The sequence below is a fragment of the Megalobrama amblycephala genome, linkage group LG14, assembly GCF_018812025.1.
Source record: "Megalobrama amblycephala isolate DHTTF-2021 linkage group LG14, ASM1881202v1, whole genome shotgun sequence".
Classification (NCBI taxonomy): Eukaryota; Metazoa; Chordata; class Actinopteri; order Cypriniformes; family Xenocyprididae; genus Megalobrama; species Megalobrama amblycephala.
The window spans coordinates 3,732,434-3,804,522 of NC_063057.1; the positions used below are offsets into that span (position 1 = coordinate 3,732,434).

Consider the following 72,089-nt stretch of genomic DNA (forward strand, 5'->3'; position numbering starts at 1 on the left):
GTTTTGGAGCTCTTATTGGTCTGATTGTGTTTGTCATCCACACTGATGATGTGGAGAGCTCTTGGTTTTTGAAGCCATATTATGTGTGTGTGTGTGTGTGTGTGTGTGTGTGTGTGGATGGTTTCCATGGCAACCAACTCAGCTGTGTGAATAATGCAGCACTATAGAGTTGTATAAGAGCCTCTCATGTTACTGTAAGCTGACAGTATTGTTTAAACGAGGAAAACATCTACTGTCCCTGATGTGTTATGGACAGTCTCTCTGGTGTACTGATCAAGGGCACAATGGTTCAGTGCAGGGTTTAAACCTACAACCTTGAAATTAATAGCTCAGACCATCTGAATTTGCAACTTACTACTTAGAAAAGTGCAACAGAAACACTTCCAAATTGGATATTAATGGGGAAATCCATAACATGAGATACATACTGTAACATGTTGGCAGTTAATAATAAATGTGAGCAAAAATTCAGTTTGAAAAATTCAAATGAGTAAAAGCCTCAGTGCTTGTATACACAGTGATACGAACAGTAATGATGGCATTGGTTTTATCATATCAATTCTAGCAGAAGAATAGAGAAATAAATGAAATGTGATGTTCGAAAAAGCATAATGGGACAATTTAAATGACAATAAAATCAGTTTAACAAACATTTGGAGAGACAGCCATGTGTAAAAAAAATTGGAAAATGATACACCTGCTTTCCTCATACACCTGCACAGCATTGAATAGGATCAGACTGCAAGGAGTGATTGCTAGGAGACTAGCTATTTTATCAAATAAACCTAAAAGTACTTAGATTTTGTGATCCTTCCTCGCAAACGTCAGGTATTAATGGAATGATCACAAAACAGAGATATCAAATATAAACATCCCAAATCTTAGCATTAGATGTCCGCATAAAACCAATTTTGGACTGCTGCATTTCCTTCTCAGTACAGCATAGCCTCAAGTGCCTTTTAGCTTTAATACAACAGCTACCACTTAAAAACAAGGACACGTTTTTCATTACAAAAACAAATTCATTACATTACATCCATCCAGTGGAGCATATAGTCCCTGACATGTACACAAAAGCATTTGAGAATGAACAGTGATACACATAATTATATAATTTATCAACCTATTATGCCCCTTTTTACAAGATGTAATATAACCCAGAATATGTCTGTAAAGTTTAAGCTCAAAATACCCCACAGATCACTCCATGTTGTAAATGCCCATTTTTGAGTGGAAGGAAAAACATGCATGTATCTTTAAATGCAAATGAGCTGCTGCTCCCCACCCTGCTTTCCAGAAGCGGAGCGTTTACAGGTTGTGCCTCGGATACTCTGCCAGAAACTAAAATATCTGATTATGATCTCTATCGCGGTCATGCTCACGTGACATTACAATGCGTTTTAAAGCCATATCAGTCTAAACTTCTGATATATGGTTTTCTGAGCGCACATATCCAAAGCGCGCGTACAGAAAGCTGGATGTCATCCTGTGAGTATTAAACTAAGTTCTCTTTCACATCTTATTGTGCTTAAACAGACAACATTATGTTGAAAACACACAAAGTTCACATAAACACAGTCGGTTATGTCTGTGAACGTAAACAGCAAGTAAAGAAATAGCATGTGTATATTAGATCTGTGTATTAAAGTGAAAGCATCATAATATACAATACCTACTGTAACGTATTCTATGTAATGTACGTAATACGTGAGGATGTAAGCGGTACGTAAGAAGTACAGGGATACACGTGAAGGGGCTAGATAAAACATGTGAGTTCAGTAACCACCTGGTGTCGTCTGATTTATTTAAGGTAAAAAAACTCAACAATACTTGGTGTCAGAAGTGGGATCTGAACCATGTATTGTTGTGTTTTTTACCTTATTTAAATCAGACGACACCAAGTGGTTACTGAACTCACGTTTTATCTAGCCCCTTCACGTGTATCCTCGTACTTCTTACGTACCGCTTACATCATCACGTGTTACGTACATTACATAGAATACATTACACCTACTGCTAAATATGCTGTTAAAGGGATAGTTCACCCAAAAATGAAAATTTGATGTTTATCTGCTTACCCCCAGAGCATCCAAGATGTAGGTGTCTTTGTTTCTTCACTAGAACACAAATGATGATTTTTAAGTCCAACCGTTGCCGTCTGTCAGTCAAATAATGCTAGTGGATGGGAACTTCTACAATAAGAGTAAATAAAACTTGCTTAGACAAGTCCAAATTAAACCCTGCGGCTCGTGACGATACATTGATGTCCTAAGACAAGAAACGATCGGTTTGTGCGAGAAACCGAACAGTATTTATATCATTTTTTACCTCTAATACACCACTATGTCCAACGGCATTCATCACTCGATTCGTTTGGTCTGATCGCGCTCTGACAGCGGCAGTGATGTCTCGCTCTCATTGAAGTATATGCGCGAGACATCACTGCCGCTGTCAGAGCGCGATCAGACCAAACGAATCGAGTGATGAATGCCGTTGGACATAGTGGTGTATTAGAGGTAAAAAATGATATAAATACTGTTCGGTTTCTCACACAAACCGATCATTTCGTGTCTTAAGACATCAATGTGCCGTCACGAGCCGCAGGGTTTAATTTGGATTTGTCAGTCGTGTTTTATTTACTCTTATAGTCCAAGTTCCCGCTGACTTGCGTTATACCACTGACAGACGGCAGCGGTTGCCGTTAAAAATCATCATTTGTGTTCTACTGAAGAAACAAAGACACCTACATCTTGGATGCGCTGGGGGTAAGCAGATAAACATCAAATTTTCTTTTTTGGGTGAACTATCCCTTAAATATGAATCAAACAACAAAAGAAAAACAGAAAATAATTCACTGAATAATTTTAGTAGCTTTAATAGGAATACGTTTACTTACCTGAATGTTGTTGTTAAATGCTCTGGCGAGGAGATAAACATGGCGGACTGTGGGCGGGGTCTATGCTAATAGGGCAGGGTCTGTCAGCAGTGGGCGGGGTTTAAGCAATGTGATGTCACAATGCTAGAATCTGCAAACGGCTTGTTCTGAGACACATGGACTTTTACCATTATAGGTTGGTTGTGTACACACATTGCCGACACACATTTATATTCAAACATAATATTTTGCATAATAGGTCCCCTTTAATATATAATAACTATTTTCCTTTTGGTTGATGCAACCAAGCTCTATTTTTTAAAACCCTCTTTTACATATCACTTTTTAATCTTTTTTTTTTTCTCATTGATATCCTGTTTCACTCATACAGTAAATCTGTCACATTATGAAGGTAAAATGGGTTGCAAATTAACTCTAAAATATATCCACTGCTTGAGTTCTTGTTGCTGTGATTTTATCCTTCTCGAGGTCCACAAATTATGATTTATTGATGTGTCAAATGCTTTGCCTTGCTTTACAAGCGTAGCCTTAGAAAACCTTGAGGGTTATAGAGGGTCAGACCCATCCATGAGAATTTTAAGAGCCGCAGCTGCCATTTCATCTATGCATTTACATCTGTGTAATTTACACAAACGCATTCATGCAAAGAGGAATCTCAGACGGGATTTTGCAGGGATTGTATCCGCATACAGAGCTACACCCATCTGCTTGTATATTTCCTGATTACAGACACCGTTAGCATCAGATAAACCTGAAAAGATTACCCAGAGTGAGGATAGTTCACTAAAGGTTCTGCACTTAAATAACCAGCGTCTCCTGCAGCGGGGGCGGTTTGCATAATCAGTGTCGACACAATGCAAAGTGGGAGGGAAGGGGAGCTAGATGAGAAAAATAACCCTTCCTCCCTCCCATCAACACATCTTCCGAGCAGCAAATCTTGCACAGCATGCAATTAAAAAAGCAAGCAAGTAGGTACACTGCGCACGCACATGGCCTTCAGTGTTGTCACGCCGCCATGGCTTATCATGGCCAGAGAAGCCTGTTGGGCCGAGGGACCTGGAAATTACAGCGCCGTGAGATACCGCTGTGAGACTTGGCCGCTGATTCCACCTCGCTTTAACAGAGCTATCACTTAAACCAAACGAGCCCTGTCAGATCACCGAGGTCAAGTGCACTTTGTTCTCCAATTAGATCACAAATGGGACTTTCTACAATTACAGCCATGAAGCATCGGTAGCGAGGACTCCGCTATTCATCTATTCAAATGATTGCAGTTAAATATGTGTGAAATAAACACTGTGATGGCGCTTGGTGAAGAATCAGGTGTGATCTGTTTGTTGAAAGATGTGGACGTATGTTTCCTGTCACCTGAAATGACAGTCTGCTGTATTGTGTTGATGCTGGGAAATCAATGCTAGAGGAGATATTTTTGTGCTTTCACAAGCCAGACATTGATTGATAAGCAGTTTACTAGTGTTTTTTTGTGACGTAACATAAAATGCATTGTTGGCGAGAAAAAGTAGCTATGCTGCTAACTTCACTACGTTTTCAGTAGCACAACAATTACTCAGCTGTTTGGGGATTCGGTTCATTCAGACTGATTCACTGATTTATTTTACAGCTATGTTTGTAGTGCACACATTTACATTTTTAGGCTGTTAAATACTGCTGTTTATCACTTTTTATTAGGATCTTTATTCATTTTATACCCTGTAGTTAGTATAAATATATATATATATATATTTATATTTTATTTCACATATTTTGTTTTGTTTCGCTTGTTTGTGTGTGCACATTTCAGACAGACTGTCAGTCTGTGAGTATTTTATTGACTCTTTCTGCAGTTACCAGTAGGTAGTGACAAGTTACTTTCTTTATCAGAGAATCATTTGATTTATTAACTGAAATGATTTACTCAGAAACACTGCTTCATTCAGGAGTGAAATGAGTAACTGTAACTGAGTGAGTCATTGTATCATTCGCTCAACTGATTTGTTCAAAAACACAGATTCATTCAAAAAGGAAACATGTGAGGCCCTGTCCCAAATGGCACACTTCATGTGCACTTGTGGACTTAATGGCCTCCGTGTGCGCATGTCCATTAAGTCCACAAGACCGTAGGGTGTCCCATTTGTTCGCGACCCACCCTTTGCAGCCGATATGAGCCCTCGATGCATACTTTTGCCAACCCCGCGAGCTCCGCAGCAGACTTCTACCCAAAAGTCAATGCGGCATTATGTAACAAAAGTGTGGACTTGGAGAAAGATCGCAAGGGATTAGGGTTCCATTTGGGACAGGGCTTGATTGTCTTCATGAGTAAGCCATTTGAATCATTCCTTTAATGATCTGTGGAAAAGACTGATTCATTCAAGGAACATCCTTCCGATTCATTCAAAATCATTCATTCAGAAACTAAACAAAAAAATATCTATCTTAGTGAGTCATTTGAATCATTCACAACCAATTCAGGCACTAAGCATGTGAATTTTAAAAGAAATTTAAATAATTAATTCGACGATTCGTTCATAACACTGATTCCTTCAATAACTAAACTGTGGAGTGGCTGGCTAAAAAAATGCTTCAGATTCACTCACAAAGACAAGTGCTGAATTTGGAATAGCATATATATTTATGTATATTTAGCTCAATGAATGCTTCTCAATACTCTAACTGCTGCTTACTCGTTTCTTTGCTATTCCGTCCTCCAGACAGTGACCCGGAAATCGATTGAAGTCATGAAGGACATGTCAGTTATTTAAATGCACTTTGAGGAGGTGAGATCCAAGGAAAGATGAAGCTTCCAGAAGAGAAAACACAAGTCAACATGCATAAATTCTCCTCCACCTTCACTTCATATGTCATGTTTTACCTTTGTTGTTAAAACAATAACATACATTTCACATATTTCAACAGTGCATCTTGATTTATTAAGATTTATTAAGGATGTCTTGATTAATCAAGCTCCAACAACATAACAGCATATCCCATAAGAACAGTGAGGTAACACAGCTGCAGAGACGGCGCTTTAAAGGGATGCTTGAGTGAGCAGGATATTCAATTTTACAAATACGTCTTGCTTTAGTTATCGCATCTCATCCTTGCATCTTAAAAGGCAAGAAAACGACACAAGAAAAGGAAATGAGAAAGTACAACTTAAAAAAAAAGGCTACAAGACTAACACAAATTAGTTTGAAAGTAGCTTCCCCAGCACTGGTGCAATGAAACGGAAGTTAAAATCTCTACGTTAAGAGTTAATACTCTGTCTAGTCATCTACTCTTGGTATTTCTCCAGCAATCAAAAGCCTCTATGACATTTCAGAAAGTCAGCCTAAAGAGGCAGATGTAAAACGTCTGCTGAAAGAGCTTCCTGATCATTAGCTTGGACTCGTGTGTTTATGGGATAGGTGGAGAGAAATGTCAGGTTAGGTTATGCCTCTGCTACATCATATTCAGCTGTCAGAGAGAGAATGTGAGAGCTAAGAAGAGTGAGAAAACAGACTTAAAGGATAAAAAGAAGCAACTTATTTCAAAGGTACTGGCAAAATGGGAGCAGGAGAAAGAAATGATGTGAAAATATGCTTTCTCTTGAAAGAAAGGATTTGTGCTTTTGTTGTTGGTTTTATTTCACTGTTTGCATTTTTATTTTTCTCCCGTGCACCACTTTTCACAGCAGAGAAAACACTTCTGCTATTTTAATTAATTTGCCAATTTTAAATTACCAAACATTATTTTTCCATAGTCAGCGAGTTGATTTGCTATTGTCTTAATGTTTGTGTTTACATATTTCCTTGAAACAGGAAGTTGACATACTGAAAAGCACTTGTAGGCCTATTAGCATATCAGTGTTATTTTAGTATTATTGATATACTATTATAGTATTTATTAATATTTTAAATTAGCTTTAATTTTTCATTTTTATATTTTAGTTTTTATTTTTATCTTTAGTAATTTTATTTCTTTTCTTAAAAAAAATCTATTTCGCTTCTTGTTTATTTGCGGTTTGGTTTTAGTACATTTTATTTAGTACTTTATTTAAATTAGTTGCCAAGGCAACATTTGTAATTTTGGTTAAAGTTTTTCATCTAATATTTATATTTTATTGCAGCTCATTTCAATGAACAAAACGGGCATATCACTGTCATGCAGTATATAGAGGCTCAAACAGAAATATTTGACAATACAAGGAGAACTTGGGATAAAAACATATTTAATGCAAATGTGCACATGCAGACATGAATGCTAATGGATTGAAAACTGAATGTAGAAGCAGCACTAATGTCCACTGTATGCACTGAGAATGCAAAATATTCTTGCATTGTGACATGAATTGCACTCACATATTTCAAAAGAAACAACACATTAAAAAATAAAATGAGTGTTCGTGAGATGGTGCAGGGCCATCTCAGGTAAAGCAAGCAGCCTTGTTTGACATGAACCGATGTTTGATGCAAACTGCACTGATAAAAGATGTCAGTGCTTATGGGCTTTTAACATCCATAATTCTCAAGGGAGTTTAAAAGCTGTAAAAAACAGATGCAGAAAGCTAGGATGTCTGTCTGTCTATCTTTCTATGTAAATTGATATGCTTTTAGCACATACAGGGAATGTTCTCAGAACTTGGCTAACATTCTGGGAAGGTTCTCTGAAAGTTATGAACAAACAATCTCCCAGTAACATTGATAGAATGTTCAATCAATGTATTCTTTAATAATGGTCTCAAAACATTAGCACATTTATGTTCTTTTTCCTTAAATGTTTTTATTGCATTTCTGAAATGCTACTAAGCCTACTTGTTTCAGAATGTTCAAAGAACATTCAAAAGTAACGATCCCATAATGTTTGAAGAATGATAAAATAAAAAACGTTTCCTTAAAGCAGAACTAAGTAACTTTTTTTACCTTCATAAATAGTTTTCTAAGTCCTTACGATGGTTAATTGACTTGTAGTGGTGTGTTTGAGGCGTGCACTAACCCCATCTGGCACGTCTACGCCAAAAAACAGCACTTGCAAGTTGAGCTTCGCTGACCCGACACAATCTCGCCTCATGTTCACATTCACGCGAGAGTGACAAAATGCTTTATGGTAATTCAAAAACAATGTATATATTATGACTTTATAAGACAATCTCGAAAATTACCCACCTCCATCGAGATTTCTTGTACTGTATTTGCAAAACTACTGCGCTGGTGAGCGTTGTAGTCCAGAGCTGCGCTTGGAGTATCTACGACAGTGTGGTTCACTGAAGGAAACTGTAGGGGGAGCTTCGCAAATCTTACTGAGTTCTGCTTTAATGTTCACATTAAAAAAAAAAACGGCTTTTTAAAAAAACTAGACGTTTTGAACGTTCAGAGAATATTACGAAATAACATTTTCTTAACTTAATGGGAACGTAACTAAAACATTCTTAGAACATACGTCATTGTAGGGCGGAAACCTCATCTCCATATTTCATCATTTTCATTTTTTTTTTCATAAATCAATACTATTGGTTACCATTTACATCTGTCTGTGAGTTTTGCAAATATTTAACCAATGAAAAAGAGTTTGTGACTAAAACTGGATCCTCAAACTGTCAGTCAAACCTCATAACTCCACCCACCTCTATCGTGAACGAAGTGCTGCACGCAATTTGAATCATCTCTGCTTGTTTACAATGCAGGGGTAAATAAAGAACTGGTTCTTTGAAATAGTACAGCATTTTCTTTACTCAAGAAGCACTATATAAAGGCTAATGTTTTATGTATTTGAGGAGCAGAGAAGAGGCAAAGGCTTAGATATACAAAGACAGTGCACTCATATTACTAAAGTGCAATGCGCAATCTGTCCTACCTTCTAAATAAAACAGCCAATCGCTGATTGATAAAGTCATCACAAGTCATCATTGTTCTAAGACACACACTTAGGACTGTACATATACACATTGGCTGGTCTAGCCTGAAAAGTACACTTTTTTAACACTATTTAAACATGAGAAACAACATTAATGAGACAGCTTATGTAAAATTTTGTGAGTTTGTCTAGCAGTTTTTGAGATTTTCAGTATTACCCCATTCAAGTAGATATGTCTTGGATGCCTGAAATAGCAGTCTGGAGGCGTTGCAAATATGGCCACTGAGTGAACAGACTTTCCTTGAAAGGGACTTTGGAAGAGTGTCTCACTCTAGCATTTGTCATCGAGTCATAGCCAGGACTGTATTAACTAAGCCTATGCATAGTACTTTGTCTTTAATAACATTTTTGATTTTGGCCAAATTACAAAAAAAAAAAAAAAAAAGAGCACCCACATAGCTACAGTAAACTTTCTAATCCGTAAGTTGATCAAAACGTTAATGATGCACAGACTCTGCCATTCTAATGAAAGATAAAACACGTATGTCTGAAATCCTCCGAAATTTGCTGGTCAAAAACCTCATAGCTTGTTTTTGGTTAGCTGGGTATAAGCTATTTTATAGTTCAAAGGGTGGCTCTCAAGACAGAAACCTGTGTTTGGTCAAAGCAGGTGTCGGTGCCGCTCTCTTTCCCTACATGCATCTCTGTCTCTCTTATCTTTGGGGACCAATGCTCCAGCAGCATGTTTGTGCCAGGGTCTCAACTCAAGATAAAGTTAAAAGTAAAATCCTGCAGCCAACAACCTCTCGGTCTCAGATAAGCATCCCGTGTTTGCAGGTCCTGCAGGGTGTTTGGTGGAAAGAAGAGCAACAAGAATTAATGGAGACAAAATGGTTACACCATAGCCATATTTATTTATTTATTTTTTTTTTTTTTTGCTGTCTACTAACCCCAAAACCTCCAACTGATGAATGGATGCTTAAACAGATAGGTCACTGCTTTTTTCTTCAAATTCTCAAGAGAAACTTTATTTCAAAACAAAAATATAAGCTCAGAACAAACTGAGTGTGAATGTTTGCTTCAGAGGAACGAGTATTTCCACTGCACACTTAATCAATACGCATCATAGTGAATTAGGCCATGTAGACAGGGCAGAGCCATCAGAACAGCGGCTTTCGGAAGCCTCAGGGATCTCTGGTCTATCTGTTAATGTACAGTTCGCTGGCTGAGCCAAACTAATCCTCTTCAGGTCCATCCCTAACATTGACTCAGTGTTGTACAACATGCTATTATATCACAACAGAGGAACGCTCTATTACTCATGTGGGTGTGTGTCGTTTTGGAGATTTAAGCCTGGTGGTGTGGTGCATGACCCTCTTTTTCTTCCTTTTCCAGTCGAAATCTCTTATAAAATGACATTCTGCAAAACATTTAACTTCTTTACTGAGTAAAACAGAATATTCAGAGGACAGAATTTGATTGGTTAAATATCATGTTGCTCTGCCTGTACTGTGTACCATTTAAAATGTGAAATATTCCAACATATTCCAGCCATGAAGTTGATCCATTACCCAATTAGTTTTTTTAAAAGGAATCAAAAAAAGATTTGCTAACATTAGCTTTGCAGGTTTGATTATCATCAGAGCGAAATCAACTGCAATGCTAGCATGTGTGATTATCAACAGGACGATTTACCATTTTTTACCCACCTGGTTTCATTACCAAATCATGTTGGAAATTTGACTCAGTGATGCATTTTATTTGCTTGAAAGTCAATATTTATCATCAATTTATCATCTCTCTGGGTGCTGCCATGTTTGTGCAGTCTTCAAGTGTCATTTGCATTACTTCCCAACAGGAAGGTGGAATTTTTTTTCTGCAGAAAAAAAAGGCAAAAAAAAAAAAAAAAAAAAAAAAAATCACAGTTTGATGAAAGATTTACATTGTTACAAATGATTCTGTTTCAAGTAAATGCTGTTGAATCCTGAAAAAAAAGGTTTCCACAAAAATATTAAGCAGCACTGTTTTTAATATTGATAATAAGAAATGTTTCTTGAGCACTAAATCAGCATATTAAAATGATTTCTGTAGGATCATGTGACACAACGAAGAATGAGTAATAGCTGCTGAAAATTCAGCTTTGTCACCACAGAAATAATTTTACAATATTACTGTTTTTACTGTATTTTTGAACAAATAATTAAAAAAAAAAATCTTATAGACCCTTCTTTCAAAAACATTAAAGAATCTTACCGACCCTAAACTTTTGAACGGTAGTGTAAATGGAGTTCATTTTATGTTCTAATTTTAATTTAATTATGTTCCTCAAGAGGCACACTAGCAACTGACGTTAGAGGCTGTGGTCTTTAGAGTATCCCGTTAGTGTGCCCGCCTCTATGTAACGGTTTGGTGTTGCAGAGACGAAGCGTTCACGGACTTCCAAAAAGCAAACAGGTTTTATTGATACAACGAAGAGACAACATCCAAACATAAGATTAACATACATAAGAACAGACAAGGAGTGAAAGGAGTGAGTCCATATATATAGGGAGTGCTGACGAGGAAGTCCAGGTGAAGATGATCTGTGATGATGGGGAGATGACGAGGGAAGTGAGTGCAGGTGTGGAGAACAGGAGGATTATGGGTAATGGAGTCCGGGAGACACAGGAACTGTAACAGTCCCATGCCTGAAACGCTAGTTCAAATCCTGTTCGGAGTGGTGCATGTAGAACCTGGAGGGGTTTCATTGGTGACCCGGATGGGTGTGAGGTTTAGTGGGCGAGTGTAACGGAGGTCAGATAGTAAATAGCTTTACAAGTAAAACCTCACTCCCCTGGCCTCAAGAGGCACACTAGCGACTGACGTTAGAGGCTGTGGTCTTTAGTGTCCTAGTTAGCGCGCCTGCCTCCCAATGCCAGAAATGCTGGTTCAAATCCCGCTCGGAGCGTTAGGTATAGAAACGGAGGGATTACATTGGTGCTGTGACCCGGAGGAGAGTGAGGTTTAGGGGGGTGAGTGTAATGGAGGCCAGCTAGTAAAGAGCTGTTCAAGTAAAACCTCACTCCCCTGGCCTCAAGAGGCACACTAGCGACTGATGCTAGAGGCTGTGGTCTTTAGCGTCCTTGTCAGCACGCCTGACTCCCATGCTGGAAACGCTAGTTCAAATCCTGTTTGGAGCGGTGCATGTAGAACCTGGAGGGGTTTCATTGGTGCCGTGACCCGGATGGGTGTGAGGTTTAGTGGGCGAGTGTAACGGAGGTCAGATAGTAAATAGCTTTACAAGTAAAACCTCACTCCCCTGGCCTCAAGAGGCACACTAGCGACTGACGTTAGAGGCTGTGGTCTTTAGTGTCCTAGTTAGCGCGCCTGCCTCCCAATGCCAGAAATGCTGGTTCAAATCCCGCTCGGAGCGTTAGGTATAGAAACGGAGGGATTACATTGGTGCTGTGACCCGGAGGAGAGTGAGGTTTAAGGGGGTGAGTGTAATGGAGGTCAGCTAGTAAAGAGCTGTTCAAGTAAAACCTCACTCCCCTGGCCTCAAGAGGCACACTAGCGACTGATGCTAGAGGCTGTGGTCTTTAGCGTCCTTGTCAGCACGCCTGACTCCCATGCTGGAAACGCTGGTTCGAATATCACTCGGAGCGGTGCATGTAGAACCTGTAGGGGTTTAATTGGTGCCGTGACCCAGATGGGTGTGAGATTTAGGGGGGCGAGTGTAACAGAGGTCAGATAGTAAATAGCTTTGCAAGTAAAACCTCACTCCTCTGGCCTCAAGAGGCACACTAGCAACTGACGCTAGAGGCTGTGGTCTTTAGCATACTAGATAGCGCGCCTGCTTCCCAGTGCCAGAAACACTGATTCGAATCCAGCTCGGAGCAGTGCATATAGAACTGGAGGGATTACATTGGTGCTGTGACCCGGATGGGAGTGAGGTTTAGGGGGGGTGAGTGTAATGGAGGCCAGCTAGTAAAGAGCTGTTCAAGTAAATCCTCACTCCCCTGGCCTCAAGAGGCACACTAGCGACTGACGCTAGAGGCTGTGGTCTTTAGCGTCCTTGTCAGCACGCCTGACTCCCATGCTGGAAACGCTGAATCGAATACCACTCGGAGCGGTGCATGTAGAACCTGTAGGGGTTTAATTGGTGCCGTGACCCGGATGGGAGTGAGGTTTAGGGGGTGAGTGTAACGGAGGACAGATAATAAAGAGCTTTGCAAGCAAAACCTCACTCAACCTGTCCTCAAGAGGCAAACTAGCGACTGACGCTAGAGGCTGTGGTCTTTAGCATACTAGATAGCGCGCCTGCTTCCCAGTGCCAGAAACACTGATTCGAATCCAGCTCGGAGCAGTGCATATAGAACTGGAGGGATTACATTGGTGCTGTGACCCGGATGGGAGTGAGGTTTAGGGGGGTGAGTGTAACGGAGGCCAGCTAGTAAAGAGCTGTGCAAGTAAAACCTCACTCCTCTGGCCTCAAGAGGTACACTAGTGACTGACACTAGAGGCTGCGATCTATAGCGTCCTTGTTAGCTTGCCCATCTCCCATGCCTGTAAAGTGGTTTCAAATCCCAGAGCGGTGCGATTAGGACCAGTTACATAATGTCTTACAAGTGCAGAGCTGACCAACTCTTACTGACTAAACTATGAAAATCAATTTTCAGTGAGCAATGATTTTGAGATCTGTCTTAATTTGAAACAGGAACACATTCGGTACACCGCAAGCATTTGTAGCAACATGGTGCCTCATTTAATGTTTATCTCTGTTTACTTTGATCACATAAACTGAGGTGCAAATTATAGGATCCAGTTCAATCACAGAACAACAATCAATGTTCAGGAGGAGCAGCTCTTGACTCACTGCCAGCCGATGGTTTCTGCCTCGCGCTGACTAAAACTGACAGTGTGTGAGGAGCCGTGGTCCCTTCTGTTTAAAAATGCACACACAGTTGTTTTTACAAGATGACTTCGCTGATGAAGGATTCTGGGCCGTCCGACCCAAATCACTGCACACTGATATTAAGCATTCGCTGTATGAACTAATTAGAGCACCATTAGCACCCGCCCTTCCTTTTCTCTCTTATTACATTATCACTAGTGCAGCAAGAGCTGGAGGCAAAAAAAGGAGAAAGAAACATAAGAAAGAAGAAAAACATGCATTAATCATCTATGCTGAAATCCAGGTTGGACTACGGAAATATGCAAATTTAGAATATTGTTTTTCTGTGAGTGTTAACTAACACTTTGTGGCTTTCTAGTTAAGATGAAGTTTCCTTCTGATAAGCACATATGTTTAAACCTTGCTCAATATGAAGAAATGATTTCACAAAACTAATTACTATAAATGTGCAAGATGTGCTGTGAGAAAGTAAACTAAAATGGTAATTTCAGACCCATTACATAGATGTTCTTGGCCAAGGGATCCACAATATATCGGTTATCGGCCATATTTCACAATTTATTTGTCGATATAGGATATTTAATTGTGCATGATCATGCTAATAATTTAAAAACACTCTTAAAGTTCCCCTATTATGCTGTTTTAAAGGTTGCTAATTTTGTTTTGGAGGTCTCCTTCAACAGGTTTACATATGTCCAAGGTTATTTTTAAAAATTTTCAGTTCAAGAATCAATTCTTTCTTTTAGGGCACAATAACTTTATTTGTCGTGTACTTTGATCTTTGACAAGACATTGTGTCATTTAAGGTGCTTTTAACTAATATTAGGATGTGGTTGTTGCACTTTCAAGGGTCAAACACAAGTTTCAAGCCTCACGGCTTTCTGTTTCATGTAATTGTACATTCTGAACGATGTTCTGTTTTTGGCACAGCGCGCACACTGTAAATAGCACCGGGAGCTTGTGCGGTGTAAGCCAGGCGCTTTGTTTTGCCAGGGTTTTGATAAAGAGAGTCTCTCAGCACTGATCAGAGGAAGCTTTGTTGACGAGTCTTTGGCAGTTTATAACCACACATGACATGAATCTTTATGAACACACCACAGCTTTTTAAAAGAGGGGATAGGCACGTACTAGGGGCACCTTCTACAGACTTCACAACAAAACATAGGAGTCTGAAGGAATAGAAACACAACATATCCACAGATCATACAAGCCCAAAGCATCATCTTTGCCTCTGACCTATTTGTTTTGCACGCAATGGAACACAACATTGCAGCTTCTTACATAAGTGTATAATTATAGTCACTGTTGGTGGTTTGCAATTGGATTGGTGCGCATGCTAAAACAAGGAACGTTGGATGCGCTACATACTTGCATGTTGTTTACTTCCTGACAAACATTTTATTTAATTTTTTTTTTTTTGGCTTGCTATTATTGTTTACTCAAACAGTAGTGTTTTAAAATGGGAACACATCAAGCATTTATCACATTTGACTAGAATGATTTCCAACACTAACGCACACAATGACACAGTTAGCTCCATGAACTGGTGGGTGCAAAATTGTTCCAAGGAAACATAATGAATGTGTATTTTCCTCTGCTTCAAATCACAAAGTGCTATTTGGCACCGTTTGAGAGAATCACATACAGCTGAGAAACAAAGTCAACTGGCATTTAAAGAAAGAAACTTTCTTTGAAACATTTGCATACTTATTTGCTTTGTGGCGATTGAAAGAATGAGACAAAAGCTCTTCATATCTTTCAAAGCATCAAAAGGCCTTCAAAATGTCTCTCTGCTACTATACAGAGAATATAGCATTTTTTTAAAAACAGTTTTTCTTTATGACTCCCACTACTGATCTTTTGATGGGCAATGAAGGCAAAACATAAAATGAATTGATTTGTTATAACTGATTTATATTTTTTCCCTCCTTGAGTGGAAGCTAACTGACATTAGAGGTCTTTGAACAAATTAAAAGCTGTTGTATATGTCAAAACTCATATGCAAATGTCTATTTTGCATCTCAAATGTGTTCATTAGACATCATCTCCTATTAAGAAAAGATATGTACATTTTGCAAGACAGCATACCAGTCAAAACTGTCATGCATAATTCATCACATTTTCCAGATCGGAGCATGTCTTGTAGTGTCAGTCTGTTTGTACTGAAAAGATGTGATGTCCGAGTTAAAGGAAGTCACTTTTGAATACATAGTGTCCTGGAGGAACTAGAGACGTTTTATGTGGATCTGCATCCAGCCATCATGGAAAGCAGGTAATGGAATGGGAGCTGATCGTGTATGAATGAGATGCAGTAGGCATTGAGTAGGTGTGTAGATGCATCATGCCGGGCAGCTGAAATAACACTGCGTTACACCACCACTGTATCCTAAAATACCTTTTAAGATTATTCATCTCAATAGGTAGTGTCCCTGCAGTGTGATCATTTTCCATTCACATTCTCCATATGGTGTGCAACTCATCTATAATCTGAGAATGTGATGTTAAATTCTACATGAATCAGCATTCACAACCCGTTTCACTGTAATGTGATATATTTCAAAGTGAAACATGAATGAAAAAAAGGGCAGCTAACTGGACCATGCTAACTAGTCATGAGGGATGGGATTGAATTAAACTAATTAAATTCTGGATTCTTAACAGTTCCACTAATGGTTCTTTTAGTAATTTTAATGAATAAATATTTGGAAGAAAAGTCAAAGATCATTTAAAAAAATAAATAATTTTAAAACGTATCTCACTCGCCTATGTTTTAAAGTGCCAATTATGCAATTTTAAAGTTGTAAGCTGATTGATTCACTAACAAGAATGATTCATGTGTGATTCATGAATCAGTGTGTCGAATCTGCTGTTTGGAGCGCCAAAGTCACGTGATTTCAGTCGTTGGCAGTTTGACATTCATTTGTGCTCCGATGCTTCATGAAGCAGTGTTTTGAAATCAGCCATCACTATATAAGCCGTTATGGTAACACTTTACTTGAAGGAGTGTGCATAAGACTGACATGACACCTTCATAATCTTGACATGACACGTGTCATAAATATGAAGGAGGTTTTATGCATGTTTATGACAACATTAAATGTCATTCGCTCAATTATGTCATTTTTAATGCAAAGATGACATTGTTTGAGATGTCTTTGTTACGACAACTTGACATAAACCAATACATCATAACCTGTCAGTGTCTTTGTCATGACAACTTGACATTAGCAAAACATCATAACCTGTCATAAACATGACATAGCAGATTAATTATCAAACTTACAAAACTACTTAGCTTTATGGGTTAACATTACATTACGTTATTTTGGTAACACTTCAGTATAGGGAACACATATATAAACGATGAACTATGACTTTTCCCTCAATAAACTCTTAATTTACTGCTTATTATAGTTAATTGTTAGGTTTAGGTATTGGGTAGGATTAAGAATGTAGAATAAGATCATGCAGAATAAGGCATTAATATGTGCTTTATAAGTACTAATAAATAGCCAATATTTTAGCCATATGAATGCTAATAGTAATAAGCAACTAGTTAAAAGACCCTAAAATAAAGTGTTACCATTATTTTATAACAGTGTCATCTTTTTTAAGAAATTTGAAATTGTCTATTATCTGACCTTGTTGGTGGAAACTTAAAAAAAACCAAAAAAAAAACCAAAAAAAAAAAAAACATGAAATGAAAAATAGTCATGACGCTGTTATAAAATTATTTGTCAGAGTATTGTCACTTAATGACATTTTAATGACAAGTTCAATTTGTACCATTGTACTTGAGCTCAAGATACATATTCATGACACTATTATAATGGCCTAATGACAGCCAATGTCAAAACCAACCACATGACAGTTTAATGTAATGTTAACCCATAAAGCTAAATGATGTCAAGTTGTCATGACAAAGACACTGACAGGTTATGATGTATTAGTTTATGTCAAGTTGTCATAACTCGGACATCTCAAACAATGTCATCTTTGCATTAAAAACGACATAACAGAGCGAATGACACTTAATGACAGTTGTCATAAACATTCATAAAACCTCTTTCATATTCATGACATGTGTCATGTCATGATTATGAAGGTGTCATGTCAGTCTTATGCACACCCCTTCAAGTAAAGTGTTACCGTCGTTATTTTGTTTTTTTGGCGCTCCAAAAATATTCTCGTCGCTTTATAATATTAATATTGAACCACTGTACTCACATGAACCGATTTAAATATGTTTTAGTACCTTTATGGATCTTGAGAGAGGAAGTGTCCATTGCTCCCTATGGAGGCCTCACGGAGCTATCGGATTTCAACTAAAATATCTTAATTTGTTTTCCGAAGATTAACGAAGGTCTTACGGGTGTGGAACGGCATGAGTGAGAGTAATTAATGACACAATTTTCATTTTTGAGTGAACTAACCTATTAACGGGACTGAACCTCATTCGCAATGATGAATAGTTCACAAGATCAAGAGCGTGTATAAAGCAAGAAAATTGGGTCCATTTTACTTTCATGTTGTCTTACTATACATGTGATGCTCACATTTGCAATAATATTTCATCCACAGTAAAAAAGGTTTACACAAAGGATAGTTACTTAATCTAAAATTATAGAAGCTTCTTTGGAGGCTCAACTTAGGAAACAAGCTTGCAACATTTGCAAATGAGTAAGAAAAATGTCTCTGCAGGCATCATCTACACTGGGCTAACTCTGACATATTAAAACAGCCATTTCTAAATATTCACAGCAGTATAAAATAAGAGGATTTGTTGAGCTGTATCCCTGATATACAGATATTGCAAATTCTGCATTAATGTTTTATCCATTTTCTTGTTGATATTGTGCCAACCCCTGCACGCTCCACTACAGGAGGTCATGTGTTTAAAGGTGTTTATCAGCTGGAGAGGACAGTTTGCCAGCCAGCCATGGTGCATCCTAAGATCCATCATTCAGAGCGGAATTCAAGAGCGCTGCTGATCCACCCCGCAGGCAGCGACGTCGGCGAGTGAGGTTGACGCAGCATGGCACACCTGTTTCACTGATCTGCTTCAAAATCAACAAATGACTGGCTGCCAAAGCCAGTCCCTCATATTCCCCCATGACGGGAAGACTGGAGGCCAGCTCTACCGAGGTACTAATATTTCAAACTAATGAGGTTCTGCGCTACTCGTAATTATACTTTATATTCTAAAGCAGCTTCTGTTGCCCTGGGTCTTTCATAGGATTGCACTGCTAAGATGCGATTTGTAATGCGATCTGATTAAAGAGAATCCTTATTATGCACATTCTCTGAAATATATTTAGCTGTAGGAAAGCTGCCTACTCTATCTATCTATCTATCTATCTATCTATCTATCTATCTATCTATCTATCTATCTATCTATCTATCTATCTATCTACCTGTCTGTCTGTCTGTCTCTGTCTCTGTCTCTGTCTGTCCATCCATCCATCCATCTTAGTGTTGTCAAAAGTAGTGACTTAAAAAATGTGACACTTTGTGCTCTGTTGAGCGGATTCTTAAACACCTCTGATTGGCCATTGTGTTCACACACTCAACAGATATATCTGTGATTGGCTACAATGATCAACATTTTAAAAACATGTTGTAAATAGACATCAGTGACGCTCTTCACCGAGCGCTTACATAGATACACATGGCAGCGTTTGAAAGCAGGCATCTATCAGCAGTCCTGCTTTCAAAATGCTTTCAAATTCAAACGCTCCTGTGCGTTGATCATTATAGCCAATCACAGACATATATGTTGAGCGTGTGAACACAATGGCCAATCAGAGGTGTTTACGAATTCGCTCAACAGCGCTCAAAGCGTCACATCCATCAATCTATCTATCTTTCTATCTATTAGAGTTGTGAAAAGTAACGACTTAGTCGGTACTGAAATTTTAAAAGTGTGACACTTTGAGCGCTGTTGAGTGGATTCGTAAACAACTCTGATTGGCCATTGTGTTCACGGCTCATCGGATATATGTCTGTGATTGGCTTCAATGATCAATGCTGTACAAACATAGTAAAAAGTCATCAATGACGCTCTTCACCGAGCGCTTACACAGATACACATGGGAACATTTGAAAGCAGGCGTCTATTGCGGACCAGTCCGCCGGCTTTCAAACACTCCGGCTTGCGCTTTTAAAATGCTTTGAAATTCAAACAGTTATGTGTGCTTTCAAAGGCTGCCATGCATTGATCATTGAAGCCAATCACAGACATTTCCGATGAGCACATCAATGCAATGGCCAATCAGAGGTGTTTACGAATCTGCTCAACAGCGCTCAAAGCGTCACATTTTTAAAATTTCAGTACCGATAGGTACCAAAGTCAGTACTATCTATCTATCTATCTATCTATCTATCTATCTATCTATCTATCTACTGTATCTATCTATCTATCTATCTGTCTGTCTGTCTGTCTGTCTCTGTCCATCCGTCCATCCATCCATCCATCCATCTTAGTGTTGTCAAAAGTAGTGACTTCGAAACCAAGTCGATACTGAAATTTTAAAAATGTGACACTTTGTGCTCTGTTGAGCGGATTCTTAAACACCTCTGATTGGCCATTGTGTTCACACACTCAACAGATATATCTGTGATTGGCTACAATGATCAACATTTTAAAAACATGTTGTAAATAGACATCAGTGACGCTCTTCACCGAGCGCTTACATAGATACACATGGCAGCGTTTGAAAGCAGGCATCTATCAGCAGTCCTGCTTTCAAAACGCTTTCAAATTCAAACGCTCCTGTGCGTTGATCATTATAGCCAATCACAGACTATATGTTGAGCGTGTGAACACAATGGCCAATCAGAGGTGTTTACGAATTCGCTCAACAGCGCTCAAAGCGTCACATCCATCTATCTATCTATCTATCTATTAGAGTTGTGAAAAGTAAAGACTTAGTCGGTACTGAAATTTAAAAAATATGACACTTTGAGCGCTGTTGAGTGGATTCGTAAACAACTCTGATTGGCCATTGTGTTCACGGCTCATTGGATATGTCTGTGATTGGCTTCAATGATCAACGCTGTAAAAACATAGTAAAAAGTCATCAATGACGCTCTTCACCGAGCGCTTACACAGATACACATGGGAACATTTGAAAGCAGGCGTCTATCGCGGACCAGTCCACCGGCTTTCAAACACTCCCGCTTGCGCTTTTAAAACGCTTTGAAATTCAAACAGTTCCGTGTGCTTTCAAAGGCTGCCGCGCGTTGATCATTGAAGCCAATCACAGACATTTCCGATGAGCACATCAATGCAATGGCCAATCAGAGGTGTTTACGAATCTGCTCAACAGCGCTCAAAGCGTCACATTTTTAAAATTTCAGTACCGATAGGTACCAAAGTTGGTACTATCTATCTATCTATCTATAAAGCCTATAAATCATTAACTTTAATCATCAACTTTAATCACCAAACTAAACTGTTCATTATCTGGTTGACTAGACATCACGTTCCAAAAACCTAATAAAAGTTGTCTGACTAGCTGTTAGGACCATCCTGGAGCAACCTTAGACCAGCTAGAAACCATTAACTAAACTGTCAGCATAAGATTGATTTTAATGAAGGGGATGGATGACTCAACATAAAAAACTAGTACAAATCTATCTATCTATAACTATCATATCCTGATATTTCATGCCATTCAGCTCAACTGTGATCCTGACTATGTCATACATGCACACACACATCTTACTGACACACATTCGACGTGTCTCTACGGGAGCTCATGTGTCTATTTGTTGTTCTACAATCACAGTACTGCTTGTCAGCACACACTCTCATATTAACTCCAAAAGCTGTTGGAAAGCCGCCCCCTGCCAAATGACAGCTGCTTCCCCTGGAGCGTCTGCATTTGCCCCCGCTAGCATTGCCTGCCGGGAGCCAGGTAGCAGCCAAACGGGAGCGCAGACCCTGATCACATGGTTATGTCACTCGCTACCTTAAGCTCAGTATCTGTATCAGTATCTCAGTATCTGCTAGTTCTTTCTCTTTCTGCATCATTGCAATGCATGAGGCATTTCAGTTCTCTGATAGAATGCTAACACCAAAGGTTCAACGGGCAATGTGACATTAGGCTTTTATGGAATGTGTGGGCGGCCATGCCCAGAATCCTTCTCACCATGTCACCATGTTTCTTAAAGGATTAGTTCACTTTCAAATAAAAATTTCCTGATAATTTACTCACCCCCATGTCATCCAAGATGTCCATGTCCTTCTTTCTTCAGTCGAAAAGAAATTAAGGTTCCAAGATTATTCTCCTTATAGTGGACTTCAATGGCCTCCAAATGGTTGAAGGTCAAAATTACTGTTTCAGTGCAGCTTCAAACGAATGATCGCCTTCCAAGTGGTTCCGCCAAAACCGCACTTTAGCATTCTTCAAAAAGCTTACGCTGTATGTCCTACGCCTTCCCTATTCTACTTACATAAAAATGGAACTGGCGCTGCGTTCATTCCGTAAGTTAAATAGGGAAGGCGTAGGACATACAGCATAAGCTTTTTGAAGAATACGAAAGTGCGGTTTTGGCGGAACCACTTGGAAGGCGATCATTTGTTTATATAAAGCATATACATTTACATTTTTTTTGAAAATGACTGATTGTTTCGCTAGATAAGACCCTTATTCTTCGTCTGGTATCATTTAAAGCCCCTTGAAGCTGCAATGAAACTATATATAATATAGTTAATATAGAGAATAATCCTGGAACCTTAATTTCTTTTCGACTGAAGAAAGAAGGACATGGACATCTTGGATGACATGGGGGTGAGTAAATTATCAGGAAAATTTTATTTGAAAGTGGACTAATCCTTTAATGTCTACAACAACATATATTGCTGACATTTCATATCATATTTCATATGGCAACTTCCAGGAACATATTAACATATGGTAACATATTTCATTCACTTTTCATTCAAAATATACTACTGGCAAATTCATAATCTTTAACTGCATGTTGTCACATGAACAATCAGTCAGTAAGTACACTGATTTAAGTAGCAGTTAGTTGTAAGCTGATTGATTCACTAACAAGAATGATTCATGTTTGGACTTCACTAAAGAAACTGGCTCAAAAGAGTCCTTTGCTCAGGAAATGGATTATCCAGTTTCTTTATGTCTGCTAGAACATCTATCTATCCAACCTTAAGGTTTTTTAAACATTGGGAAAATAAAAATAATAATGTATATATAAAAAATAGCAATATTTTTAGTAATCACAGTGGCCACAAAATAGTATTTGGACACTTAAGGGGATAGTTCACCCAAAAATGAAAATTACCCCATAATTTACTCACCCTCAAGCCATCCTAGGTGTATATGACTTTCTTCTTTCAGACGAACACAATCAGAGTTACATAAAAAATATCCTGTCTCTTCCAAGCTTTATAATGGCAATGAATGATAGCATTTTTTTAAGCCATTATAAAACCCCCTCAAGTGGTTTAATAAAGGCCTTCTGAAGCGAAGCAATGTGTATTTGTAAGAAAAATATACATATTTATAACTTTATAAACTATAATAACTGGCTTCCGGTAACAGCCGTACATGAGTCTAGCTCTGATCGAAGAGTGACTTCTGACCCAACGCATGACGTATTGACGAATGCGGAAGCGCAGAGGATAGAGCAAAACAGAACACTGGTCACGAATTAGAAGTCGAAAAAGACAATTTTTAAAGAGAAATGTCTAAGGAGCTTGAGCTTGTTGCCCAGCCCTATTTGTCTGAACCGTGAAAGGCGTCTACTCTCACCTAAGCTTACGCTATGCCTACATCCAACGCCATATGCCGGAACTCGACTTTCTCATGAACATGTGGATGTTTGCCATTACAGGAAGCTATTATTATGGATATTTTTCTTTAGAAAACTTTTAGCCCCTGGAGCCATATGGATTACTTTTATGATGGATGGATGCGCTTTTTTGTAGGGATGTGTCACGATTTTCGAATATTCGATTAGTTGATTTAATTATAGAATATCGAATAGGTTGTGCGATTGTCGTCTTAAAAAATCCTCATGTTTTCAATGGTGACACGTTCACAGACAGTGGTGCGCGCGGCCAATAACGCACCTAAAAAGCTGTCAATCAACTCTTAGACAACAGTAGAACACAGACTAGTGCGGCATATAGACCTTATTTTCCAGAGAAACAAGCGCGCCGCCATCTTTAGAATATTGTCTTTGAACTTCCGTTTTAGCGGTAGCCCTGTATATTTCTATGGCATAGTTGTTGAAGAATAATTAGCTGGTGAAGTGGATTTACCTGTTGTAGAGTTAATGAAAGTTATCATGAGCATTGTTATGTTTAAAGCAGATGTCTAAACAAATGTCAGTAGACCGGGAAGATTTTAAAATGAGCCGTTCATTCATAAATACATAAGATCGCTGTGGAAATACAAGCCGGAAGTCAAAAGACAACGAGCGCAGCGCTGAAAAGGGGCGGGGCTACATAAGGTCTATAACAGAGACGTTAAAAATCAATGTTCACACGACACAAGTGCCGTCATTCAGGCTGTTCACAACGTTATAACGAGTTTAGGCAGCCTAAAATCAATATGGCTTGAGGTAGGCTTGCTGCGATAGTCGGTGTTGCCGGTGTTCAGGAACAACACCGGTATCATTGTCACCGCTCCCGAAATGGCGCTAATTTGAAAGTGAAAGTAAAATCCCCTCGGTCATTCATGGTGCGTGTCCACTGGCGGAGAGCGAGCGTTTTCAGTTTATTCCTACGGAAGCTCAACGTAGGAATTAATTGAAAACGCTCGCTCTGCTTCGCACCGTTATGAATGGCCGTGCGGATTTTACTTTCACTTATATTAACGAACATATTAATATGTTTCAGCACATTACAATCATTATATGGCTTGAGTTAAGACAGCATATTCCGCAATGAATTAAACAGTTTATCAATATCATACTGAAAGCGTGAATGGTCTCTCTCCCTCTCTCTCTGTTTATGTGTGCATGCGGGGGAGGGGTGCGATTTTCGAATAATAATCGAATAATTCCCAGCGATTTTCGAATATTATTTTTGCTTGAAATGCCCATCCCTACTTTTTTGGGCTTAAAAAATGGCACCATGCACTCCCATGATATTTTTCAATATAACTCCGATTGGCTGAAAGAAGAAAGTCATATTCACCTAGGATGGGTGAGGATGAGTAAATTATGGGATAATTTTCATTTTGGGTGAACTATCCCTTTAAGCTGCACATAAAAATGCAATGGCATTCATACACTTTCGGTCCGAGATGTGTCGTTAAATGTACTTTTTGGGGCCATTAGAGGTCTTCAAGAATGGTAAAACTTTCTGCAAGATATTTTCTGTGGGTAAAGCTATTCACTTCAACATAATTCACATCAAATTTACAAAACAGACCAAAGATGACAGCGTCTGCATCGGTAGCCTTGGATGACTCCATGGGTCTTTTGAAGTCCAGTGAACTGTCATTAGCTTGGGATCCAAAGCCCTGAAGATCCTCCAACCAAGTCACAATGAATTTGAATTTCATGTTGATGATTTAGGTGCAAAGTTTTTTTTTTTTTTTATTCCTAGACACCCTCTAACACACACTCCAGTCAGGCAGTGTTCTCTGTCTACTTATGACCTTCTCCGCAGCCATATTCTTCACAGAGTGAGAACACAGCCCTTAGCAAGACGCAGCCTCTCTCCAAAGTCTCTCTGTGCTTTGGCGCTTGTTTAAAATTTCCCACCGAGACAAAAGACGGATTAAGTAAAGTTGCTTCAAATCCTCACCAGCCGAGTTAAGGGTTCTTCCTGAATAATGATGATAAACATGTGCTTTTTTTTTCTCCCTCAGATTTAAACAATGCAGCAGCCTCTATTCCGTTGTTCCTCGCAAGTTAATATTTTTACAACAAATTCTCCCTCCACGCACGACTGCCCAACTCAGGCTTGAAAAACAATGCTTAATTTTACAAGTCCCTGTAGCTTTGACGACAACGTGAATTATTAATCTTTCACAGCTTTCGAAGTCTTGTTTCAAAGCTTTGTATTTCCAGAGAGAGTGGGGGGAAAATTTAATCAAACACTAAGAAAGAAGAGTCTGAGAGGCACAAAGGGTGCACAAAGTCTTCAGAGACAAACATGCCGCTGTGAGAGGAGAGAAAAGGACAAGCCTGACCTCTGCTAGCACGGCTGAGCTTCACCTCAGGTGAGTTTCTGGAGCATGCGTCTCACGTTGGCATGTTGCTACCGCAGTACCGCATCTGTCTCCCTCTCTCTCTTTCCTGAGGCCTGCTCATGAAGGGAAATGTTATATTTAGCTGACCAGTATTTTGTTTGTTCACTGGATGTAACGGTGCCCTTGGAAGACTGCCAGATTTCTGCAGAGACCAATCTCTCTCTCTTTCTCTCTCTCTCACTTGTTCTCTCTCATATAAATTTAAATTGATAAACATATATTTGATTGACTGTCTTGAACCTTTTAGTGCAAGACAGCTGATTTATTGTGACATTGCAGAGCACATGTATGCCATATCCAAAAGTACCAAGAAGTTGACTTGATCGCATTCCCAAATTGCAAATAATCTTGAAGAAGCACCGAGAGCTATAAAAAAAAAGTGTATGCTCATCTAATCCTGTCAATCACAAAATACCTTGGGTGTATTAATATACTGTAAAAAATGACCGTGATTTTAACAGTAAAAGACTGTAAAAATGCTGCGGTGAAAAACTGTCAATTGGTTTACAGAAAGTTTCAGTACTATATACGGTGAATAACTGTAATAGATCTAACGGTACATTTAATGTAATTTTACGGTAAAATACCATTAAATTCACAGTTTTGGAAGTGAAAAATAACAATGCATTGTAAAATTTACAGTGAAAAACCGTAAATTGACATTCCCACAATTCCCTGCGTGACACTTCACATTTGATATATTTTCGTTTAAATAACTCTGTTTCTTCTTAGTTTTTCTGATTTTTTTCTAATCAGTTATGTACATTAGGTTTTTATGTTACATCTAATGTTGTTAAATTAATGTTTATTGCATTTTTAAATTTCATGCATGTTACCATGATGGTGTTTAGTGTGTGTGTGAATGACACTGTGTGCACCTTTTATATGTTAGTGTTAGTTGAAAATCTGCTTGTGATGAACTTTGATTCATCATGTGACTTATCACCACTGTGTTTGGTGACTGTCAGTGTATTATAAAGGTACAAAACATTTATTAGTACTTCATTAGGTTGGTAAATTAACATTATATCAGTTAATGAAATACGTTATTTTACCGTAAATTTAACAGATTTTTTTTTTACGTTGCTACTGTATTTTTTTACGGTAAAGTTCTGGCAACCACAGCTGCTGGTTTTTTACCGTAAATTTTACTGGGATTTTTTTTTACAGTGTATGTTCAATACCATTACCACTATTAAAAGAATATCTCACCAAAAATTTGAATTCTTCCACCACATACCCACCCTCAAACCTGTTCAACATTCTTTCATCTGTGGAACACAAATGGAGAAGTTCTGTAGAATGATCATGCTGCTTTTTTTCCTATACAGTTTAAGTGGATGGGAACCAAAGACTATTAAGCTCCTAAAAGGACAAAAAAGCACCATAAAACCATCATGAATGTGGTCAATGCAACTTGTGTACTGCAAAAATCTCAGCCATTTCAACTATTTTTTTTTTTTTTATCTTGTATAACTTAAAAAAAAATATATGTTGAAATTGGTTACATTATTTTGATGAGATAAAGTAATGGAAAGACTTATGTTGTCACGACTTAATGATCATGTAATTTTTTTACAGTGTGAGTTATAGTCCAAGTCTCAGTCATCTTTTACCCACCCTCAAACCTGTAGTTGAAACTTTCTTTCATCTGTGGAACACAAAAGGAGAAGTTTCAAAGAATCAAAATGCTGCTTTTTTCCATACAATTGAAGTGGATGGGAACCAAAGACTATTAAGCTCCTAAAAGGACAAAAAAGCACCATAAAACCATCAGAAAGTGGTCAATACAACTTGTGCACTATAAAATATATAATCAAATTGCTGTACAAATCATTTCAACTATTTTTCTTGCCTCCTTGAAACTTGTATAACTTAAAATGATGTTGAGTGTTATAGTCCAAGTCTCAGTCATCATTTACTCACCCTCAAACCTGTACAACTTTCTTTCATCTGTGGAACACAAAAGGAGATGTTTTCAAGAATGATCATGCTGCTCTTTTCCACACAATATTGGATGGGGACCAAAGACTTTCAAGCTCCTAAAAGGAAAAGACAGGACAATAACAGCCTCATGAACGTGACCTATAAAACTTGTGATATATATTTCCTATAAAACTTGTGTGTTAAAAACATACAGAAACATACCAAAAAGTTATTATTCATTGAACATTTTGCCTTGACATTTGTGTTCTCCATTCACTTTCATTGTATGAAAAGCAAAACAGTTGATGCTGCTTTGGCTTCATTTGGTAAAATTTCCATTGCCAAAGCAAATTAAATGTAAAAACTGGGCATTGTGTGCCTGAAATGTCAATTATCTGATTAACTTTGTGTGATGTTGCTTAAAAATGATCTGAAACATACAATGCATTTTTGTACATGTAGTATAGGCTATATTAAATGGTACTGACTTCACTTCCATGAAGATCCATCATACTAAATCTGTTTCACCAGCAACCCACATAAGTTTACCTGTATCTGACTCGAGGATTATATCAAAATGAGAATTTATGAAATCAATATTTGTCATGTTGTTTTATCTGATACATATTTAGATAGTAATGAGCTCAGCTCACATCAGATACGGGCTTAATCGGATACATTACCTTGGCAACGATTCTGCATGCGTGGGTGCCGTGATCCTGGAAGGTTTCGCCATGTAAATATGCTTTAAGGGTCTTAAACGGCATTTGTTTTTGAAAACAAATATCCCGAGCAGTCATTTAGGCTTCAAAGGACTCTGACCTATTTCTAAATGTGGACAGACTCAAAAAGAAACAAGTCAATCCATCTGTGATTGCTTTCTTGATTATAGCGTAAAGTGCCTGCTGCCCTGGTGGTTTTTGACACAAATTCTCTACGAATGTAGATTACTCTTCTCAGAAAGCTTTTGTGCACTCCAAAATTGTTTTCCATGTACTCACGTGTCTTTTCGCAGAATCTCTACTCTCCATGCGAGAGATTAATGCGAGCCGACAGGAGGGAACAGCTGAATCACATTTTCAAAGACTGTGTTGCATAGCAGCGGGGTGGCCACCTCTGCTCTGGCCTCGTCTGGTCGCTAGACCGCGTTAGCTTTTATCAGCACAATCTGCTCCAGTGTCCCTTGTGATGAGAAAGCACCCGTCCACCAATGGCGGACAAGCTGCCCACACCAACTTAGGTTCATCGGTTTGTGGTCCGCACCTTAACGACGACACCCTCAAATCGAACGTCGCCGCCACCTCGTCCAGTTGAATATGAAACCACAGCGGCGGAAAGACTCAAACACAAACATTTGACTGTTAATCAGTACGAAGATGATTTCTGTGGAAGCGCACAGATTGAATTTGCTCATTTTAATTGGATGTATGGAAGGCAGCTCACATTTCCTAAACAAACAGTGGGAATTGAGCTTTGCCATTTTCCAAGTGCAATGAGTCTTATCTTACATCAACAAATGGAAAGTGCAATGAGGAGGAGCTGTAAATTCATTTACGTATTCATAGAGAATTATTCAAGCTCTCCTATAATGTTATCTTACTTTGAGAGTTAGTGTGAAAGCCCCAGATTTTTGGACACACAAAAAGCAATACAGCATTCCTATACAGAAGTTTTCATTTGTGTCCAAAAAAAAAAAAAAAAAAAAAATGATGGACTAAAGTGACCCTAAAAGCACCAGTACCTGCTGTTAGCATAATGGAGCTTACAGTGAAGCTTCCTGCACTACACTGTAATTAGATTTTTATTTTGCCTTCCTCTGCCAACCTTCCTGCTTTGCTGGTGTCACAATGCCAATTTAAACGATTAACTGGCAACAGAGCTTCTTCCACCTTGACTTTTAAAAAAACCTCAAATTTAAGTTTAAATTTGTCAGCGAGCAATGTCCTACAGTGGATATAAATGCACCATTGGAGAATTCTGTATTTCTTTTTTTTCTGAAAATAACAAACATTTCACCACATCTCAATTTATGTATTGTGTTAAAGAGTAACATTTTCGGAACAAAAATGGTGGCTTGCATTTAAAGAACACGAAATACACAAAATAATATTTAATAATAATACTAACATTTAAAATAATCATGTAATATTTTAATAATGGTATTTTAACATTTTACAAATTATAGCTTAAAGGAGCCGAGGAACATGTTTTCAAAAGATGTAATATAAGTCTTAAGTGTCCCCTGAATGTGTCTGTGAAGTTTCAGCTCAAAATAACCCATAGTTTTTTTTAATTATTTTTTTTAACTGCCTATCATTATAAATGTGCCGATTCTGGGTACGCGGCCCCTTTAAATCTCGTGCTCCATGCCCCAAGAGCTCGCGCTTGCCTTAAACACCATAAACAAACTTCACACAGCTAATATAACCCTCAAAATGGATCTTTACAAAGTGTTCGTCATGCAACATGTCTAATCGCGTAAGTATAGTATTTATTTGGATGTTTACATTCTATTCTGAATGAGTTTGATGGTGCTCCGTGGCTAAAGCTAACATTACACACTGTTGGAGAGATTTATAAAGAATGAAGTTGTGTTTATGCATTATACAAACTGCAAGTGTTTAAAAATGAAAATAACGACAGTCTTATCTCCGTGAATACAGTAAGAAACGATGGTAACTTTAACCACATTTAACAGTACATTAGCAACATGCTAACGAAACATTTAGAAAAACAATTCACAAATATCACTAAAAATATCATGATATCATGGATCATGTCAGTTATTATCGCTCCATCTGCCATTTTTCGCTATTGTTCTTGCTTGCTTACCTAGTCTGATGATTCAGCTGTGCACAGATCCAGATGTTAAAACTGGCTGCCCTTGTCTAATGCCTTGAACATGGGCTGGCATATGCAAATATTGGGGTCATACATATTAATGAGCCCAACTGTTACATAACAGTCGGTGTTATGTTGAGATTCGCCTGTTCCTCGGAGGTCATTTAAACAAATGAGATTTACATAAGAAGGAGGAAACAATGGTGTTTGAGACTCACTGTATGTCATTTCCATGTACTGAACTCGTTATTCAAACATTTCAGGATTTTTCTTCATATAGTGGACTTCAGCAGTTACCAACGGGTTAAAATGCAGCTTCAAAGGGCTCTGCACGATCCCAGCCGAGGAATAAGGGTCTTATCTAGCAAAATGATCAGTCATTTTCTAAAAAAATTAAAATTTATATACTTTTTAACCACAAATGCTCATCTTGCACTGCTCTGCGATGTGCCACGCATTACGCAATCATGTTGGAAAGGTCACGCGTGACGTAGGCGGAAATACTGAGCAAGTGTTTACAAAGTGAACGTGCAAAGACTAAATCAAACAGCCTTTACAAAAAAAAAAAAAAGTCAAATAACGATGTCCGATAATGAGATGGAGCTTTTTGCCCTACCGCGGTACTTCCGCCTACGTCACGCGTGACCTTTCCAACGTGCTTACAGAATGCATGGCTCATCGCAGAGCTAGTGCAAGACAAGCATTTGTGGTTAAAAAGTATACAATTTTGACCAATAAATAAGATCCTTATTCCTCGGCTGGGATCATATAGAGCCCTTTGAAGCTGCACTGAAACTGCAATTTGGACCTTCAACCTGTTGTACCCCAGTGAAGTTCACTATATGGAGAAAAATCCTGGAATGTTTTCCTCAAAAACCTTAATTTCTTTTCGACTGAAGAATGAAAGACATGAACATCTTGGATGACATGGGGGTGAGTAAATTATTAGGAAATTTGAATTCTGAAGTGAACTAATCCTTTAAATGACGCACAATAAAATATTCTATTTACAAATAATTTTACCTTGATTTTTCATTCCATTTCATCTCAAGCTTGCTTTTCACTGATGCTGCTGTCTCCATGGTGTCTCCAAGTACAGAAACTAAAAAAAAAAAAAAAAAATACAGAAAAAAAAAGATGTTATTAGTGGCTAAATTGTAGGTTGTTGTGGAAATGATGAGAAGTGAACAAAAAGTTTTAACATGACCTTCATTTAACAAAATCTGTTGGTTTTGATAAAAATCAATATTTAGAACTTTAAAAATGTCCGTAATTAAAGAAACACCCATTTATGTGCATTATACATCTGTTATAGCAAAGCCGTCGCAAATGGCGACGCCGTTGAGGTTCCGTAGGCGGAGAATCAACGCCTCCTCGAGTTGCAGCTACGCTTATCTCAGTCAACAGGCTGCGAAGAGTCTGACACATGCTTTTGTCTCAGCCCACGTGCACTCCTTTATCTCCTTCTTTCTTTCCTTCACCCTCCTCTTCTTCTTCAACAGCTGTCCAAACCGCAGCACCCCTTAGCCTGTTCATCACCCACACGCCAACTTTGAGAGGCCAATTAGCATGCTGAAATCCCAATCAAAACAACAGGCTGTCAGTCCGTAAGAGAACGACACTTGGTGACTCTGCCTCCATAATCCATACGCCTGAGAGTTGAGCTTTGTCAGTACAAGTGTTATAGCTTTGGTGATATCCGTGAGCTTGTCTGGAGACATTCTGGGTGTCTTGGCATGCCAACACAAACCTCGACTCTCAGTGCAATGCAGAGACTACCTTATATAGATCATTTCGGAATGGTAATCTGTGATTTGGAGCCCTCGGGGCAAATTCATTAAGTGTACAAGTGCTTTGTTCAGCACAATTTTTTATTGAGTTCATTTACTCTAATAGGCTTAATATAGTTGTTCCTGAGTTGGTGGAAATGGGACTAAAATTAAACTTGACTGCGATTAACAAAATAGCAACGGACATTTCCATAGCATGCTTAATGTATTGTTCAACGGCCGGTGTTGTTATAATTTTAGCAGGCATTGGTAATGTCACCTAATAAACGGACAAAGGGTTTCTGTCACCTGCAAATGAAGATCTATGACTCTACATTTCTCCCAGTTTAAGCAGCACTGTGGACTCTCTGGGAAGTGGTTTTTCATCCAGATTCCCCAGCTTCATTCTGTATTCATTTCAGCATCAAAAAAAAGAAAAACATCTGCAAAGGGTGAAGGACTTGTCATTGGAGGACGAATGAGGAGAGAAAGAAAGCATATTATTTGCATAAGCTGTCTCAGCATTAGCTATAAGATGGATTTTGCATCACTAGCTTTGTGATCCAGACTGTAAGAGTTCCTCTGAGATACCAGACAAGATTAGACTTCTTTTAGATTTGATAGCAGAATCTAAAACTGACAATCACCAAATGCAAGTAAAATTTTTAAGAGTTTAAATATAAAACATGATTTAAAGGCACATTGTTCATCAGCTGGAAAAAAATCATTCTGAAATGATATCGTTTCTCTGTGCCATTATCATTATAGTTGTGGTGTGAACTCTGCTATTCTTTTATATTAAGAACGATTTTCAGAGCTATATTTTATCATTATGATTATAGTTATCATCCTTGGTGTGAACAGGCCTTAATTATTAGAAAGAATTACTATAGTTTTTTTTTTTTTTTTTTTTAAATCAGTCATAAGAAACGTGATAAAATCTAATCAAAAAGATATAAAAAATTGTAAATTCAATAGTAAGTTGAGGTAATTGAATTGAATTGATTACTGTGTTTCTGCAGATTACACAAAAGAATCATTCACTCAAGCAAATCATTCAGAAATCACTGATTCATTTAGGAACAAAACATGAGTCATTGATTTATTTACTCAACTGATTCAATTAAAACACTGATACATTCAGTAACGTTCAGTGTTGGGGAAAGTTACTTTTAAAAGTAATGCATTACAATATTGGGTTACTCCCTAAAAAAGTAACTAATTGTGTTACTTAGTTACCTTTTTATGTAAACTTTTTTATGTGAAGGAAATGCAAATTCACACCTGTACAGTAGATGGCGCAGAACGACTGCAATTTTCTCACGATTTCTCTCAAAATAGGGACAGGAGAGCTATCAGTCAATAAATGGGAAAACACTAACTTGCTCTACTTATTTTAATGCGTTACTTTATTAGTTACTTGAAAAAAAGTAATGCGTTACCCCCAATACTGGAAACGACACAACTGTGTGCTGAGTCTAGCAATGGTTAAATGTGCTTTGTGATTATTCGGAAATATTTTTGTACAAGTAGAACAAAAACCGATAAAGTAACTGGCAATTTTTTATCTAAAATGTCAGTTACTGTCCTCAATATTAGCTTCTTGTTTATTGAACAACAGTATTACAGCAATATCACACAGGTGAGGATACATTGGTTAGGGGGATTGGCTAATATATAATGTTTGCCACAAATATACAAGGGAAATATTTCTTTGTCACAGGGAGATGACTGTTTTATAATGAGATACTACAAAATACAGTTTTATGGCCAGTAAGAAATATTTATGGCCTGTAAATGTTCTCAATTCACATCATTTTGGCAGCTGAGTCACAAAGTAATTTTTTGACCTAGCTTGTTAACTCTTTCTATTATACATTCTTCACTGTTTACCAAGATGGAAAGTAGGATGTAACACAGTGGAGAGACAAATGGGCAAGCCAAGGAAGCGCCACAAATGATTTTTCAAAACAAATTTGTACAACGATTCCCTCAGGTTGTGGAGCAAGCGAGCAGATTTTAATTGGGAAGATGCCCTAGAATAGGAGCTCACCTGGAGAGGACCATTTTTTACTCTCTTTCCTTGTCTCTCTCATTCTCCCTCCCTCTCTATTTTCTTTATCTCAGTCTGTCAGATAGGCCCTGTAATCAGTTCATCTGTTATCAGTCATTCCCACTGTTTCTGCCATCCCAGAATGCTTGGCTCTGGTTGAAAGTCTCCTCTATCGACAGCCCTGGGTTATCAGCAGCCTGTGAGGGAACATCGCTCGGATACTCCATTTGCTGTGCAGGTCTCATCTAGATTTATATTTTTTATTCTAATCCAGTTCATTAAAGGTGAACTCAGTCATTTTTGTTTACATTTCATTGGTTTTTCTTAGAAACACATGACATCCATCCATCCATCCAGTGGCGGAACTAGACTTTTATACATGGCCAAGGCTACTGTTGAGGGTCCATAGACCGTGAAACAATATCATGTATAATACTGGTTTGTATATATACACTCTTCCAGCCTAGGGTGAAGTCATTATGTAGAGCCATTAACAATGATTTGAGACAAATTATATCTTTTAATGGAAAACTATGAGTGGTTTAATGGCAGAATTTTGAACAGCTCCGCGCTTGTGTTACCCCCTTAATTCTTAATTGTCTGTGTTTTGCAACTAACATCAATATTCTCTTAATATTCAATGCTAATACATTAACAATGTGCTATGTCACCACACATAAAAAATAAATGCTTCTTTCAACAGGCGGTGAAATGGAAGTAGCGAATCAGAAACTATATGGCCAATCAGATGTCAGAGGTGTCTAGTGCCACCCCGCACACCCCTCTGGCTCCGCCACTGCATCCATCCATCTTCCTAGCATTTTTCCCACTCATTTGCAGGGTCCGCTTCACATACATTTTGATTTGGCACAGGTTGTATGCAGGATGTCCTTCCTGACACAACCCAGCACTGAGAGTTCTGGGACACATTCACACACACTCCTACAGACAATTTTTGGCATATCCAATCCACCTAACCTGCATGTCTTTGAACTGTGGGGGAAACCAGAGCACCCGGAGGAAACCCGGAGGAAACCCACGCTGACACGGGGAGAACCTGCAAACTTCGACGATTGTTTAGCCAATGATCAGGGCTGATTATATCCTAATAATCGGGGGGGGGGGGGGGGGTTGTCGTAATGTCATGATTGTGTTCTGTTTAGTTCTTGTCATGTCAGTTCATATTAGTTTCTATGGTTACTGATGAGTTAATCCTTGTCCAGCTATTTCTGTTTAGTTCCCTCATTTACTATATGCGTATATATACTCCATATTATGTTCAGTCCTTTGTCAGTTACTGTTTGTGTTGAGTTATTTTATTAAAGACTCTGTTTTTTCTCATCATATCCTTAGTCGTGCGCTTTCTACAGCCACCGTTACAATCACTGTAAAACCCAATAAGTTCAGAATACTCAAAACATTTGAGGAAACTTATTACCCCAAAGCATTTAAGTAAACTAACTCATTTTTTTAAAGTTGGTAGAACTTAAAATTTTTGTGACAAGTGGGGCGGGGCTGAGAGCCATGGAAGCGGATCAAGGCCAGTGTGGTGCACAGGTGTCTCTCACTAACAATCCCGTCACCAGCATCCCTTTCCCAACTCATCATAATGTTAATTACATACAGTTAATTTACATAAACATCACATTCAGATCTTGGTTAAATGTTACATAGCAAATAACACATGCTATTATAACTATCAGAGAGACTGTCATTACATACTTGCATATATGTAATCAAACAACATGTGGTCTTTAATGTTTTGCAGCTCATCCTCAACCTAACCACAGGCTCTACTCTTCACCACAGTGGTAACGTTACAAAACTAACATAACAGAACCCCCCTGAATCCCAACATAACACAACATTAAACATGAACTTATATCTCCATATGTTAATCTTGTGCAAAAACACACAAAATAACACTTAATTTCAACAGTTATTTATATGGTCTGACGCAAAGGATGCTCAACTCAACTCAATCATATTAAGTTCAGCTTACTACAATGAAATTTTGAGTTCATGCAACTTTTTCCTATTAAGTACAATGAACTTTCATCATTATTTGAGTGAAACAAACTCATTTAATTTAATTAATTTCACTGTTCAGTTTTACAGTGCGATAGTGACATAATCTAATGCGAGAAACAATATATTAATTTAGAAATTACATGAATTGCACCGTTTTTTAAAAAAAAAAAAAAAAAAAAAGATTAAAACATTGGTAGCTACAGAATGTGGTCTATCAAGTTCTTGAGGCTGCACAATTTCTAGTCATTATTTATTTATGTAAAACAGTTTTTTGTGTGTGTGATCATTTTCGGTTTTGTATGAACTATTCCTTTCATCGTATTTCTAAAAAGTACTATTCATTTTTATTGATTTTAAAAACCTTTTTAATTGGCAAATAAAAAATGTAAAATAAACTAGCTTGTCTGCTTGAATTTTACATTATGCATCCATCACCTTGATTAGCAACGCTGTCCTGGATGTGTTTTGTGCTGTCGGATCTGTTGACTTTGATTCGCCTGTTGTCTTATTTGTTCCCCTTTGTTGCATCAGTTCCAAATCCATATCATGACTCAGCCCACAAGCAAGCTGCCTGCATCTATATTTGCTCTGTCTCAAAAGCGTACCGTTAAGTGGGTCACATCTTAGGAAACTTTGGCCTGCTTTGCCAGTTGGACCCATGGTAATGAGGACAAAAGGAGGGCGAAATCTGTTGGCCCTTGTGAGGCGCTGACTCATAAGTGAGAGTTCCACAGATTGATGCAGTCCTACCGAATTTCATCCCGGCTTGCTCGGAGCTCAGTACGAGGGCCGCCTGTATGACCTCATCGAGCATCCTCATAAATCAGAAAAGTTTGGCGAGCGAGCTTCGCACTGTGCCTAAAATTTATTTTCTGTGAAGTTTGTTGCAATCTACATAGAATCACTTTAACAGAAATGCCTGCAAAGGAAGCAGCACTTTTATGACTTTGCAGCTGAATTAAATGAGGCATGTTGATGGCTTTACGCCTAGAGTGATAAAAGTGATTTTCTTTTATTTTTTGCTACCAGGCCTCAGTGGTACAGGTAGCCTCAGTACTTGGCTTGATGGGGCCTGTCCATTTTCAGCTCCCATTTGCTCTAGTGGAGATGAAGAGGCTGTGATTGTGCTGAAAAAATATCCGTATGTGCCTGGGAGTGCATGTGCCCTGAACCAACCCCCGTTCACTATGCTCGACAGTGTAAGGTCACTCTCGACGGCTGGAGGGAGGAAGGGAGGAGGAGTTGTTCTGCTTGCACAGTGCGACCGGCTAATCCAAGCGCTCTTCCAGCTCACATGTAGAGATTACATCCTCCCTTTACATTACAACTGGGTTGCCCCCCACGCATCTCGCCGATGACCCGCTCTCTAAGCGAGAGAAAGAACATGACCAAAACACATGCTTAATCACAGCGTATATCTCTACAGCTGTTGAATATCCTGTACTTGAGGAGTTGCTATGGTGACAGTCGGCCATGTTGGCCTTGATGTTTTCACAGTCCCCTCTAATTACACTCCGTGGTTTGAAATGACTCAGGACGTTTCGGCGTGCCGTGCAAATGCTTTTGACAGCACGGTCCACTGAAAGAGAAACTGTGAAGGTAACGATTGCACTATGAAAACCTGAGGAAAATGTCTTTGACTCTGATATAGTGTATGTATACATCTTTAGTGTAATGTAGCATGTGTATATCAACAGGTTAATTCTGTTCATTCTACTTTACAATCACTCACAATTTATCAGTGTCATATCCAGGAACAATTATGAAAATAAATACTCTATATCTATACTTGTATCTGTCTGATATTAGGAAACTAAATACTGTAGGTTCAATTTTGATGGGGTTCAATCACATGCATTGCATAGCATTTTTTCACTTTCTTAAGAATTACAGTACTTTCTACAGCAACATGTTAACGTTAGCATGATGTGAATAGCGTTCAGTGTAATGCCATGTTCAGACTACACAATATCAACATGATTTTGGCACCGTAGGGTGTTCTGGTGATTCGTAAATGACAATGGGCGTCAATGGGCGACAATGACAATGGGCGTCGGGATGCAAGAATCGATCATATAGCGACATATGCCACGACAGAAGGACTAGCATGTTTAACTTTTTTCCGTCCTCCACAACAGGTTCCATCACATCTGTGAAGTTAACCAATAGGAGCACAGAAGCTCTTCCGTACACAGCTTTCAAACATGGCGAAACGAGAGAGGGACGATGGTATTGGTGCTGCTAGGTTGAATTATGCAATGGAGGAAAGGCTCATGGAGCTATGGTAACAATACTCCAGCCTTTATGATGTTTCCTTGATTGACTACCACGACAGTGTGAAAAAAGATAAATGCTGACGAACAATAGCGGAGGCTAACACTCCGCTTTAATAGATTGTTTATGCTCTTGATTCCAGAACTCATTCGCTAGTTCATCGCTCATTTCGTTAAAGGCGGCAAGCGATGATTGGTCGGGAAGCATCGTGTAGTCTGACATGTTTCTTGTCCATGACACAACAAGAATCAAATGTCAAAATCGCATTATCAGACTCAGTAGCTATGTTTCCATCACTGTTTTTAAATGATGTTTTATTAACAAAATTCGGGAGGAGCAGGTGCAGATAATTAGACTAATTATCACAGGTGGAAAGCATTCAGCTAATCAACCAACAGAGGTATATATACTGCAGACTTACCTCCGTTCGATTGACAGTTTATCAGCATCCCTCCACCACCCCATCTCCTCACTTCTAAATTCTATCTCTCATAACCACATCCGGGGGGAGTACTCTGGGTTCGGGAGAAAATTCCGAGCTCGGAGTCCTCCAAATACAGCACGCCAAATACTTTCTCTATCTAATTATATGTATATGTGAATTCGTGAAGCACATTTTGAACTATCGCATCAGAAACAAGGGATGGAAACACCAAATTTTGGTTAAAAAATCTGAGGTGGATTTTGACTTGAGCAAAAAAGATTTAATGTGAATAATGGGAGATGGAAACACATTTGCCAAATAAATTATGATGTAGTGAACTAGGGCTGCACAACGATTAATCGCAATTAAAATCGCGTTTGCAAAATAAAAGTCTGTGTTTACGTAATATATGTGTGTGTTCTGTGTATAATAATTATGTATATATAAATACATGCACATGCATGTATAAATTTAAAAAATATATACATGTATAAATAAATATACATATTTATATATATATTTTAGATTATATTTATATTTAGATTATTTTATATATAAATATAATTTTTTTCTTAAATATATACATGTATGTGCATGTATTTATATATACAGAACACACACATATATTACGTAAACACAGACTTTTATTTTGCAAACGATTAATCGTGATTAATCGTTGTGCAGCCCTATAGTGAACATTAAACCCATGTGACTAATCAGCTGTTTCCACTGGTGTTTTATTTACTGTTGGTTACTAGGTAACCAATACCACGTCATCCGCTCGAACAACTTGATGGAAACGCATTTAATTCACATTTGATTGTTTTTTGTTTTTTTGTGCACTTTGAAAAGATTCGCTTCACGTTTGAATGGCAACCCAGCTGTGACTATCGTAACAGACACAAATATAAAATAAACCTACTCATTATAAAAGTACATTTCTATACCTGCCGTAAAGATTTTCACATTAACTCACTCTGAAATGTCATACATGCATCATGCTACATGATGCTTTGTGTGAACTGTAAATTGAATTTATCATTGGACTGGAGATCCAAAAACAAAATACAGCCTCCTGTGAGGCAAAGTAGTTCTGAGGGGGCCGACACTCTCTGACAGCATCTCAGAGAGGGAACGCTGAAACCAGCCCCTCCGGCAACAGATTTATTTTTAACTCTCCCTCATCTCACCGTCTGCAAAAAAATGCTCCTGGCTCTCCATTAGTGCGGTCACGTGCCGTCAGCGATGCACGGACCAATGGATGGCAACAAGGGACCAAGAGTCCCCTCCCCACATATCCAATCAACTCCTCTCCACGTGAGGGGTGATGCCCAGAAGTTACATCTTTCCCTTAAGGGCCTGTGGTTATATCTGGACCAGCTTTAATTTTCATTTTAGAAAAGCTGGTTTCAGATGGCATGAGGTGTTTAGGCTGGCTGGTTATTTTTCAGGTACAGTCCGACTAGTATAGCCACGAGGACACCAGCATTTACATGCCCAAAATGTACCTTATACTGAAGGACATAAGTACTATAGACATTGGCTGTTTACATGCATGTAGATACATTAATAACTAGAACATAACTCCTTTCTGTCTTGGATGAATTTCCTAAGAAACCTTTCAGTTATAATGAGACTTCTGACTTTTGATTGCAGACTTGTATCTTGGCAAATCTGAGGGCAGTACAATGTGTGGTTAAAATTTTCTCTGAAAGAAGATCTGTTCTTTTCTAGAGGAGATGAATATGATATAATTTGAGTCTTTTTCTAAGAATAAAATGGTCTAGGTTTCTATTTTCAGCGCACCGAGGATAAATCTGAGGGTGAGTTTACTTGACAACAATGTATTAAAAACAATAAAGGTTTTTCCTTTGCGTTTTTCGCATACAGACAAATGTTGTCAGAACGATTTCTGTTCACACGGATCTGTGAAAACAACTAAACACGCTGTATTATGCATGCCAGGCCAGTAGTTGGCAATGTCACTTGGTAAAGAAACACTACACACTTAAAACGCTATTGTCTTGTAAATAAATGACCAAAACGCATAAAAGTTTTCTGTTTTTAGTTGAAAACAGTGTCATGTAAACGCCCCCTGATTTTTTATTCCAAAAGTTTGGGGTCAGTAAGATTTTTTTTGTGTGTGTGTGTGTAAATTAATACTTTTATTCAGCAAGGATGCATAGTTTAAACAAGCAGCACAACCATTTTTAACTGTGATAATAATAAGAAATGTTTCTTTAGCAGAAAATTAGCATATTAAAATGATTTCTGAAGGATCATGTGACACTGAAGACTGGAGTAATGATGCTGAAAATTCAGCTTTGCATCACAGGAATAAATTACATTTGAAAAAATGTTCAAGTAGAAAACAGTTATTTTAAATTTTAACAATATTTCACACTATTAGTGTTTAATTGAGACTTTATAGTATATGCATCCAGCATCTCAGACATTTCTACTAAGAAAAAGCCCCAAATTATGTCTTATTTATCTCACCAGACTTTCAGAAAAGATCTTAGACTGTGCTCTGATTTACCATGAATCAAACATTTGAGACCTCAATCCAAACTCAAATAAATCTGTTGAGGAGTTATACTATCCACTTTAATACTGTAGCTCTACACTTTTATTGCATGCCAATAATTATATCATTTGTGCCTATTTTTATTTCAAAGGATTGTGGAAGAAATATCAAAGTTAATACTTAAATGAAACATAAATGAGAACTCCATCAAGTCTCTGGAGCAACAAAAAAGCAGCCGCTGAAAAATAAAATTCCCATAGTGAGAATGAATATTTGCAGTTGACAAAGAAGATGAGAGCCAATGGATGATTGACGGAAACATGACAGCACCGTAACACAAGAACAGCGCGGACAGCGTGTTTGTGATACTTTATTTTGTCGTGCTGGTTCCAAGACTACCAGCTGTGCCGTGTTCCAGTTTTAAGAGCCGAAGAATAGTCTCTCCGGAGAGCAGAACATGCAGTCTTAGATGCAGAAGAGGAACGGACGCCCACTTTCTAGCATTAACGCACTTCAAAAACAGCTTGGATACATCAACCATCTCTGGTTAATATTCTGAGAGTGTGGTGACCCTGATAGAGCGCTGCATAAAAACTCCTACCCGTTTTTGCCATGACAGCCATGATCTACCGGCGAGTGTACGACCATGCATGCGTGTGAGACCATGGGTGTCTTTTTTACGATTCATTCTCGGAGCAATCAAGCATCTCAACCGCTGTGTCTATTCTGTCATTACTGCTTTAATGAAGCGTGAAAGTGGCTTGCTTGCTCACCTTGAGTGTGTGAGTGTGTGTATGGGAGGGGTGAAGAGTGTGTCAAACGTCCTTTGCTTTGTGTCAAACTGACTCACCAATCAGGAGAGGTGGTGGATTAGTTCATTGGTGTAGCAGTAGGAGGACTATCAGAGCTCCTCATGCAGTCACATCATCTCTTTCTTTCTCTCTGTGTGTGTGAAACTCTTCAATAGGTCTTTATGCAATGGCCTCATAAAGTGTTCAGACACTTAAGCCACTCCTAAAAATGAATGAACATCATTGGATTAGAAAAAAAGTGCCATTTATTTTTAATACAGCAAGATATTTCGCAAAAAAATCACCTCTCTCCGATTGACACGCTACCACAAACACGGTGCATCATGGTCTTTGTTTACACCTAAAATCGTACTTCTCATTTTAAGAACATTTTAGCATTCAAAGAAATTTAATTCAGCATCTCCACACCATCACACGCTTGCATTTGAGTGATCAGAAGTTATTTAAATGAATAAACAAACAAACAAATAAATACATATTTATTTCATGAAAGCCCATTTCTGCCTTTAATTTTTTACTCTGAAGTGGAAATGGGCTTATATATATATATATAACTGTTTTAAAAAGTATTTTAATCACTGGCTTTTGTATATATATATATATATATATATATATATATATATATATATATATATATATATATATATATATATATATATATATATATATATATATATACAGTACAGTCCAAAAGTTTGGAACCACTAAGATTTTTAATGTTTTTAAAAGAAGTTTCGTCTGCTCACCAAGGCTACATTTATTTAATTAAAAATACAGTAAAAAACAGTAATATTGTGAAATATTATTACAATTTAAAATAACTGTTTTCTATTTGAATATATTTCACAAAGTAATTTATTCCTGTGATGCAAAGCTGAATTTTCAGCATCATTACTCCAGTCTTCAGTGTCACATGATCCTTCAGAAATCATTCTAATATGCTGATCTGCTGCTCAAGAAACATTTAATGTGTACAATTGTACAAAATATTTGTGTACAATATTTTTTTTCAGGATTATTTGATGAATAGAAAGTTCAAAAGAACAGTGTTTATCTGAAATCTAATCTTTTGTAACATTATAAATGTCTTTACTGCCACTTTTGATTGATTTAATGCATCCTTGCTGAATAAAAGTATTAATTTCTTTAATTTCTTTTCAAAAAAATAAAAATAAAAATTCTTACTGACCCCAAACTTTTGAACGGTAGTATATAATGCTACAGAAGCTTTGTATTTCAGATAAATGCTGTTCTTTTGAACTTTCTATTCATCAAGGAATCCTGAAAAAAAAGTACACAACTGTTTTCAACATTGAAAATAATCATAAATGTTTATTGAGCAGCAAATCAGCATATTAGAATGATTTCTGAAGGATCATGTGACACTGAAGACTGGAGTAACGATGCTGAAAATTCAGCTTTGCATCACAGGAATAAATTACTTTGTCAAATATATTTAAATAGTACACAGTTATTTTAAATTGTAATAATATTTCACAATATTACTGTTTTTTACTGTATTTTTAATTAAATAAATGTAGCCTTGGTGAGCAGATGAAACTTCTTTTAAAAACATTAAAAATCTTAGTGGTTCCAAACTTTCGGACTGTACTGTATATAAACAGTATATAACTACATAATTTGGTTTGGTTATTTGTTTGTGTTTGATGCTATGTGGTTTGATATTTTATCTGATGCAATGATTTTTAAATGTACTGTGCATATCTTAGAGAAAAATAAGGACAGAGAGGAATAATCACATGGACGTTCTCTCTCTCCAAGAGTTTTGGCTTTGAATCAAGCCCTCCCCACCCCCCATCTCTATCTATCTAAACGGCTGCTCTGCTGCTCTGCTGAAAGAGTGATCCCAGGGGGCGAGGAAACTCTCTGACTAGGCAGGGTACGGCGCAGAAGGAGGGTAAGTGGCGCTTGGCTTGTGGTGCTTTTTTTTTGTTTTTTTTCTTCTTGTGTTCCCTGACTCCCTCTGGTCAGGGCCGTAGAGCACTGGGAGATGTGAAGGGTGATGAATGGAACGGTTCATGTTTTGGGAGGAGCGGCGTTCCCTCCCGGAATCTTTCAGCAAGATGTGCCATCACTCACGGCTGGCCGGCCAGAAAAGCGTAATCCCAGGTGTTGCTGGCCGGTGATTTTCAGTCTGTTTTTTTGGACTGCTCCAACACAATGGATAATAGAGTGTGACAAAAAAAAAAAAAACAGGACTCACCGGTTGAGATACATTTCTCCTCTCATGGGCTTTTGCATGTCTGCTCAATGCAACGTTTGCAAAAGTTTAACTCTACAAATAACCAGAGTGCCTTTTTTGGCACAAAATTTAAGCCTTTTACAGCACAATATTGAGTAAAAAATCATAAACTGATCTGTTGTTGAACACTGTTGATATTTGAAATCAACCCAAATAAACCCACCCCTCTCTTCATTGCTCCGCCTCCAAAATTCACGAGCACTTTACCGCCCGCTCCTAACTGCCACGCTCCATACTGGTCTCGAATCCTATTGGTCGATTGCCTCTATGCAAGACTGCCGCACTAACAAGGACGCTAGGTTTACCTGCACGGCTCCAGTGCCCAAGGAAGTCGACCGGAAGTTGAAGTCGGCCGCGTGCCGCCATCTTGTAGCAGAACTTCACTTGCGTTAGCATCCCATTGACTCCCATTCATTTTGGCGTCACTTTGACAGTGAATAACTTTACATCTGAGGCGTTTAAAGACTCCATTTGTCCATTATTCATTTCTAAAGATACACGACAACGTATAAAGGGCTCCATTACCTTCTATGTTACATTATGGCCCCGTAGAAACAGTTTTTGTAAAAATAGGCTAACGATTGCGTCATAACCACTCGACTCTCTGTCGCACAGTAGAGAAATTACCGTACAGACAGGAGGAGAAGCTCGCAGGCAATAGTATGCATTAACTTAATATGGCGTACTGGCGTTACATTTTAAAATACTGTACAAAATAATTAATCAGAATACTTACTCCTGCTCACTCACGCCAAAGAACTCCCCGCTCAAGCTCGCCGTCTCTGCAAGATTAACGATGGCAGTTTGCACGCACAGCTACTAGAAGATTTACATCTGTCAGACAGGTTGCTGACGTCATCAAGCTTAGTTTGAGTCTGCGCGTCAGAAACAGAAGTGCTAAAAATCGCTAAAAATGGGCTTCTCAATTGAGTTCCAATAGGGTCGCTGTGTCCATTTCTTTTACTGTCTATGCACGGCTCTCACTAGCTAGTTTCCTTTATACATGCAATGCAAGAGTGGATGTCAATGTATCATAGCAGAAGTGAAGCAAAGTAATGCTTCACGAAAAATAAAGCAAAGATGATGAAGGAATGACAAGGAAGCACAAAAAATGAACATACAGTGCACAAGAGTAAATACATGCAAGAGTTGGTTGTTAGTCACCAGCAGCACAGCAGCTCCAGACAAACAACGACACTCAAAACTGTCCTGTTACTATAGCGAACATTACAACATCAGCATTTCGTGGTTCTGTGAAACCGCAAAACCAAAGTTACCCACATATAGAGCAGAAACAACACAACCTCGGCGTGCGTTTTCAGGCCTTTGCGCTTAGGCCTCTCCAGCTAAAGCTTTTGCCTGATCATAACTCTTCTTTTTCAAGTGATATTCCTCTGATATTTTCTCTTTTGTGTTGTCTCTCTTCTCTCTTTTCACAGTCTTTCTTCAAATCGCACTCTCACTGGCTAAACATTTGTTGTGGTGCTCGGTCCGAGCAACTTTTCAACAGCTTTTCTGAAAAAATAGTTTACTGCACCTTTAAACTGTTTCCAAGATACCGTCATGCTTTGAAGTGTGTATACATATGCGACACAGTCAATCAGTTTTAATCAGACTTCGCAATGGGCTCAATTGGTGTGTCAACAACTTGTCACTCAACGTTACATTTACCTGTAATACCTGATTGAAAGAAACAGTTGTTTGACCCTGAATATTTCATTGTCACAATCATTTATGTGGCATTGAGAGGCATGAGGGACACAGCCCCCTTCTTACTCTCCATCTGTCCAATGTGCCCTCAAGCGGCAAACTGCTGACTCAGCTTAAGGCCGTCCCACTCACTCAAAACTACTTAATTTTGGTCAGGTTATCACAACTACCGACAACCTGTTTTTGCAGCTCTTCAAGTTTTCAAGCAGCCTAAGCTGGTTTGCAGGTGTCTCAGCCTGGCTAAGTTTAGCTGGTTTGGTTGATTGGGGATGGTGAAAACCTCTCTAAATCCATCAAACCAGCCCACCCAGACAAAAACAAAACAGAGATTGTACGTACAGCAAGACCAAAGACCAATTTTCAGCCAAGGCTGGACAATGTTTGCTTACAAATAAACAGCTATATCTTGCAATGAAGAAAGAGCACATTTCGTTCATTTACTGTAAATATAGCCTACTACTGATATTGTAACAATACAAAGTTAGCTGAAAATAGGCAAAGTTTAAAGTGCCCCTATTATGCTTTTTTGGATATTACTTTTCATGTGTAATATCGCTATTTGTGAATGTAAAAGTTCTGCAAATTTTCAAAGATCGAAATGCATGATAAATGGAGTTATTGTCTCCCAAAAGAAAGAACCGATTGTGATCTGAACTGCATGAAATGTATCTTCAGTAAATCCAGTCTTCTTGTACGAACCTATGAAGGTTTGTAACAAATTAGATCAATCACAACAGACTGGGCCATCTAACCAATCAGAGCAGACTCTAGGAAAGGAGGGGTTTAGAGAGACTGAATCTTATCAAACCATTTCAGACACTGAGAAAAGAGGTGATGCTGCAATGTATATTATGAGAAAATTGTTTTGTTTTTTTTACATTGGATGCATGTAAACCTATTGTAGGAGACCTCTAATAGCATAATAGGGGCACTTTAAAGGATTAGTTAATTTCAGAATTAAAATTTCCTGATAATTTATTCACCCCCATGTCATCCAAGATGTCTTTCTTTCTTCAGTCGAAAAGAAATTTAAGGTTAAAGTCCCTGTAAAGTCAATTCTGAGAATTCTTTCTAAACACTTGTATTGCTGAAACACATTACAAAGACTGTGAATTGAGTAATGCTTAATTGTGAAGTTAGAGCGTTAAACAGTTTTTCAAGTCTCTGCTCAGGATTTTTTGGGCGGAGCTATAACGGGGGTCTGATGACGCACATCGTCCCCCGAGCATAGCCCCGCCCCTAACACTATAAAACTGTCGATGACGCACCGAGCGTGGCGCCGCCTCTAACTCTACAGCGGTTCACTCGCTCAATCTCGAGTGTCATTACAGTTATACAGCCCTTTGCACATATTTAGCTAATAATGCCTTCGTCACGCAAATGCATATTACATGGTTGTTATAATATACAATATGCTCGGTCTCCTTATTTAAATTTCCTAAAACGATGATATGAAGGATTCTAAAGTGAGCGTTCTACACCGGATAATTTTACAAACTTTCATCAGACAGCTGGGATTCACAGATAATCTGCTGTTTTTGGTGAATGGGGCTGAACAGACCTCGCCCCTCCTCCTGTCTCGGCCTTCCTACCGTCCCACCGATAACCGATGATATATGGGGCCGGACAGAGTCTCTCCCGTCCCGGCCTTCATCCTCCTGTCTCACGGCACCGTCATTTGTCGACTTGACAACAGTCGGCAGTACGTGCCCACCAATGAGTGTAGGCAACGTTGCCGAGTTTGCTTATGTTATAATTAGTAGGTAGTCCACAGTAACTACTAAAATTTGCAACCCTCTGAATGATTCTTTTTATATGCATCAGTATGTTTGACTCATTACAAGTAAGTTGAGACGGCAGCTCTCGCGAGTGGGTGTGGTTTCAGTGTCGACAGCGGACACGCCCCCAGCGTTTGAGAGCGGAGAGCGCTGCCTATTTTTTTGAGATTTTGATAACTTATTTCATTTACTTGCATTGCAAATTTGGCTGGGTGGTTAATAACACATTTTTCTGTGGTGTGACAAACTCGAAACACATACTTTAAAATGACTTTACAGGCACAATCCCAGCCGAGGAATAAGGGTCCTATTTAGTGAAACAATCTGCCATTTTCTAAAAAAAAAAAAAAAATGTATATGTCAAACACCCTTTACAAAAAAAAAGGTAAAACAACGATGTCGGGTGATTTTGAATTTGGGGGGGGGGAAATGAGATGAGAGAGTTTTTCGTCCTACCACAGTACTTCTGCCTACGTCAAACATGACCTTTTCAACGTGATTACATGATGTGTGGAAAATGACCGATCGTTTCGCTAGACAAAACCCTTATTCCCTGTCTGGGATCATGTAGAGCCCTTTGAAGCTGCATTGAAACTGCAATTTGGACAAAACCTTCCTCAAAAACCTTAATTTCTTTTCGACTGAAGAAAGAAAGACATAAACATCTTGGATGACATGGGAATTATCAAGAAATTTTAATTCTTAAGTGAACTAATCCTTTAACCCGAGAAAAAATGATGCTTACAACTAACGGGATGTAATCTTTACTGTATCTCTATCTGTAGAGCAACATCTGATTGAGAGGATCGGTTGACCCTGAAACCTTTATAGTCACTGTCATTGACAGGGAATCGAGGGGCATCTGTGACCCGGCCACCCTCTCACACTCCATCTGTCCAATGCGCAGTCAAGCGCCCGGCCTGGAATATCACACGGCAAACTGCTCACTCAGCTTAAATGATCTGATGATTCCCATTCGGAGCCAAGAGGAACAACTGTCTCTTTGCCCAGGATTCATCCTAAGGGATCGATTTCATTTACTTCCAAGCTTTGATTGGTGAACGTAATGGCTCAGACAGAGCGATGCATGCATGTAACCTCTGAATCTTAATTCAAGCGGAAGATCACCAGTCAGTTCGAATAAACATCACCGTATGGGACATTTCATCCCATCCTGAAGGATGGATTTATTGTGTGACTGTAATACATTCTCACTAGAAGATCTCATCAATGTTTCATTTATTTGATCATTGATATGATGACTAATGCCTCCTTATGTTAGTATGTTAATAATTCTCTCTATTGGCCGTGATGGCCGTATTATGGTCGTACAACAGCCCACAGTCCCGTCGTGTAGCTTTAGCTTCAACAAACAGATTAATGTTGAATTGCAATTTCCTCGCAGTCACCTCGATTAATGGATCCCGGCGTCATTTCTGCAGCTCAGCAGCACTGAACAGGTCAGATTATTAAAAAGCCATTTTGACTATACATGAAGGTTATATATGAGGTTACCATCATGAAAGGAAACGTCTTAATGTTTAAGATCAACCGTGATAAGATTGTCTTTCTCTCTTTTATTGAGAGAACACGGTGTGCAAAATGTACAGGAGCCAAAGACAAGCCAAGTGTATATTTAGCTCATGTAGGCTGAACCAGAAATTGCATTTTGTTGCTTCAACTCGAGTTTCCTTTTCGGTTCTGTCAGGGAAAATTTGCCGGGTGACATGATTAATTCATGCTAAATGAAATGCTCAAATGTCATACAACAGAATGAGGCAGACTGTCTCAAATGACACACCGTAACATGCTAACTAAAGCACTTGAATCATTTATCGAAAGACATATGGCGGTTTTATACATTGCCAAAACCGCCATGCCACGAACCAACAATTCCTGGCAAAGACAAAACAACAACAACAACATTTATCCTCGACTGACGAGACGTTGTTGAGATGAAAGACTCTTTATTCTATTGAGATGGATGAGTTTTGGGGCATTGTGAGATGTATCTTTGGCTTTCAACAGGCATTAATCAGCATCCTTTGCCTTGGTACAACATGTCACCGAATGCCGTATGACACATTCAAATACATCGCTAATATTTGACTCTTTATTCTCCATCCATCTCTTTCCCCAATTTCATTTGAAGCCTGACATGCTTCCTGATTTAGGCTGTGATGTGGCTGCCTTTCCAAACAGCCTCTTTATGAGACTCAGTACATCATATTGATTTCTGTGGGAATGAGATTTGTAGTGAACAGATCGCTCGTGCTGCTGATGCTGTGCTTGTCAGATAAAGGTGGTCGTGCACAAGAGAAGGAAGGAGAATGGAAGTATGGAGTTTGGTGAATCTGACCCCAATACCAGGAAACATAAATTAAGTTAGGCTACATATTGGCTGTCTGTATATTGGCTAGTTTCAGATGGTAAACCCACAAACATCCACACAGTCCATTCACTGACCATCTAAAGCATATTGCACAAAAAAAAAGAGGCAAGCGCTGACCAAAATAACTGGTCCCAATCCAATTGTCTATCTTTATGCAACCTCCAGGAGTCAGAGTGCAATAGTACATCAGGAAACAAAGTCATAAAAAAAAAATATAAAAAATCCAAAAAATATTTAAAAAAATATATATATAATATATATATATTATATGTGTGTGTGTATGTATTTTAAGGTAAAAAAAGTATTTTTTTACAATATTAAACTATTAACTAATGAATATTAATTCATAAATATGATAAAGTTTTTGTGGAGATACACTGCATGAACAAATTTAATTAAAAAAATTCAAAAAGTTAAATTAAATTAAATTAAAAAAGAAAACTTGTAGGTATAACCCCCATTATAATGTATTTTATAAATAATAGAAAGTACATAAAAATACATTTCTAAAAAATATGTTATGTATGAGGCACTTATTACTAAGTAAACTATATATTTATGAGAACAACATTTCTTTTAGTTTTCTGTGAAATAATTTACTAATTTTCGACAGACATATTTCTCATTACAAAATACTTTTGATCAATTAAATGTTTAATGTTCCCAGATAAACCGGTCCTCAAACAGCATGTAAAAGGAAAACAAACAGTGTTCATCTTCACACTAGCAAAATTTTCTGGTGAAGCTGGTTAAAGGTGCAATATGTAATATTTTTGCAGTAAAATATCCAAAAACCACTAGGCCAGTGTTATATATTTTGTTCACTTGAGTACTTACAACATCCCAAATGTTTCCAACTATTTGTAAATCGTGAGAAAATTGCAATTTTAACCAAGGCTCCGGGACGTGCGAGAAGTCGCCTGTTAATTGCGTCATACCCGCATTACCCTTGGTTTCCGTTTTATTTTGTAGAAACCATGGAAACACCAAAGATGCTTTAATATATTACATGTTTTAATAGACAAGGGAACAACTGTTTTGATACATTTATAGACAGAAAACTAATTGTTGTTATATAGCTCAACACATTTAGTCTTATTGTTTTCTAATTTCTTGATTTTTTGCGAGTACCATGCTTTACCATGTCTCAGAGAAAAACACTATTTTGTGAAGTAGCTAACATAGCATAATCAGATGCAGCTTTATTCTTAGTAACAGTAATACATAATTTTCTCCATCATACAATACGTTTTAAAATTAATTGCATGCCATTTATCAACACAAGCCATCCAGCATTTATTCTAAAATTGATCTATCTTACTGCAGTGTGCAACAAGTGTCTTATAGCAGCCACATAACATCATTTTCAACATATATGTAATGTGATTAACAGACCTGCGTTACCTCATACTCATGACCGGAAAAGCGGAAGCGGCGCTAGCGACTGTGTCATAATAAAAGTCCTGCTGTTCGTGAGGCATGTGTTGCACAATCGCTCCAGCGGCCTCGTTTAGCTTCAACAACACTCAGACCTGCTCTGCTTCATACTACAATAACGTTAATAATCACATCCATGACCATGATTTCTTCCCGAGTCCTATCCCTATTCTTTTGCACCGTCCGATGAGGTGAAGATCACATGTCCCAATATTCCACGCTCAAACTTGGCGTCATCAAGCTACGCCTTTGTTTTGAATAGGCCTCTAGCGGACAGAATTCTTACATACTGGACCTTTAACCAACATGCTCTTCCTGGTTAAAAAGATAGTTCACACAAAAATTCTAATTCTGTCATCATTTACTCACCCTCAAATTGTTCCAAACCTGTATGAGTTTTTCTTTCTTTACCAGACAGTTGATGGACATGACTGACTCCCATAGTATTTTTTTTTCCTATAATGGAAGTCAATGGCTGCCGTCAGCGTGTACCAACATTCTTCAAAATATGCTCTTTTGTGTTTAACAGAAGAAAGAAATTCAAACAGGTTTGGAACAACTTGATGAGTAAATGATGACAAAATGTTAATTTTTGGGTGAACTAACCCTTTAAGCAAGTCTAGAACCTTTTTTAGGACACCAGTATAAAAAGAAGCCCAGGTTATTAAGCACTACACCACATGCCTGGATCAAATAATAAACACTTTCACAATTTTTTTTACAGTGTGGCAATATTTGGCTCACATGTTGTCTGTATGGCCGAGCAGGACACAAGATTAATTAGTGCAATTGTCCTCTCTGAAAAACGTTTAGTCAACGTTCACATCAAGTCCAAGCCTGACTGAAAATGCTTGCTGCTCTTATTTCATGTCATGGTGTTGAATGGAAGAGCAGTATTTATATTTTATATACCCCTTTTTAATGTGATGCTACATGCAGGTTGCCAGGTGGTGTGGAGGTGTACAGGTGTGCATAATTCATAGGTTTTTTTTCCCTTTCTCTATCTTATTTTTCTCTGCGGAGGAGGAAGAGTTGGATGGAGTCGTGTAGCCCACAGAAAGTCCAGAAAGCAGCACATTCAAGGACTCCTGCATTAGTTCAGCATCTTTAAAGACACCATTAGCTACAATGATTAATATGTGCATTCTTATTTGTGTATTTGAATGACTCAGGAAGCATTCAAACACAGTGGAAGGTTCAGATCTCTCAATTATACATTCAACTGTCAGTGCTGCTAATTAAAAAAAGCCCACATTCCCTTTGTCGCACTTATCTTGTTCCTTCAGAATTACATGGCCTATTTTGTGAAGAATGACCTCAATATTTCATTCAAAACAAGGTAAATGTGGACTAATTGGATGTATTTATAAAAGGGTATGACCCCTTAATGCACTCTGAGACCATGCACAGTTTGCTTTCTCTATTTCGTCCTTTTTTCATACACATTATCATGTCGCACACATTCAAACATGGCTCAAACTGATGTGGGTGATACATGGGTGTATTTACATGGTAACATTATACTTTTGGTACTTTAAGTGATTTTGAGTTCTGTTAATGACAGTTTTGCTCAGAACATGTCTTTATCTGAAGTAGAGTCGTTCACAGGCTGCTTCCACGTCCTTGCAATAAACGATAGCGATAGGATGGTTTAGTTAATATCAATTTCGTCCACCGCTGTTTATGCAAAGCATTCTGTTTTACGATAAATCTACTGTTTCACACAGCGATAAACCACTCAAAATGATTCAGTCTTAAGCTGAATCATTGTAAATCCACGTTTACGTTTCAAATGAGAACCGACTCAATTAATTCACGAACCAGTCATCGTTAATTCTGATTCTAAATCTGATTGGAAACAGGACTTGATAAAATATTTCCATTATTATATGGGAATCTCATAAAGTGGGATTTGTTTTAGCAGTTTTGCTTGGTAAATCGGCTAAAAGTCCTATATAAATATTTAAAGGTCACTATTTTTTAGAGATGCACCGATATATCGGCCAATAATCGGTAGTTTAAAAACAGCCATGGCCAATATATCCTGTCAATCAAAAGAGGGCAGGAAAATGCACTGAATTTGTACTTTGTGTAAAGAAAATGCTAAGAAACCAGTTTGATGTTCAATATTAATAGCAATTATATGAATTAATAACATTCAGAAAGTTAAGAAATATTAATCTTCAGAATTTAATTAATGTGTGTTAATATTAATTTGAGTAATGTGTTTGTTTATAACTGATACCAGTTACTCTGAAACAAGTTGATAAAATTAAGTGAATAATTGACTATGCCCCTCATGAAAATCTAGAATTATGTGTTTTCTAATGCCAACTGCAAGAGAGAAAAAACTGCATCACTTTCTGTTTTTCTTCACAGGAACACTCAGCCCACAGATACAAACACTTAATCAATATAATATCCACAAAACATCCTTGGGCCACTACAGGTTACATGCTGTGTACAAAATTATATATATATATATATATATATATATATATATATATATATATATATATATATATATATATATATATATATATATATATATATATATATATATATTAGTAGATATGGTGTAAGTGTGAATAGCTTTGTTTTGGCACATGGAAAAAGTAAATAAGCAACACAGGATATTTACATTTTTATTAACAGAAAGCATTTGAAATGTTTTGTCATATGTATATATCTAATAAATAAACCGACTAAATTAACAGTATGTGACAAGACAACACCTGGAAAGATCACGGATGTGGCGCAAAGAATTTCTACGCAGATTTTACACTTCGCCTTTGACACTTCTGTGCCGCCGTAGTTTGGAGTCCGGAAGCATCATGGCCATCGGGAAACTAAAAACTCTTTGCTATAAACAAATGTAAGATTAATTCTGCTTATGCTTTACTTTCGAACAACGATTAGAAAAATTACAAAAATCAGTCGTTAATACTCATTTTTTTTAAATGTCGCGGTATTTTCATGCTTTTAAAGTATTTACAGTGTTAAAGTTGAGAGTGTCTGGTTTAGGCTGGTTATGTGGCAGTTTCACATCTGACATCTATTAATCTTGAACCTTGTCACTCGTAATACATTAAACAGGATCTGTCATCTTATATCTGTTATGTATACGAACATCGACAAAAAATTGCATGCCCATCATGTGCTCAAAACATCTCACGTCTCTCTCTCTTTCTTTGTGTATGTATATTAAGTATTAAGATGAAACGGGGCTAGTTGTCACACCTTTTTACTCCATTCACAGTGAATATTTCTCAGGGTTAGGATGTATAGAAACTATGTTCTGTGTACATACAGTTTATACAGTATAACTATAGGCTATATTCTGTATATATGTAATTGGACTTTCCTATACATTATATATATATAAGTTTTTTATATATATATATATATATATATATATATATATATATATATATATATATATATATATATATACATATACACACACATAAATACATATACATATATATATTCGGACATCCGTATTCAATAGTCTTGTTAATCACACTACATTGGACATTCAGTGGACATTCACAAGTAAATATGCCATTAAAACAATACTTGCCTATTTTGATCGACTGTGAAAAATGTTGTAAGTTGACAATTGTTGGTTGTCAATATCATGTCGCTGCTTAAAATTCGCAAACATTAATTTATTGCACATTTATTGGAAAGTCTGAATTTATCAGAAGTCCGAATGTGCAAATATAAAACCAACTTTACCCAAGTTGATTATATGAATGTGTTTTTGATGTTTTTAGAATTGCGTCACTGACTTCAGTACTAATAACTTTTTTTTTTTTTCTTCCATTATTGATTTTAGTGGAATGCCTGAACATTATCTTTCCTAGTCTTGAAGGAGTGAGGCCTAATCCTTTGTGGTCATACTCAAAAATGTCAGGACAAGAGGATTCGGACAAGGGTGTGGACATGTGGTCCTCTCTCCGCTGTCTGGGGTATCTCTCCAGCTTCAACTTGCTGGTAGCCGTGTGCTTGGGAATGTACGTACGATGGGAGCAGACCCCCTCAGAGCCCATGATTCTGGTCATCTTCATCTTGGGTTTGTTCGTTTCAGCCATAGCTTGTATCCTCTACTACTACTTTTCAATGGAGTCTGCCAGCTTAAGTCTCTTCCACCTGTGGTTCGGCTTCCTGCAGGGTCTCCTTTGCTTCCTGAACTCCCCGTCTCTGGAGAAAGACATAAAGGAACAGGTCACAAACTACCTGTTGCTCGCTAGCGTAGCTGTTCGGACGCTCTGGGCCCTGACAGAACGTCTGTGCGGTAGTGCTAAGTATAAACCAGTCGTTCTGACCTCATCTGAGCTCCTAGAGCTCCTGGGATTTGGTGTCGCAAGCATCAGCTTGGTTTTCTACAAATCACTGGCCATGATTGCGCTGACATTTGCGTTAATGGCCCTCATTGTGGACCTTCGCATGAAGTCGCCCTTGGCTCTCCCTAATCTTGCCTGCTTTGCTGTGATCACAGCCATTACCTTCTTCCAGTCCTTGGAGATCCAAACAAACCCCTTCGTGCTCAGCTGCTACCTGGGACGGCTTATATGCGAGCCCCTTCTGGACGTCTACTTTAGCAGCTTGTCGGCGACTGAACGCTGGAAGCAGTTTCTCTCAGCTGGCCGCCTGTGGAGGATATTTTCTCTGTTTCCTCTGACATTCGTTGAGCTGGTGTTCTTTGTGCTCTGTGCCCTGAAGCTGGGTAACATGAAAGCCTGGTACCTGGTCATCCCTGGCTTCTGCGTCTTTGGCCTCTTGTGGATCTTGTGCCACATGGTATTCCTCGTCACACTATGGTGCTTCCACACCAAGCTAAGCGAGTGTCAGAAGACGTGGGCGGCCCAGCGCTCACAAACACTCAATTTGGACAGGATCATGGCCTCTAGGGGTATGCGTCATTTCTGCCTCATCTCCGAACGGCTGGTGCTCTTCTGCCTGATGTCTACTGTCATACTAGGGGCCGTCTCATGGCAGGTAAAGCATGTTGATTAGGGGTGTAACGATACTCTCATATCACGATTCGATACATATCATGATACTGAACTCATAATATGATATTATTGCGATACTCCAAGATATATGGTAAACGGTTAAAGGTGCCCTAGATTCAAAAATTGAATTTACCTTGGCATAGTTAAATAACAAGAGTTCAGTACATGGAAAAGACATACAGTGAGTCTCAAACCCCATTGTTTCCTCCTTCTTATATAAATCTCATTTGTTTAAACGACCTCCAAAGAACATAACACCGACTGTTACGTAACAGTCGGGGTGTACGCCCCAATATTTGCATAATGCCAGCCCATGTTCCCAACATTATGAAAGGGATTACACAAGGGCAGCCAGTATTAACGTCTGGAGCTGCACACAGCCGAATCATCAGACTAGGTAAGCAAGAACAACAGCGAAAAATGGCAGATGGAGCAATAATAACTGACATAATCCATGATAGCATGATATTTTTACTGATATTTGTAAATTGTCTTTCTAAATGTTTCGTTAGCATGTTGCTAATGTACTGTTAAATGAGGTTAAAGTTACCATCGTTTCTTACTGTATTCACGGAGACAAGAGCCGTCGCTATTTTCAATTTTTAAACACTTGCAGTCTGTATAATGCATAAACACAACTTCATTCTTTATAAATCTCTCCAACAGTGTAGCATTAGCCGTTAGCCACGGAGGACAGCCTCAAATTCACTCAGAATAAAACTTTTAACATCAAAATAAATACTTTACTCCCATAATTCGAAGCATGCATACAGCATGCATGACAAACATCTTGTAAAGATCCATTTGAGGGTTATATTAGCTGTGTGAACTTTGTAAATGCGCTGTAATATAGTCGACAGCTCGTGTGGCAGGGAGCACGCGATTTAAGGGGGCGCCGTTGAGTGTAAATCAGTGCATTGTTAATGATGCCCCAAATAGGCAGTTAAAAAAATTAATTTAAAAAAATCTATGGGGTATTTTGAGCTGAAACTTCACAGACACATTCAGGAGACACCTTAGACTTATATTACATCTTGTGAAAAAGCATTCTTGGGCACCTTTAACAAAAAATGTACTGTTGATTAAAATGCTAAATTTGGTATTATATTGGGGGATGAATAGGCTTGGACTTGGTGCCGGTAACCCAATGCACAGGACAATGGTGACACCAGAATAAAAATATTCTTGATTCTTGATACAGAATTATTTTAGACGATTATGCTTGCACTTTGTCACTGACTAGATATATTTAAAATAGTGTAGGCCACTTTTTACTGGTAACACATGACATTTGGCATTATCGGGACCCACAAATATTCCCTCATTGCATTATTATACATTATATTCAACGTTATATATAGTAGTTTAATGTAATTTTTATTTAGGATGAACTATACATACTATACATATTGTCACTATCCACGATACATATTGTTGCATTTTTATATTGTGATATATTGTTACACCCCTAATGTTGATTAACTCTTTTTAGAATCAATCTAATTTTATCTAGATATCATGAAATCTGTTTATACTTGACATCCAATGAATTATGAAGATACATTGTGATCCTATTACTAAAAACCATTTTCACCCCAAAATAAAAATTATGGTATCATTTATTTACTCACCCTCGCATTGTTTCAAACCTTTATGACCTTCTTTATGACTTTCTGAACTTTCTTCAGATATCTTCATTTGTTTCAATAACTGACTCTTAAAAGAGTTTACATTTTAAAAACACTGCATGCCATAATGTCTTATCTACAGCAATGATGTGTAATGTTAAATGGGCACATCTAAATAAACCAGCTATCAGTCCATGAGCACAAGTGCCTACTCTAACCTTTATTGTAGTCCACTTGAGGTTTTATGTTAAAATATGAATTTTGCATAAAATATGAGTCATTAGAAGCACTACTTCCATCTTTGCTAATATTATCCAGCATTTCTTCATTTCTTTAATAAATGTGATTTTTACCAACGAGAGCAATGTGCTGGTGAGTCAGGTGGCATATTTATTTAGTTAATTAAAATGAACAGGTCTTAGAACAATGGCTGTGTCCAGAATTGAATACTAGCATACTACATACTAAAGACTGAATTAGACTGTGTTTGATTGGATGTACAATCGTCCTTTCCTTTGAATTCACTTCAGAATTGTTGATCACTGAGGGTTCCTCTCTGCAGGTCACTTCTGGACTCTTCATGAGTGTGTTTTTAGTGGTACTGCCACTGGAGTCTCTGGCTCATGGACTCTTCCGTGAACTGGGCAGCTGCTTGGGAGGCACCTGCGTTGGGTATGCAGTGGTAATTCCCACTTACTACAGCAGGTAAATGCACATTCATATGTATACTCATTTAATGGTTATGTGGCATACAAAGGCATTTTCTGACTTGCATGTTCACATGGTCACACTGACAGAGAGACAACCTTGGAAAAACCAGCTTATTGATGTTTTATATAACAGACATTAATACCTAAGAACTGTCTTTTTCTGAGGTATCATATATATTAGAATCAATTCACAATCTTTACATTTATTCATTTAAAGGGTTAGTTCACCCAAAAATGAAAATTATCCCATAATTTACTCACCCTCAAGCCATCCTAGATGTATATGACTTTCTTCTTTATAATGGCCGTGAATAGTAACCGTGATTTTGAAGCTCTAAAAAGCGCATCCATCCATCCATCCATCCATCCATCCATCCATCCATCCATCCATCCATCATAAAAGTAATCCTTACGGCTGCAGGGGGTTAATAAAGGCCTTCTGAAGTGAAGTGAAGCAATGCATTTTTGTAAGAAAAATATACATATTTATCACTTTATAGACTCACTAGCTTCCAGTAATGTTCGTCCGTGCGTTCACTAGAGAGATTAGGTGAGAGTAGACGCCTCTCACAAACTCAAGCTCCTCCAATATTTCTCTTTAAAAATTCTCATTTTAGACTAATTTGTGACTTTTTTGTTTTGCTCTATACTCTGCGCTTCCGCGTTCATCAGTATGTCATGTGTCAGTTCGAAGTTCACTCTTCTGCCGGATCGACTCACGTACAGAAGCCAGTGATTCTAGTTTATAAAGTTATAAATATGGATATTTTTCTTAAAAAACACATCACTTCAGAAGGCCTTAATTAACTCCCTGGAGCCATATGGATTACTTTTATGATGGATGGATGTGCTTTTTTGGGCTTCAAAATCGCAGTTACTATTTACTGTAGTATTTTATGCAAAGTGACATACAAGTGAGAAATATTTGCAATTTATCATACAGGAACAATATTGGCAGCAATGCAAGACTTCAAGAGCAATTCAGAGAAAAGAAATCAATTCTGAGAAGTGCTATTATTTATGCTTGTAGATTAATCACATACATTATTAATAATGTATTGTTTCTTCTGTTTGTTTCAATCCATATAAGTTAAATATATGTACCTGCCTAGTTGTCCACTTTGTCAAAGTTTCTTGTACTAAAAACATTTTTACATGAACTCTTTTCACCCTTTCACCCTTAAATAATAGTTTTCTCTACTGTAACTTTATGACTTTATATTTTATAGTATATGTTAATGACCTCTATTATGACCTCTTTACCAGCATAATTCACATTGTTGTTCTTTAGGTATGGTAAAGTTGCTGAATACCGAATGCCACAATGATGATGAAAAAATCATTCAAAAACAGCTTGTTTTGGATGTGTAGCTAAATCAGAAAGATGATTAATATTCATAATTACAACATCAAGGGAAATAGTCTGCTGCCCTACTCTTGCTCATCTTGAATGTACATCTTGATCAGTCCTTTGCTAAGTCTCATAAAAAATAGAGGTGTGTAGAAAAAAACACCCTGGATTGGATCTCTATAAACAAATGTTAACGGTAAATAAACTCATAGCCTTTAATAAACTTGGTCTATTGTTGGTTCCGCTGGGAGAAGCATGTGCCATGCATACTGAGAGAGAGTGAGGGTGGGGTACAGGGCAGGCCGTCAGCCAGGTCGCTGATTATGATGTCGATTAGGATGCAGCTCCACAACCTTTTCACACTCAGTATTCCAGCACTCTTGGTGAAAAGACTCTGCGTGGAGCAGGCGCATGAGGGGAATGTAGCAAGGTGTAATCTTCCATCTGATGGGTACAGATCATGTTTTTACCATGACGAGGGCCTCTTGGGAAGATGAGAGAGAAATGCTCAAGTCTGACAGCGAGAAATAGTTTTCATTCCTAGCAGATGCCGTGGTACCATTTTCTCTCATATTTAAAGGGAATGAGCTCTGGCCAACATCCAAATATTTAGATGGTTCACCCAGAAAGCATTTTAATAGTTTATAAAAACCATGAACAATTCATTAGTCCTTTGTAGCTAATAAACTTCTTGTGGAATTCAAATGAAAAGATATTTCAGCAAAAATTTTGCCTTTAGTCATGATATTATTTTTGGTGCCTAAAATGTTATTGTGTTTAGGAATGAGGGGCACTGGAGCAGGGATGGGTTGGGTAGAAAAAAACAGATCTAAAGCAGTTTAAAAAACGAATGAAGACGACGACGCAAGTAGGAAAGCTCAGCAATTGAGAGAGTGAATGTTAGAGTCCTGGCAAACAAGCTCAGAGAAGCGGTCATTTCCACTTGAATAGCTCAGCACCTGCCTAGGTAGTTTTCATGGGTCACTGTGCCTTAGACTTGCCATTTCAGTCTTCAGCAAGCACGTCTACCTATGGGAAATAATGTTTCAATGTTGCCACCACAAATGCTTGGTCTTGGTTATATAATCACAGTCTTTGTGAAGCAAGGCTACAGGGAGTTATAATGGTTTTGGTTGTTAATTGTCGACTTATTAGCCAGTGCTGTTTTAGATGATATTTACAGCAGGATGTCTTGTCATGCTCCTTTAGAAAGGCAGAAGGGGCTATGATGACCCTGCGAGGAGCTGCTAAATTACTTGCTCTCACTTTCGAACAGAATAACATCTATGTTCTTTCTCCTTTTCTTTGTACCTTTTTCTCCATCTTACATTTTGCACTACTCATTTTCAAGACCTTTTTGAATTCACTCTCCATTGTGCTTATCCCTCGTCATTTTTTTTGTACCTGGGTTAGAGTACAATCCGAAGGTTAAGTTGACCCAGTTAGCAATTCAGAAGCATCAGCCTCTCTTCCACATTTCACCCATCACTATATCCTCTTTACTTTTTCTCGATGGGGTGCAGTGCGGATGGCCAGCCATTGCTGTTGCCTCCAGGGCAAGTCCAGGAATTGCACTCCACAGCTACTTTGAATGCCGTGCAGCGACTCTTCTCCCACCACCTCATCCAGACGTACGGATGTGATTACTCCACCAGTCTAAGCCTGGACACCCTGGTGGCCAAACTGCGCTCATTTCTGGAGCTCTGCACCGCTGAAGGCCCGCGGCACGACACCTACATCTTATACTACAGCGGCCACACGCTTCCCACTGGAGACTGGACTTTGGCAGGTAAGAGATGGATAGCCGTCGCAATTGATAGAGTGGAATTGATCTAAATTAACTGAGAGTTGAGGTTATGAATTGTAGCATGTCTACATGCTGTTTTCTTTTATTGAAATGTATTGAAGAAGACCCAAACTAAATAAATTTCTGTATGTCATGCACTAACCGGGAGTTATTTATATCATAGGTTCTCTCGAATGCTAAAATCAATATTGCTTTTTCTGGTCTTTGTAAAAGAGATCAAGGAACGAATGCTTTTATTTTGACTGAGCTTTAGCAATTTATCGCTCTGAAAGCTTTCGGGACTGTAAAGATATATCTTGGCTCCATCGCTCCACCATGCTTTATCTTCCTGCCTGTGTGTGCGTCCTGTAACTCGGTGAGGTATTAATCCTCATGAGCGATATGGGATGTCACAGCCCCTGTCATAATGTTTGATCAGACCAGGAATCCTCGTTCGGGTTTTGAACAAGGTACTTGCAGAGTGTTATTCGCAGTCTTCCCAGCAGCATTGCAAACTGTCAGACTTTTTACACCTTTACCGTGTTGCTTGCACCGTCTCTCTCCGTTTCCCCTGTAGCAACAGCCTGTCATGCCTATTTCAGCACATTATTTATTTGTGAATGGGAATTTCTTTACCCAGTGCAAACTGGTGCAATTTTACTTGATTGGATAGCGGTGTTGTTTGAACTTGTCTTGAGTTGGCAAACAAATAACCAGAGGTCTGGTCCAGTTTATTCTGCACAGAAAAAGACTTTAAAAAGACTTTTGCTCTGTGTTTAAGAACCCCCTCAACAGCACTCAAAATGCTAGGGGGTAATGCTGGTATCGTCGCATTTATAAAATTTCAATACTGATTTGGTACCAAAGTCGGTACTTTTGACAACAGTATCCCTACATGTGAATACATTGTAATCGGCTAAAACACATGCGCAGGTTACTTTACTTCCTGAACAAGTGCGCATACCCCGGTTTGATACCCCGGTGCGCACCGGGATCCACATGACAGCTTTCACATTAGAAGTTTTTCATGCGAACCGTGCCCCATTCAGAACTAAACTGCCAGTGTGAAAACACCCTAAGATGCATCTGAGACCTTCTTTCGATTGATTGACAACCTTTCTTCCCTGCAGGTGGCGATTGCTTGCGTCTGCAGCAGATCCTTGATATGTGGAGGGAGCGGAACAGTGGCTTCTCTTCCCGCCTCATCCTGATCCTGGACACTGAGAATTCCGTGCCGTGGGTGAAGGCGGTGCGGAAGGTGGAAGGGATGTATGTTGCGGTACAGGGAGCCAAGATGAGCCCTGTCCGGGATGCCGAAGCCCAAGAAGCCCCCCGTCTGGGAGACTTCACCTCTGAGTGGGTGAAATATAACTGTGATCCTGACAGTGGCGTGCAGTGGTCAGAGAGGGGGCGGGTCATCTCTGCAGTATATGGTGTGTCTAAACCCTGGAGTGATTACGCCCTCCACTTGCCCACCGGGAGCGATGTGGCCAAGCACTGGAAAACACACTTCCCCAAGATGACGTACCCACTCGTGGCTGTTGCCAATTGGTGCTGCGGACTCAACCTCCTGTGGCTGTGTAGTGTGTGTTTGCGCTGCGTCAGGAGACTGAAACTCTCGTGGTTCCCTCCCAGCATACTGGACACAGGGCAGGGGATTAAACTAGTCCGATCTTAGGTGACCAAATGCTTTAGTTCTACATGATGTATATACATGACCATTTATATTTTCTATGCCGTTTTTGGGATATCCTTCATTGAGTTAATTGCTCAATTGCCTTTATTTTAGTAACCAGTTATCGATGGGAAGCATTGTTCACTCAGTCCTGCTCCTCTAGATCTACCTTCCTCTAGTCACACTAAGTTTCATTTGAACCCAAAGACCTTGACTAAAAGGTTCAGGAATGTTTAATTTGAGTTAGGACTAACCCTTGCAGGTTGGTCGGACTTTAGGAACAGGATTGAGCATCATTGTCATATAACGACCTTGTCTGTTTATCTATGTGCCCTATATACACAATATAGTCACTGTCTTATATCATATGAATCTGTGCTTTTTCACAGTATTGAGACTATCGGTGCCAAGTGCCTTGTGTTAATTTATTAGATTTTAAGTGGAATTTCTTTGGATGTGGGTGAAATACGTGTATTGCAATGTATCCAGTCTCAGGCAAAGTTAAACAATCTAATTGTTCCTTAAGAAGGTTGTTACTTATTTTGTTTTTGCCAAGAAGTAGAACAGGTCTGGTTTAGTTGTTTCCCCAAGACCTCTTCAACAGCCAATGTTTAAACCATATCATGCCTTATTTTATTTTGTATTTTCAGTAGGGTTTTGTTTTCAAGAGTTGACCTTTATTAATTCTTTTTCAACAGACCAGCGTCCTTTAATAAAGACTGTTTAAAATAAGCAGCTTGGTAAGTAGGTGTTCCAGCATGTGTGATATGCCTCTGTTTAGTGATGATTACCTAGCATAGTTTTTTTGTTAATACTACCAGCACTTGGTGTGTCTCAGTCGGCTCCCTAGTCAGTTCACGGTCCAGGAGGTTGGCAATTTCTAGGACTGTCTCATTGTTACAGTGCTGTGAAACATATTTCGACAGTAAACGAAACAATGCATTAGTGACGTTTTACCAGTGATGTATACTGGTCCTTGCCCCTTTCCAATGCAAATTCTTGCTCACAGTATCCTGATTCAGAACATATGGAACAAGGGAGAGTAATGAGATAATGTTTTATATATAGTTAGTATATTATAGTATTTCAGTATATGTGAAAACAGGGCATGTGATGTCATGGAAACAGTGATTCTGTCAGTTTGTTCATTCTTGTCCTTTAGAGAGCATGACCTGCGTTTCAGTGAATCTGAACACATCTCCCAGGTAACATTTTAGAGTCACTTTCATGCATTTTATTAGTTCAGCACAGCAGGTGGGTGAACTACGGCTACCTTGAGGCTGTTCTTTCAAAGTGAGGGGAAAACCTTTCCTGCTTGTCTCTTGAAGGTATGGAGAACTTTCATGTCATTTTTATTACATACCCTTTAGAATCCAGTTCCTGCTACTTGTTGACATGAAGACTGTGTTGTTAGCAGAGGCAAAGTGTAGCATCTTTGCTAAGGTCAATGATTCATGTAAATACAGCAGAAATGTTTTATTCAATGATTAGATTAAGGCTAGCTTCATCCTCTAAACTGAATTAACAGTGCTCTGCTGCACCTATTGAGGGATGCTGAGTCAGAAGCAAACACGCACACTCATCAGGACCTCATTTGTCTTTTCAAGTCCAAATACATCAGCTGTGAGTAAGCAGATGTCATAGTCTGCACAGTTGGGTCAAAATCATAACATGGAAATGCACAGTTAAGGTGTTTAAAAATCTTACTTGAATTTGCATAGAACAAACAATTAATTTGTGAAGATTCAGTGCCGTTTTTAAGACTATAAAATGGTTTGGCGTGGACAGTTTTGATTCTTCTTTTGATCAAGCACGTCTATAATACCTGGAGAAATCTCTCCAAGAGAACATGCACAGCCTCAGGGCAGTACCAGAGGCAAGTCATTGGTAAAAACATCTAATATAATGAAACAAAAATTTTCACAAGCAACACATTGTATTTTATCAGAATACAACTTTTGGCAATTTTTTAAATATCTGTCAATAGAGAAAGATGCTTTTTAGGCAGCAGAACAGGGTAAGTATGCCATTTACCAGCAGTGCGATTCCCTCTTGTATATATGGTCTCAAAGCTCATTTGGTATGGGCTGATTTCATTCGTGATTTCAAATTATTTATCTGAACAGCTGCAGCTGAATAGCTTGAATTAAAAACGTTGATGTAGCCAAATAACCTTGGAAGGGTAATTAGCTCACCTGTCATGAGTGAAGCTAGGCAGAGAGACAGAAACTCACCCAGTGGACTGTGTCTAAAATAGACTCTCCCCACAGATGCTTTGGATTGAATATAGTCATTTAATTAAATGCCAACAGGAGTTTGAGGCTTCAAATGGGGGAGACATCACTCTTTATTGAATCACCTGATAGCATGTTTTCATTGAAGTTAAAAGGCAATAATGTGCATCTTATAATCTTGTATCTTATGTGGTGTGGACTTTAGACAAGGATATGTTTGTTTGCAAGAGACCAGACTACAGAAATGAACACTTATGCCTCTCCACCGAGCGGTATACAGTTCAGTACGGTATGCAATTTTTGCCATTTCCATTGTCAGAAGTTGTGAATGGTACCCTAATACCACTTTTTGCGACCCTTCCGTTGGGGTACCTAGCACAATCGTCCGGTACTAAAGGGTGGAGCTAGACTCACTGCAGAATGTTGATTGGTTGACAGAGAATCATCACTTGCACATGCTACAAAAGGAATGACAACACAAGAGGCGCCATTTTGTTAAAGTTGAAACACGATACCGTATCTTCTAGTGACAAACAGCCACATACCGAGAAGGAAGAAGATCTGCTGCGTGTCCTCCATTGTTGTTTACTGCGTCACTTTCTTCTCAGCGCATGAATGACTTCGATAGCTACTTTCCAGCATACAGTATGCCTACTGTTGGCGGTGGAAACTCAAGTCAGATCAGAGTTTACAGTCCCGAATCGGTGGAAACGAGGCATTAGAGGAAGAATTAATCCCTGAATTTGTATGACTTTACAATAGGAAGACTCATAACAACTCTGTCTGGTCCGCAAACTAGAGTTTTACAACCAAACACACGTGAAAACTGATAAGGAAATAACACAAGATCATGCGTGAGACCGGAATTGTTATTCAAAATGGTAACCTGCAAGAAGCTTGCAATCCAAATTGTCTGTGTGCTGATTTGAAGCGGAAAGGAGAAAAAGAAAATAAACTGGTTGAATTCTTTACACATGACCAGATGGTTTCTTCCAGTCAAAGCTGGCAATTCTTGTTCAAAGTAAGTCTTAAAGTGGAACAGATATAATTCAAATAGTAAAAACTATAAACCCTGCTAAGAACGTTTTTTGAGGCCTTTTTATCTAGGTTTATACCAGGACTGTTTCATTTTAATGCATGTGTCCCTTTTTACCAAGAAACTCCTCTTTCTCTTTCTCATTTTTTCTTAGCTGTTGGGCAATTGGGCAGTGGAACGGAATAGCCTAATTTAGAGGCAGCTGACAGTGACTGTGCCTGAATTTAGTGTGTGTGTGTTAGTGTGTGATTTTGAAACTGCATATACATACACACTGATACACACTGTTCCCTTCAGAATAGTTCATCCTCGCTGTGATACAGGTGCCAGTCCTGAATCTACTACTAGTGAGCTTAATGATGACTGACCTGGACACTGGAAGTGCAAGCTGTCCCATAAAAAATGACATTATTAGCAGGCTATACAAAGCAGAAATGCGCCCCCTAATGGGAAGGGTTAATGACTACCATAAAGCACTGGCAACTATTCAGTTGATGTTGGTATTATAAAACATAATAGCAGCAATTTTGTTCCCATTTGGAAGGAAGAGTGGCAACATATAAAGAAAATATTTTTGCAGTAGTCCAAAACTGTGTTATAAATAAAAGTTAACATTTTAAAATTATACATACACTCACCAGCCACTTTATAAAGTACACCCGTTCAACCACTCGTTAACACAAATATCCAGTGAGCGGCAGTTCTGTGGGCGAAAATGCCTTGTTGATGCCAGAGGAGAAAGGCCAGACTGATGGAAAGGCAACAGTAACTCAAATAACCACTAGTTACAACCAAGGTATGCAGAAGAGCATCTCTAAACTCGAACCTTGAAGCAGATGGGATACAAAGTGTCCCAAATGGCTACAGAAAATGTAATATTGTAGTTCCCCTGATGTAACTGCTGTTAAAGGCACAATATGTAAATTTTGCCGCTAGAGGTCGCTTGTTCAAAACAAAAGTGTTGTCTTCACGTATGCATCTGGTGGAAAATAATCTGACGAGACTCGGCAGATATCATATTCATGCATGAGATAATGTATTAAAGATTTATTAACATTGCTGTAGTATGAAGTAGGGTGTGGCTGAAAGCCGTTGGAGCGATTGCTAATGAGAGATGAGCGCGACACACAGAACCTTTATTATGTCACACACGAGTGCTACTGCTTCTTCCGGTCAAGCGTATGTGGGGTAAAGAAGCTCTGTTTTATCATATTAGATACATTTGTGTGTTGAAAGTTGTTCTAATGCTACTCTGTGCATTTGCTCTGCGGCTACTGTGTGACACTGTTTGCAAACTGCAGTAAGCTAGATCGATATTAGGCATGGTAAAACATGGTACTCGCGGTAAATCAAGAAAACAAGATTTAAACAATAAGACTTACAGTGTTGAGCTGTATAACATTATTCATTTTCTGTCGATGAATGTATCCATCCAAACATCTCACCTGTCTAATAAAACGCACAATATATTAAAGCGTCTTTGGTGTTTCGAGGTAGGGCTGGGCGATATATTGCATGCGATTGTCACGCGCATTTCGTCAGTAAAGCCGGTTCCCTGATTACCGCTAATTCGCCATCACCTGCTTTCAAATGGAGCGGCATTTAATAGACAGAGCCATAAATCACTGACAAGCTACGCAATATCACATTCATTATCGAAGGCGATTCATCTGCGATAATGAACGCGATATTGCGTAGCTTGTCAGTGATCTACGGCTCTGTCTATTAAATGCCGCTCCATTTGAAAGCAGGTGATGGCGAATTAGCGGTAATCAGGGAACCGGCTTTACTGACGAAATGCGCGTGCCAAATGCATGCGATATATCGCCCAGCCCTATTTCGAGGGTAACATGGGTATGATGTGATTGATAGGGAATGCACAGAAGTCCCAGTTAAAATTGCTTATTTCTCTGGATTTAAACATTCACTGAAACATTTGGGATAATGTAAGTACACAAGTCAACAAAATATATAACATTGTTCTAGTGATTTTTGAATATTTGAATCCAAAAATCTTACATATTGTGCCTTTAATGACACCAAAAAAACAAAAAAAAAACAAACAATGCATTTAAATGTAAAGGTTTATCTGTAGCATCCGATGATATACTGAGTAAATATTTTAACCTTGAAACACTGAATTATAAATATGATTCATTCATGAAACACAATCAGAATGAATTCCAGCAAGGTTGTATAAATGATTTACCCAGAAATTTGTGTAAATCTGCTAGATTCATAACAAATCCATAAATGTACTGCATTATTGCAATCACAATACATTTTTAAACATGCATAAGAACTTTGTCTCATCCAAATTGTTTGCACAGATGGCGAGTTTGCACCCTTGTCTCTGGTTTATAAAGTGGAATTGATTAAGATGAATTTCACGTGCACCGTGAGTCTCGTGTGGTCGTAAGAACGAACATAAAGGCTTGGTTCTTTAAAAATAGAAAAACTCCCTCCCTCTTTCAGTAAGTTATCTCTTTGACAGTGTTAAAATAGTCTTTGATGAGATTTAGTTAAATAGCCCATCTTAGAAACTCCATTTAGATTAAGCAGCTATGAATTTAGAAGACAAATCTTATTTTATATCATAAAATAAGTCTGAAATAAATTCTTTATCATTGAATGAAGCTTGGCTCAAGATTCAGGTGAAAATAACATCCTTTTCATGGTTGTAAGTCTAGTGAAGATCAGTTACATCTCTGTAAAGCAGTGAAATACAATTTCCTCAAGTGTTTTTGTGGCCTTGGAAATTGGGTAGGTGAGTAGCCTGCACAGAACAGTCACGAATCTATAATTTCATTGAAATTGTTTTGCAGCATTTCAACATGCCTATTCATTCAGTTAAATTGAGTATTGGATACCGCACTTTGAAATTTGTCAACATATTCTCATACCTTTTTCACAGATATTTACAGATTGAAAATTAGAATGAAGTAGGAAAAAATGTAAGTGATGGTTGTCTGCGGAAATCTAACTGATGTCTAATGCATGGTTGTCAGGTTGTTGCTAAGCGGTTGCTAAGGTATTCATAATAGAGTGCAACAGATGGGTTCCGGAAGGAAAAACTCCATTCATTTTCTACATTTTTAATGGTAACTTGAGCTATATCGAGGTTGTTAATCGATGGTATTTGCTTCTTTTGGAAAACTATACATTACCCATGATGGTGTACACTTTCCAACAATCAGAGTGTCGCGACAAACAAAATGATCCAACCCTTGCTCCACTCTTTCCCATGAAACAGTGTGAATGATGTAATTGAGACATTCTACGCTCTCAAAATAGTTAAATGTATGTGTGTGTATGTCAACGAATTTCAGCAAAGTTGTATATAGAGTAAATGATTTACCCAGAAATTGGGTTAAACCTATGCTAGATTCATAACAAATGCACAAATCCAACATAACTAATATATCAAAAAATCCATATGTGTATCCATATATATTTCTCTCTCATTTTTAATTTGGTTATGCTGTTCACAATGCTTCATGGGACTGTAGTTCTTTAAGTGCAGTACAAGTGTTGTGCCTTTGTCTTTTTTTGATTTCAAAAACTTTTTTGCTTCAAATAAAAATGTATGATTCAATTTGTGTTATTCAAACCATGCAAGACGAGTTTTCGTGCTAAAGTTTAATACCTTAAATCAGAAATTGACTGAGTACAGAATAAGCTTTTTCTTATTTCACATTCATTATTATACTGGGTCCTGTCCAGGACAGCCTCAAGCTATGGACGTGATTTAATATGAATGAACTATGCAAAATTCTCATTAAATGCCCCTTTAAGGTGTGTGTTCAACTGTAACCGAAGCAAATAATCAATCCTGACTTCCTTATCAACAAAATGACTAGATGTTCAGAGCATACAGATGTTTGTTTAAGACCTAATAGGAAAAAAATGCTTATAAAATATATGAACGTTTCATAAATAACCAATGCTATGTTCCTGTTTAGTAAACCATGTTGGGGAAAGTTACTTTTAAAAGTAATGCGTTACAGTATTGTGTTACTCCCTAAAAACTTTTTATGGAAAGTAATGCGCTACGTTACTTTTGCGGTACTTTTTCTTACATGGGCTGGACTAAAAGTCCTTTTTTGGCAAATGTAAAGGCCCTTTCACAACAAAAGTGAAATGAATGAGCCTCAGGCTGAAGGAAATGCAAATTCAGGCCTGTACAGTAGAGGGCGCAGCTCAAACAAACCTTTCAGCTCTGCTGCCATTTTGGAAGAATTTGACGCAGGAGAAGAAAGTTCAACACTCTTTCTTCAGCAATAACACAAAGAAAGAAGTAAATATAAAGTCATTTTTGCTTATTATTAGTATGGTTGTATTGGATCATCGAAGGTTAATAAAGTGAGATTAAATACATAAAGTATATTTGTGTAATCTAACATTCAGTTATTACAGGTTTGCGTAATATGACTAGCGCACACAATTTCTCTCAACATGAGTGCTTGCGCAGTGGCGTACGGGACACCCCCGCAGCCCCCGCGGTGCGTGGGGGCCCCCACCCTATGATGGGCCCCGTCGCAGATTCACCTATTTAG

The 72,089-nt window shown here is 38.3% G+C and overlaps 1 protein-coding gene and 1 long non-coding RNA gene across 5 annotated transcripts; one reads left to right on the top strand and one right to left on the bottom strand.

Annotated features, from left to right (window-relative positions):
- Positions 1-8,182: 8,182 nt before the first annotated feature.
- Positions 8,183-42,711, bottom strand: LOC125246146. 4 transcript variants are annotated; one of them, XR_007179751.1, is made up of 7 exons: positions 42,551-42,711; positions 31,646-31,724; positions 27,782-27,897; positions 27,476-27,598; positions 27,108-27,220; positions 10,435-10,601; positions 8,183-10,145 (listed from the first exon to the last, which is right to left on the bottom strand). It is a non-coding gene; the product is annotated as an uncharacterized LOC125246146 (long non-coding RNA). The 4 variants fall into 4 exon arrangements; XR_007179749.1 differs by having other exon boundaries at positions 8,183-10,601; XR_007179750.1 differs by having other exon boundaries at positions 8,183-10,601; positions 27,100-27,220.
- Positions 42,712-54,819: 12,108 nt separating this feature from the next.
- Positions 54,820-64,995, top strand: tmem168a (transmembrane protein 168a). Its single transcript, XM_048155566.1, has 5 exons — positions 54,820-54,967; positions 55,934-57,096; positions 59,304-59,446; positions 62,326-62,591; positions 63,719-64,995. The coding sequence occupies exons 2-5, from the start codon at positions 56,005-56,007 to the stop codon at positions 64,264-64,266; spliced, it is 2,049 nt and encodes a 682-aa protein (XP_048011523.1). The 5' UTR covers positions 54,820-54,967; positions 55,934-56,004; the 3' UTR covers positions 64,267-64,995.
- The last annotated feature ends 7,094 nt before the right edge of the window (positions 64,996-72,089 follow it).

Coding starts and splice junctions, on each gene's coding strand:
- tmem168a (XM_048155566.1), top strand. CDS start 56,005: ATGTCAGGACAAGAGGATTCGGACAAGGGTGTGGACATGTGGTCCTCT. Junction 57,097..59,303: donor TAGGGGCCGTCTCATGGCAG/GTAAAGCATGTT, acceptor TCCTCTCTGCAG/GTCACTTCTGGACTCTTCAT. Junction 59,447..62,325: donor ATTCCCACTTACTACAGCAG/GTAAATGCACAT, acceptor GATGGGGTGCAG/TGCGGATGGCCAGCCATTGC.